Source organism: Nelumbo lutea, chromosome 3 (assembly GCF_056320005.1).
Source record: "Nelumbo lutea isolate HS-2025 chromosome 3, American lotus-T2T, whole genome shotgun sequence".
NCBI lineage: Eukaryota > Viridiplantae > Streptophyta > Magnoliopsida > Proteales > Nelumbonaceae > Nelumbo > Nelumbo lutea.
Window position 1 is genome coordinate 112,390,582 of NC_142686.1, and position 71,102 is coordinate 112,461,683.

The window sequence follows — 71,102 nt, forward strand, 5'->3', positions numbered from 1 at the left end:
CTCGACAAGACTTTTGTGGTATTGAGAAAATAAAGCATGAAGCTGAACCCCACCAAGTGTGCCATTGGGGTCACCTTAGGAAAATTCTTGGGTTTTGTAGTCACCCAATGAGGAATAGAGGCCAATCCTGAGAAGATACATGCCATACTGGACATGGAGCCACCTCAGTTGATGAAAGAAACTCAGAGGCTCGTCAGTTGAATCATAACCCTTAGTCAATTCATGTCCAAGTTGATCGACCAATGCATACCCTCTTTCGAGCCATCAAGAAGTTGAAGGATTCCTAATGGACAAAAGAGTGCTAAAAAGCCTTCAAAGAGTTAAAAGTCCTACCTCGTGTCACCACCCTTGCTGACAAGGCCCCTCCTGAGATAGACTTTATTCGTGTACCTCTTGACTAGGGATGAGGTCGTCATCTCAATATTGATTTGAGAAGACAAGGGGGTTTAGAGTACAATATATTACATCAGCAAGGTGCTCCATGGGGTCGAGACTAGATATCCAGAAGTAGAAAAAATAGTCTTTGCACTAGTGATCTCGGAAATGAAGCTGAGGCCTTACTTTTAAGCCCACAATATCTCGTTGTAAACCGACCAACCACTCAAGTCGATGCTCTCTAAGCATGAGACCTCAAGTCGACTAACTAAAAGGGCTATCGAGATGTCAGAGTTTCACAAACACTACCAGCCGAGACCTGCTATAAAGGCGCAAGAATTCTTGGTCGCATGAACCTTCAACCACGATCACAACTAGGCCCCGAACCACGAGAAAGAACAATCACCAATATGGACTTTGTTCACAGATGGATCCTCTAATACAAAGGGAAGCAGAGTCAGCCTCATACTTCTCACCCCAGATAGCAGCGAGGTAGAGTATGCATTGCGGTTTGGTTTCTCCATTTCCAACAATGAAGCTGAGTACGAGACCTACTAGCCGACCTCCAGCTCGCAAAAGACCACAGAAGCAATTGCATCAACGTCTTCATCAGCTCACAATTGGTTGTGAACCAAGTGAATAGAGTATGAAGCCAGAGAGCCAAATATTGCCAGGTACTTGAACAAAGTTCAAGAGCTAACCAAGTAACCAGCCACTTTCAACACTTTGCCCTGCACCAGGTTCCATGGGCCGACGCCTTGTCAAAACTACCCAACAACTCAGGGTCGGCCCTCGACCACACTATGCACATCGAAAGATTGACACATCCTAGCCATGAAGAAAGGCAAGTGTGTCCCGTCCAAGTTGAGCTTTGATGGATAGATCCCATTCCCACCTCTTTCAACATGAGCATTTAATATTAGACAAGAATGAGGCAAAGAGAGTCTGTTAGTAGTCAACATGATACACCATACTTGAGGTGACTTGTACAAAAGATCCTTCACCCTGCCCTATCTCAATTGCCTCCCCCAAGACAAAGGCGAATATGTGCTTAGAGAAATCCATGAAGGCATCTACGACAATCATCTAGGGCAGATCCCTGGAATAAAAAGCACTTAGGCAATGATACTTTTCGCCGACTATCAAAAAGGACGTTGTTGAGTTGGTATAGAAGTGTAGCCAATGCCGAAGGCATCACAACACTCTCCATCGGCCTACAACGACCCTCAGCAGCTCGTGGCCCATTGCAAAGTGGGGTCTGGACCTCCTTGGACCTTTCCCTTGTCCACAAGAAACAAGATATTCCTTGTCGTGACAGTAGACTATGTCACTAAGTGGGTCGAAGTTGAGGCCTTGGCGACCATTACAACTAAAATGATCCAAAGCTTCTTCTAGAAGATTATTATCTGTTGATTTGGCATCCCATACATGCTTGTCACTAATAAGGACCGATAGTTCGATGGCATCAAGTGGTCGGCTACCATCAAACTATCGAGCTAACCAAAGTCACCAATAGGACAATCCTAGATGAACTAAAGGCAAGATTAGACATAGCCAAAGGGCTTTGGGCAGATGAACTGTACAATATCATCTAGGCATACGAAAGGACACATCAAACTGCCACAAGTGAAACCCCCTTCAACCTAACATATGGAACGGAAGTTGTCATCCCAGCAGAGATCGACATACCAACTGAGGCCTACTAGGAAGCCAAGAATAATGATGAGTTAAGGAACAACCTTGACCTACTAGGTGTCCAAGAACAAGCCCAAATATGGGTCACGACATACCAACAAAGAGTTATAAGATATTATAAGTCACGACTCAGAGAGCATCACTTCAAGGAATGCGGCATCATCCTTAGAAAAGTCATGGTCCCGAGCCCGGCGTTAGAAAGCTTAGCCCAAATTGGAAAGGGTCATATAGAATCAAAGAAGCAGTAAGACCTGACACCTTTCGACTAGAACACATGAGTGGAAGAATGGTGCCTCGCACTTAGAACTCTGAGAATCTCCGAATGTATTATCAACAGAGTTGTAAATACCTTAGTGAAAAATTCTGAATGAAAAGTTAAAAGTTCCTCTCACCTTGGATCTCTTTTTTTTGTGTGTAAACATTCCCATTCCCTCTAGCTTCTATCACCCCTGGACCATCCAACCGCAACATACAAACTTCCTTAAGGTTATGCGCTCGAACCAGACATTGGCCCAAAGCATATGACCTTCCTCAAGGTTATACGCTCAGACTATAAGTCATCCCCCAAAGGTATAAACACTTTGCGAGTCAAACGCCTAGCTGCCTTTTCACTTTCTGTGACCAAGTCATTGGAGACCCTTAGAAGAAGTGAGTCTTTAGAGGTTAACGAGCCAACTCCGGCAAATGACTTATTAAAAAACACGATGAATGACACCATAAGCAAGCAATACTTCTCCACTAAGGCAACCACTTGTGACCTCAACCACAAAGCCCATGTGTGATGACGCATTGAGCATAGTCAACCTTAACCACAATAGACTTCCTTCTTTTTCACTAAGGCAAAGAGTCCCAAGACTAAGGGCCCATTTGGCGTGTCTTTTTGGGAAGATCTTCTGGTAGCTCTGACATGCAAAAGACGCAATGAGCTTTTGCATGAAGATCTGAGTAGCCCAAAGCACGTTTCGTAGACATGCGTCTTTTCGCGTAAGATTGAAATGTGAAAGATGCAAGAAGCTTCATTTAAAGCTTCTTGAAATCAGCATGAAATGGGATTCTCACATCTTTTCAGTGCTCCAACTTTGGGTGGCTAGATCTTCTGTGAGACAAACGAGAATAGACTAAAAATCGGTCTTGCCGGTTTGTACACTATCGAAAGACCGTACAGAAAGATGTGCCAAATGGGCCCCAACTGAACGACAAATCACAGTGTCGGCATCGGCCTAAAGGACTCTATTACAGAATGCCCCTACAATAGATTTCCTTCTTTACAAAGATACCTCTGTGGGGGGAGGCATCGGCCCCTAGAACAAAGCAACAAGAAGAAAAGAAAAGAAGTAAAGAAGAACATCTAAGGTAAGAAACTCAAGTTATATTCACTCAAGTGTCTTTACAAAAAAAAAGGCTTCTTATGGGCGAGGCGCCAACCCCTTATAAAAAGAAAAAAAAATAAAAGAAGAAAAATAAAAATTTACAAATATCAAGGGCATGCAGGCTCAAAAAAAGAAAACAAGGAAAAAAATTTAGAAGCCCCTCTAGTCTGAGCGGTGGCCTAGGCAATGGCAATGGCAGTAGCATCGACGATAAGGTTGTCGTTCGTCCCCACTACTATCTGGCGAGCTTCAGCAACAAACAAATCCAATTGGCTAATGTCGAATATAGGAAGGTCCTTCATCACCTGGGCCTTGCAGTCCTCAAAACCCTCCAAGTAAGCCCGGAAGGCAAAGGATGTTAGCTCCGTCACATGTTCCTCTCAAGTCTTGTATTTTTCAACTACCTTCATGGCCAACTCCTCAAGATGCAGCTCCATTGAAGCCAAGGAGGACTTCAACTCCTTCATGATCTCTTTCTTGCTAGCTACTTAGGCCTCAACCTTACGATGTTATTGCTCGTCTCACACCTGGACCTCAGTCGCCTCCCGATCGGATTGCACCTCAACCGCTTGTTGCTTTAGACGCTTGATCTCCTCTTGCACCCACCAAAGTTGTTGAATCAACACCTTGACCTTATCATAAAGGCCAACCGAGCAAAAGAGATCATATGCACACCTCGACAACACGACATACTCGAAATAGTGTACACATTCCTCAGTGGCCTTGTCTAACAACGTGTCACGAACAAAATCCATCGAATATTGTGTCCAGGACTAGTAGTCCCTAGGGAGGAAATTGTTGACCACTAGCTATCGGTCGAGGCCTGTAATCGACAAGGAGTCCCCCTCTTAGACATTCAACATCAGCGGAAAGGTTCGATGAGCGGTGAGTGGCTCATTGTCCCACGGATGAGATGATTAGGGCTCTGCTTGGTGTGTCCGACCTGCAGTGAGGGTCTCGAGCCATTTCGGTAGGGCGCTTCTGCACTTGTCTTTCTACGAGTTGCCTCAGCTTTGACCCATTGTCTTGTAGCCCCCTCCTCTATCTGATGCTGAGGCATGGACCCAACAGGTTCCTTCCCAACGGATCTCTTAGACGCCACTGCCAACGGTTTTGCCTTCCTGTCGACCTCCATTTTGGTGAAAAAGAGAAGAAAACGAGTTAGAAGGACACCAACAAAACTCAAACAACTTCACAACTAGAAGACAATGGGAGCGTCTATACCGAGGGGGGAAAGACAAAGGCTGACCATCACCAAGGCCTTACCTTCCTTACCCAAGGGTCTGGCGTGAATCGTCCCAACCAATAGAAGCTAATCATCACGACCTCCTCATCATTACTACGTGGCTTAATCCTCTTAATCGACGTATCTGCTCTCCCCCAACCAGACCGAAAGGAATAGTCCTTGAGGCAACTATGAAGAAGAAATTCTTCTTCAAGTTGTGGACAGACAATAGGTTGTCCACCACCTTCCCTGTCGGCCTTGGAAGTAAAACAAGTCCTCTCCGTCAGGGTGCTTCCTCAATGCGAAAAAACACCAAAATATATTCAATGTCACAGTCACCTCTCGAAGATGGACCATCATCAATACGACCACAATCGTCCTAATAACATTGAGGGTGAGTTGGAAAAGGGTGAGGTTGTAATGGTTCAAGATTTGGGGATGAGGGTGTGCAAGGGAAACCACAGCCTAAAGTAAAGGTAATGCTTGTGGACGCACACCTCCCCTTCAGGACCAAGCCACGACCAATCACCCACCCATGGGACTCAAACCCTATAGTCCCCCGGAATGTGGTACCTCTCAACCAACGTAATAACTTGCACCTTGCCGAAAGTGTTTTCTAAGTCAGAGTGGGGGTAACACCCCAACATCAAACCACGACACTCAGCCTAAGCTCGCTCCTCGATCGTGGGCTCCTCAACCTCTTCCACATCCACCACATCAGGGCGCCCAAGAACATCCCCTGGGATGTCAACCCTCGGCCACGTATAACCAGTGCTCTCATCGACAATGCCCACACTCTATTGATTGTGCTTGGCCCCGTGAGATGTGATTCTCTCCCTAATCACTTGGGCGCTAGACATTGGAGAGTGTAAAGACTGATTTATGCCTTTTACATCTTCTTTCCTCAATGGAACAAATTATGCCGTCTGGAAATTCCATTTCCAGTTCTATATTGAGGGAAATGACCTACGGGGATTTGTGGATGGTTCCATAAAACAACCTAATGAATCTAATTCCAAGGGGCTAAAACAGTGGAAGAATATGAATTAGTTCACATAGATGAAACCATTTCTGTTTTCTGCATCAAAAATCTGAAAGAACACTTTGATAGGAGGATGATCATGAATTTTCTAACGCATCTGAGACATAAATATGAGATTGTAAGGTCCAACAATCTCAATAGAGGCACTCCTTCCATACTTGACACAATTTTGGGGGAGCTTCTCAGGGAACAATTAGACTCATTACTCAATCAACCTTGAGGTTGAAATCTAATTCTGGAACAGAGACAACCTTTTTGATAAACAAATCTTAACCCAAAAAGGACTTGTCCCGAGTATAGTGTTATGAGTACAAGGAATATGGACATGTTTTCTCACACTATTGGAAGAATCAATTCCGTACCTATGGCAAGCAACATGGGCGTATTATTCCTGAGTGTCCTTACCTGGTCAACAAAGGGGAATTGTTCATGTTCTAAGAAGAGTCAACATAAGGCTTTCCAGACAACAATTGAAGGTGCAAATACAGGGAGTACGGCTCCATCAGGAATGGATAAAAATTCTGGAGCTCTTACAAAAGAAAGGATGTGGCATCTAGTAACCTCAGCTATTTCCTCAGCATTTTCAACCATCAATCTTTCTAATGAATCATCCTATTATTGTTCCTCTCCTAGTCACTTACGGATCATTTAATTCAGGGCCTCTAACCATGTGACAGGGGCACAAACTGGTCAATCCATTAAACCCAAACCTTTGAATAAATATATTATTACTACTAATGGAGAGAAATTTGATATTGTTAGATGCAATGATTTATCTTTGACTACATCGATCAATTCTTGCTATCATCTATCTAAAACTTTCTATATTCCTAAACTTACAACAAATTTAATTCCAGTCGATCAGTTAGTTGAGGATGGTAACATTGTTTCCTTTTTCCATGATGGTTGTTTGATATAGGACCAACGCATTGGGATAGTGAAAGGGAACAACCGTGGACTGGGTCGACTATTTGCCTTGGAATTTGAAAAGACACAGGGGCCTTCCTCTACATCTTGTTTACTTACAACTACCCCTAGTACTGAAGTTATTTGTCGAAATATTGTATAGCACTTGTGGCATAGGCGACTTAGTCACCCCTATGCAAATAAACTTGAGTCTTTGTTTTGTAATGGATTTTTGTCTTCTAAAGCTACTTGTTTTAATAATGTTGATAAGGCTTGCATTTCTTGTTTCTTGAGTAAGAGCCTTGTTTTACCTTTTCCTTCAGTTGTTAAACATGCTTTTGTTCCTTTTAAACTAGTACATAGTGATGTTTGGTTATCTCTATTTATTTCCAGGTTGGGATATTAATATTTTGTAACATTCATTGATGATTGTACTCGCTTTACCTGGATATATTTTTTGATGAACAAATCTAAAGTTTTTTCTACCTTTAGATCTTTCTTAGTAAAGATCAAAAACCAATTTGATGCAAACATTGGGGGTCCTCCATTCAGACTCAAGGGTGAATACCTTGATGGAGACTAAAATTTTTTTAAGAGACAATGGAATTCAATCTCAAAGATCTTGTCTTGGCACTCCACAACAAATGGAGTGTCAGAGTGCAAGAACAAACATATCTTGAGCATAATTCGAACCCTTCTTCATGATTTTCATACCCCTACTTCCATTTTTGGGTGGAGGCAACCAACATTGTTGTGTACCTTATTAACATTCTTCCTTCATTTGTCTTGCATAATAACTTTCATTTTCAAAGCTTGTTTCACCATTCACTTGATTTTACTGCTCTTCGTGTCTTTGGTTATGTGTGTTTTGTTCACCTTCTACCACATGAACACACAAAGCTTACTCCAAAATCAGTAATTTTTTGTTTTGTAGGGTATAGCCGTGATCATAAGGGCTTCCTTTGGTATGATCCTAAGTCTTGTGGAGTTTGTGTATCCTGCAATGTCATTTTTCTTGAGAAAATTTCCTTTTTTGCTCACATTATTAAGTTGCCTAATATTTCAATTTCGAAGTTGTATTCTTTTGACTCTGGAAGTTCTTCTAATTCACCTACTATTCCATAATTACTCAATGCCTATTTCAGGAAGAGGCTAGCTGCTCCGGCTCCTATCGCTCTGCCCCCTTCATCACCAAAAGCTTATCCATCATCTCTAGCCACGAGTTCTCCTTCTTCTATCGATCCTGTAAGTACACCTACACCTATCCACGATCCTCAACCATCCTATAATCCCCCTTGATGCCGTTCATCTCAAGTTTCTTGCCCTCCTGACCACTATAGTTTTCCTTCAAACCATAGTTCATTCTCTGTTGTTTTGTTTGTCACAGATATTCCCACATCATATAGGAAGGCTATGACTGTCCCGCATTGGAAAGAAGTCATGGATATTGAGCTTCAAGCTCTTATTGATAATGATAGTTGGGACATGGTTCATTCCCCCTCCAAATGCCCCTCTAATTGGAATCAAGTGGGTATATTTAGTGAAACTTAATTTTGATGGGAGCCTAGATTGATACAAGGCATGTTTGGTGGCACAATGGTATAAGCAGGAGTATGGGATAAATTATAATGAGACATTTGCCCATGTAGCTAAGATGATAATTATTCATTTATTGAAGGCTATATCTATAATTAAACACTGGGAGATTCATCAGATGGATGTCAAGAGTGATTTCTTATACATTGACCTCAAGGATACTATTTATATGTAGCCTCCACTGGGATACTATGGTAGTTCTCCCCCGGTGTGTCGACTTAAAAAGTCCTTGTATGATCTTAAACAAGCCCCCGGGGCTTGGTTTGAGAAGTTTCATTCAGTGATCACATATGCAAGATTCACCTAGAGCTCTTCAGATTATTCATTGTTCATATCGAGACGTCCCCAAAGAATTACATTATTACTTCTATATGTGAATGACAATCTTATTACCAGTGATGACAGTCAAGGTATTTCCTCTCTAAAACAACTTCTCAGCTAGTCTTTCAAGATGAAGGACCTTGATCATCTCACTTATTTTACTTATTCTTCTTGTGGGTATTTTGTTAATCAACCTGTAGGTAGGGTAAGGCTTAGTTGGGGGATGGTCTTTTTGAAAGATAGAGAAAGACTAGGAAATGAGGGGAGATTCGTTCTTGGGCTAGGGTGCTCGAATGTTGAGTGTCGAATGAGTTTCAATACGAGGAGGATCTCTATTTATGGGGAGATCATAAGATCCTAAATGGTAGGAGATAAGGATACCTGTCTCCTGTTAAGAAAGAGGATATTGTGTTTGTTGTCAATCATTAAGTGCACCATTGGCGTTTCACCACGTGTCTCATGGAGATCTACCTGAGGATCAGCTTTCCCTTCACTCAAGAGCCCTCACTACTCACGTGTGCTACCACCTCTTGCGTGCTTTACTTAACCGACATGGCGCTAGGGACATCACCGCTTGGTGGGCGATGTCATGTTAGCCCTACGTGGCACTCCATCACATCCTTTAAGGGGTCATAGGCTTACCACAATTCTGGGCACGTACGGGCTTCGCCGTTGGCTCGGGCTGTGAGTGGGCTCGTCGCGGGCGTGCGATGAACATGGGTTTATCACGATTCTGCGATGCATGTTGTGGGTGCATCACAGGCCTATGGTGCATCGTGGGTTCACCGTAGCAGGAAAGTTGGTTGTAGGTTGTTCGTATGCAGCCACGTGGTATCGATTCAGTGTTTAATGTTCTCTAAGGGTCTGAGTGGACACTATATACCTACACAACCCAAATATGAGATGGACCCTATGAAACCTACAAACCTAGGTGATGGCAAATAGGTTAACCCAAACCTACACTGCAGTCATTCGTATTATCAGATACATTCGTGGAACACTTTCACATGGCATTTTCTTTCCTACATTTTCTTCGCATGGCTTATCTGCTTATGCAAATGCTGATTGGACCGGATGCCCAGAGACTAGACGCTCCACTACTGGTTGGTGTGTTTTTCTTGGTGAATCCCTCATATCGTGGAAGGGTAAAAGCAATCGATTGTTTCCAAGTCCTCTACTAAGGCTGAGTATAGGGATATGTCATCCATTTGCAGTGAGATTATATAGCTAAGAGCCCTCCTTGATGACCTCAACATCTCCTTGTCATCTCCAGTTCCTATTTATGCTGATAATGTGAGTGCTATCAAGATTTCATTCAACCTTGTCTTCCATGACGAACCAAACATATCTTTGCTGCACGTGTCTTCTACACTATAGTTTGCTAACTTATTCACGAAGGCCATGACTCGTGCTCGCCACTAGGTTTTAGTTGACAAACTAATGCTCGTACCTCAACATCAGTTTAAGGGGGTGTAGAGACTGATTTATGTCTCTTACATCTTTCCTTTTTTGGCTCTTGGGACCACTCTTTTATGTTGTAACTTATGTACCCTACTTCTTTGTTTTATTAAGAGAACACAATTGTCCTTTCCATAACCTTGTACTCTTTCATATATAATTTATTCGTGTGTGACTATGTAGAACACACCCTTTTATTTCCTAGTCCTTCTTCTTTGATTTGAACTGAGTTGACAGGAGCTCTCGGAGTACTGTCACTCCCATCACTGCTAGGAATACTATAGTCAAGAAGGTTATATTCCTCACAACCCAAATCCGAGGCCAACATGTTGAGGATAGGAATTCTTTACCTAAAGATGCTTGTTAAAGAAAGTTTAAGGGAATTGGTTGTTTATAGCCAAGGTGTCCTCAATAGTACCCAGGCAAAAGGCTTCGAGCAAATGGTGGGGAGTCACTCAACCAGCAACCTTATTTAAAGAAAAATGTACGTCTTAGATCCAATTGATCCAACGACTATGGACTTGCCAACCTGATAGAACAAACTGATAGGCTCCACATGGCACCAACCTCGAGAGATGAAATAACACCAATAGACAAGGACGATACACCCATTAACTCCAACTCAAGGATACACTAAACTAGACCCACCCCATACCGTCTTGTGCACGACCTCATTCAGTCAACCCCAACACCTGTTCTATGTACAGGCACAAGACACCCGTCCTACGTACGGACATGCGATGTCCGTCTTGCGTACAGACATATGACGAGAGACATCAACACCCACGTAAGGCACAAACAGCGGATGTGGACAGCATATGCCCACACGGGCCACGATCACAACCCCTCGGCCTGAGGTGGTCCTTTACTGATGCAAAGGGAGAACAAAGGAGCAATTGTTGTACAACCCCTGAGAAGAGCACTGTTGTCGAGGCCGATGCCTCCACACAAGTACACCATAATCTCTTCGGCTGAAGTTGAGGCCTCAACCAACTTGCCAAACAACATCAATTGCTACAGCCTCGAGAGTGGGGTGCAAATGATATAATGGTATTCAATCGACTCGTAGATCTTGGCACGTGGCGCCAATCGGACACTTCCCAGACATGGCATCGACCGGACATATCCTAACCACCCATCACCAACCACTACCAATCGTCACCACCTGTTCCTAACTACTCCTAATCTCAAGCAATTCCAACTATAAAAAGGGGCTCCCACATTGAGGTAAATATACATTGAAACTTATGTTGAGTTTGGAAGTAGTACAAATGCAAATATGTAGAGTGTAAAACGTTATATTTTGTATGTATTTACGTTGTATATATTTGTATTTGTATTCTTTCCAAACTGAGCCTTAAGCTTTAAATCTCCTCTCTTACTTGGTCCGACCCCACACAGCTCTAGGCTAACTTGACCATCGGAGTATCCGCCCATGAGATAACTCCCAAGGCCTCTAATATCTTCTTTTTCTCAACAAGTTGGACCCATCGGCCTAAAACACTGAAAATTATGTTATTGCCCTTGGCTCCATGTTTAGCAGCAAGAGGCACGGAATGGATGGACAAAGTTCTCCAAATGATGGATCTTTGTCCATATATGGGCCTACACCCGGTTAGTTGGGTCCAAATGCATCCTTTAATCCGCCCACACAATATAGGCCCAATTCCGGCTCCAAGATTAGGTTCACATTGCGTGTGGAAAGATGGTGATTGATGACAGAACAAAATTAGGAGATCGAGAGGAAGAAAGTTGAAAAGAAAAGAAGTGGGAAAAAGATTCACCACTTGTAGCAATCCCGTCCAGATTCACCTCATTTAGGGCTCGTGTCATCCGAATGCCATTCTTTAGCCCAGTCCCCTCAACCAAATACATTATGCATGATTTCAAAACATCTTTTCCTTCGTTTGGATGGAAAGAGTCTTCATGTGAATTTCCATTTGACCCTTCATGTGAATTTCCATTTGACCAATAGGCAAGAGCTTCGGTAAGGAAACGCGTTTGTTTAATTAACACCAGATAATGGGGCTAAGGAATAAGAATAGAGATTGACTCACAAACTCAGCCCCGAAGATTCTTGTTGTCTTCATCAAATGAGTTATGATCTTCGGGAATGGATAAGGATATTCTATATTGGGATAATGAAGTAGACTGTAGACTGAAACCTTTTTATTATATAAATATTTTTTTTCTAGCCCTATCTCAACTATTGTTGTCTTTGACAAAATAAAGATATTATAGTTACAGATACAGTGCTTCACGTCTCTCAGGCCCACCCAAAATATTTAGCATGAGGGAAAGCTACGATGCCAACGAAGGAGATGTTCTAATAGTCCAAATGACTAATAAGGCCCTCTCCCCCCATTCCGTGTGCAACTTGGAAGGCGTTGGTGAAACGTCAGTATGACAAAGCTAGTCAGATCAAATGCCTCCCAAATGAAAACGTTCCCACCTTTCTCTTGTTTTCATCCTTTATGGTTGACTCATTCCATTTGAATGATGTATTAATTGAATCTTATGGATAGATGCTTGATTTCTTTGACAGCCACTGGTCTTTATAACGTTGAATTGCACATTGATTTGTCTTTAAGGATCAGTTTGGAAGGAGTATGAAGGCAAATATGTATGGTGTAAATACATATAAAATGTAAGGTTTTGCATTCTACATATTTACATCTGTACTCTTTTCAAACTGAGCCTGCAGGGGTGATTATGGGTCGGGCCGGGCTGGGCTTTGTACTTATGATAAGGGCTATAGCTTAGGCCCAGGTCCTGCCTAGCCCGGGGTTTCAGGCCTGAAAAATAAGCCCTAGCCTAGGTTTATACGGGGTCGGGCTTGACTCTGGGCCAATGTCACTCATATATAAAACATTACATATCTGTAATTGTTTATATTAAATGACATAGCATGCATTATAAACTTATTTTATACATTATATGATATAAATAAATTATACATGACATGTTATAATATTTATATATAAAATATATAATATAATGTAAAATAGCATATATACATATATATACATTATACATAAAATGTGTAAGTTTAAATATATGCGGGTTGGGCCGGGCTTGAAGTATTAAGCCCAAGCCCGACCCTAAAATTTGTGGGTCTGATATGGGCTTGGGCCCGGGCCGTGTTGAAATGATCACCCCTACTATAATAGACCTAATGGATATAGAGGGGAAAACAAGCAAACCATGAAAATATATAAGAAACTAGATAAAAAAAGGCCATAAAATTTTGAGTCAAACTACTGTGCATTTTGAATATTTGCTATACTTAAAATTCAAATTTCAACCAATCATGGTCTTTTTGCTTTTCATTGGTTTATCTTACAAAAGGTGCACTTACCTGTAATACATATTATACATATAATATATTATTTGTTATATCATCATCATCTAAAGCTTGTCCCAACCATATGGGGTTTTGGCTACATGAATCCCATTTAACTGTTCTGTTCTGTTCAAGGTCATATCCACTCTCAAATTATAGGCACTTCAAGCATTTCTTATTAATTCCACTCAAGTCTTTTTTTGCCTGTCTCTAGCTCTTCTAGCACCTTCAACTTTTAACAAATCACTTTTCTTATAAGGTGTTTTGTAGATAGTGTGGCTCATGATCACCCCTACTCACAGAGTCACAAAGTACCAGTTATATTAGCACTTATACTAGGTACCAATACTCTATCCTAACCATTGTTTTAAAAGGCTTTAAGCTTTGAGGTGAGACACATACATTTTGACTCAATTGATATTAGGCTTAAGGCTTTGCATAAGGCATAAGCCTCAAGCCTCAAGACATGAAGCATAGATTGAGACATAAAAAGCTATAAGCCTCAAGTAGCGATGATTGTTTAAAGAATTAATGCTAAAAATATTTTTTATGCATTTTTATAGTTCAAACTATATGGAATAAGCACATCAATGATTATGGGTCAATTAAGAAGAGTAAAAATGAGAAACCAATAAAGCAAATCAAGTTCTATTAGTTTCTCTTAGGTTGTGTTTGGTTTGGAGGAAAAAGTAGGGAAACCTTTACAAATCTTGTATAGGTTTCCCTACCTTTTCCTTCAAACCAAACATAGCCTCAGTGTTTTAGGAGAGTTCAATGCAAAGGAGCCAATCAAATTCTTAGTTTATCTTGGATAAATTAGGTGAAATTTTTATCCTTACTATTCTAAATCTAACATGTTGAGTTTGTTATTTTCTCATTTATTTTTTTCTAATGGATTTTTTTCTTTTATTGATTTTTTTGCATAGATTAAATCAACTAAGGTGGCGTTTGATAAATTTGAAACCTGAAGTGTGAAAGTTAAAAAGATATTAAAAGTGTGTCATAAATATGAAAAGAGGCATAGATGATTTTCTGCCTTTTAGAGTCTCTAAATAGATAAGGTTGTTGGTGTTGGACCAAACCTTTACCATCTGAAATTCCCTGATTTTACTATTTTACCCCTAAAGCAAATTATTTGGTAACTTTGAGTTCAATTTGCACTATTTCATATAAAATAATTTATCAAATTCAAAATAATAATTAATAATAAATCATAAATAAAATATTTAATAACTAATAAAAATTATTAATTAATAATAAATAACATAAATAAAAATAATTAAAAACTAATAAAATATATTAAAATAAATAACACTTTTTAATAATTAACAATGTCAATCATTAATAATTAATAACTAATGACTAATAAATAATATTAAAATAAATAAAAATTAAAATAACTAATAAAAATTAATAATATTGTACTACTTTATTAATAATTAATAATTTAAACAAAAAATTTATTAATATACAATTAATATCTAATAAAAAATATTAAAATAATCAACAGTAATAAAATCAACATGTTTCTAAAGCTAAATCCTGCATCACCTAATTCATTTCATATCCATTCGATCTAACCTTTAACAAGACAAAATATATGTTAATATCCTCAATTTTTATTCAAAAAATAAATTGTTTTCTCTGTTTTTTTTTTTCCTTCATCCTACATGCTTGTACATCTTATACTCCATCTTTACCATGTTTTATTTGTTTTCCTACTTCTCTTCATGCTTTATTCCTTGTTAGGGATGTTTATCAACTAGTCCAAACCCAGATAACAAATGTTATATCAAACAACAGAGGGAAAAAAAAAAAAAAAAAGAGATAGATTACAAGCCCAAAGCCCTAGATAACAAATGCTATACGAAACATCAGAGGAAAAAAAGAGACATATTACAAGTCAAAACCCTAGATAACAATTGCTATATGAATCAATAGAGGGAAAAAGGAGACAGGTTTCAAGTCGAAAACCCTAATAGCAAATGCTATTTGAAACAACAAAGAAAAAAGAGACAAAGCCAAAATACTCACCGTAGCTACTGCTTCAACACTGGTTAGAGTTCACTAGTCAAAATGCTACTGAAACCACAACAAAAATGGAGGAAAAAAAAAGCAAATAAGTAAAAAATGTTGGAATGCTAAAATCCCTAGAAAAAAAATAACAAAAACGAGACCTGTTACCTGCGAGCAAAACTTCCTAGCGAAAAATCTCCTTTCTCAAACCAGAGGAGTCGAATGACCTGAACTTTTGGCTTATATGGAGGGCATTACGGATCATTTCAAATTTGTATGGGGGCTCTTTTGTCTTTCGCCCACATCTGGAATGTCTCTTAGCTTGTTAAGCACCTGGGGAGGCTCTTTTCTATTTAGATCTGAAATTGGGTTTCAGATCTGATAATCAGACCCAACCCAAATGTAGGTGGCATCTGAAAAGCAACATTTTCAGACTTCAAATGTTTGAAAAGTGTTCTGAAATGCCACCTAAGTTATCTCCTTTCTTCTAAACTATAGGATGACCATAAATCTAATGTCAATTATATGGATGATTCTTCTTATGTTTCCTTTCCTCTAAATTATTTATTTAATGCTTAAACATTGGAGCTTATTGCTTATAAACTTCTATTTTATGGATATTTGTATCTTCTATTGTTCTAATATAGTATATTATATGTTAGTTTTACCAATTCATAAGGTTTAATTAATTTTTTCAGCTTCGAGGCTAATGACGTGCAATGCCTTGAGGGTTACACCTCACCTTTTGGTCCATTATACCTTAACTATGCCTTTAGCCTTTTAAAACCTTGATCATAATCCAATTTATTAACGAAGTTGTTGATCTTTTGGGTGTTTTGCAAATTTGTTTAGGATTATATATAAATGAAGATTTATGTGTTGGATTAGGAATTGTGGGTAGATCTCCCTGAAGTTTTGAAGGTTTGATTTAGCTCTACCGCTCCAAATGGAGAAGATCATGGTGGAAGAAACTGTTGAAGTTTTGAAGGTTTGATTTAGCTCTACCGCTCCAAATGGAGAAGATCATGGTGGAAGAAACTGTTGATGGTAGTTAAAAAATGTTGTCGCTAGTATAATTAGCAGGCTGGATTTTGAGAATCCAAACCTTCCCCGACCCTACCCTCCCACATTCAAGGGTAGGGGTGGGTAGGGTTTAGAACCCATGTCTAATTTCATATTATTTCTTATTATATATAAGCGATAAATAAATAAAAAAATACAAACAATAAAATTGTCAATTATTTGATCAGAACATGTAAAAAACACAGAAACTACCAATTATCCTTCACGTACAATTCAATATATTATTAAGTTCAACACCTAATACATAAAATTTATATGCTTTCCAACAATATGCAGGTTGGGGAGGGTTGGATTTAGCCTAATACCATACCTTATATGCACCTATACGGGTTATAGAATCCCAAAACCTATCTCCACCCCAAAACCCATCCCTCAAGTAAAATACTATGCCCCATTGGGATGGGTAGGAGCAGGTACCCACTGAATAGGATAGAAATTACCATCCCTATAAACATAAAACAGTTTTTTTTTATTTTTGGTAAAGAAAGGCAGATTCATTCAAACTAAAACTATCCAATAACCGTTCAGGTCATCCTTTGGATGGTCCTAGGATATTATGCTTTCTAAGTATTTGAGATGAAGACACCCCTGGTTTGGTTAAATAAGGAAATTGATAATAGAGCTGATTCAGTTGCATGGCATGCACTAAAGTTTGTAAAATGTTTCACAATTTAATTAGGCACAACAATTTTGGTCTGGGGACAAGGAGATGTTATACTTAAGTGCAATAGATGGGAAAGCCATGGCATCCATGTGCAAGCGAATCTTAAAGTACTACCTTCACAGGATAACATTAACATGGATAGTGGCCCCGTTTTTCATCAGCTGATGCTCCTACGCTCCTTCAAGGAAGGAACCAAGGTGAACTCAAGGACAATACAATTTAAATGAGAGAGAGAGATGAATGTGTTGAGAAGAATCAATTGCAATTAACAATGAGCAATATTTCATCTTGTAGTACCACAGAAAGTTTGATAGCATATATCTTGAAATTAAACCATTAAGTTTTTGACTTCTTGTCTACTTTTCATACTCTTAACTTGATCTTCTCACATGCCACTAAATCAAGAGTAGGAGTACTGATTCATTTGGCGTATTGATCTCTATGGTTTCAAGACAGCAAAATCCATCTAAATTTAAAAGTATGAATCCGACTTAACTTTGATTGGAATAGGGGCTATTCTTGGCCAACTGACTAATTAACTTCATATTTGTATATATAAATACTATATACATTTAATGAATATTTATTTATATATTTTTTATGTATGTGATACATAGGGGTGGCCACGAGCTGAGCTCTTCACAAGTTATTCGAGCCGAGCTCGAATAATTATATATACAATTATAGAAAATAATATATATAATAAAAATATTATATTTCTTAATTTTTTAAGTATCAAATAAAAAATTATATATAATTTTTTATTTTTATAAAACTTTTTTTTTTTCAAATCAAATTCAAGCTTATTAGTTTTTGACTCGAGCCGAGCTCAAGCTCAATATTCTAGCTCAAACTAAGCTCGAGCCTTGTATAACCTTTGTGAGCCAAACTCGAGCCTCGTACTATTCAGCTCACCTTGGCTCAAATCCACCCCTAGTGATACGTTTCTGACTTTCTGTATACATGTGTAACAACCATTTTAAGTTTAAAACAAAAAGAAAAAAAATAGTTATGCCTTTTGTACATAAAATATATAATAATGCTAAAAAAAAGGAATTCACATCAACTATTTACTTAGCAAATAAAAACATTTGACAAAAGAAAGTAGAGAAATTGGGGTAAAACTAGGGTTGGGGGTTTCATAGCTTGGGTTGGGTTAGGGTTGGCCTCAACCAAACTTAAACTAGCTTGACTTGCACCCCTAAATCCAACATTTAAAGTTGAAACCCTTTACACCTCTGCCTAGTGCCCACTTAGCTACTTTGCTCAAAATGTGTATAGAGAGAGAGAAGAGTCCAGCTTTGATCAGGGCAAAATTCGTTCCAACATCTTTTATAATCTTACATTGGGAATATCTCCATACTTATATGATTTATTTCATAGAAGATATTCCCAATACAAGGTTGAAAGGGGTTGCTCGAACACCCCTGACAGAAGTCAAACTTGAGAGAGAATGTGTTGAGACCAATAACCTATCCTAACTCAATTGTTGAAAGTTTGTCTTAGTAGGTACCAAAAACCTGAGTCTGGATAACCTGACATGATCTTACACCGTACATCTCATACATGGCAGGTCCTACTTTTATGGTGGGTCCGAGTCTCATGATAAGATGTGCAATGTTAGATAAAGTTGGTAGAGGGTTAAAACATGTCTTGTAGGCAGAAGATCTCAATTCCCCAAAACCTATACTGTTTCCCTAACCCAATCCATCAAAGAAGTTCAGACCTTTTGGGCGTTTTCGATAAGCCCGTTGTAAATTTGTTTGGCTTCGTAGCTGAAGATTAACTATGTGTTATGTTAGAGAGTGTGGGTATCCCTCCCTGAAGATGGAGAAAGTTATAATGGAAGAAGCTTCTGGTGATGGCTTAAAAGAGAAGGAGGAAAAAAAATGCTGCCACTAGAATAAATAAGTTCCATATTCAAATTTCAGACGTAAACAGGGAGCTACAGAAGAGAAGACCTTTGCTTCTATTTGGAAATATTATCTATCATGGTTTGGAAAGAATGTAGTTACTAGTTACCCATGTATTTGGGCAGACCACAGATGTCATAGGTGTCAATGCTTCTATGAGCTGAAAAGTTTTCAAGGGCTTAGACTCTCTTTTGAACCTGCTGTTGAGTTTAGAGTGGAATTTTTCTAAATTGTTTCTGCTTCTGGTTAGTGGTTAACGAAAATCTGTTTAACCATCAAAAGGAAAAAAAAAGGAAAAGGAATAAAGATGGCAAATAATGGTTATAGGCAAGAAAGATTTAATTACCTCTATTAGTCATGAGACTGCTCTTCTACTTGGTTTGGTTCAATAAGGAAATTGATACCTCATTCAGTTGCATGGCCTTCCATAAGCTAATGTACCCCAAATGGCTCACAATTTAAGGCACAACAGTTTTGATGCGGAGACAAGGAAATGTGTTATACTTCAGGTCATTGATAATAAAGCCATGCCCCATGGCGTCCATGTGCAAGCGAATCTTAGGCAGTGTTTGGTTTGAAAGAAAAGAAGGGAAGGGGAAAATTTTCCATTCCTCTTTCCTTCCCTTCTTTTCTTTCAATCCTCTTCCTTTCCCTTTCCTTTTTTTTTTTCTTTCCAACCAAACACAGCCTTTAAACTTTACATGATAGCATGGATAGTGGTTGTGATTTTCATGGGTTAACGATCTGATGCCACTTCATGGGGCTGTGGGCTGTTCTTATTGGAAGTGTAAAACCTGATGCAGAATACCAAGTCCAAGAGATCCGGACTCCAAAATTGACTTCTCCTTCCACGGGATCTTAAAAATAAAATAAAAATATCAAATCATCTTCATCTCTAGGTGAGCTGCGATTATTGTACATGTGTGACAATTCAATTATGGTGAAGAAATTAAGAATGACAGATTTTTCCATTCCCGGCTGCGTACCCGGCCTCCCCAGCCCAATCGGATCGGGGAAGGAAAACCCGTCTCCGTCGGAAATCTGGAATGAAGGTTAAATTCTTTCTCTTCCCGTCGGAGGTCAAGGTCCTGGACGGCCAGAGGGAAATTAACTTAAAACATAAATGTTGGAGAGTATCAAGTATGGTCCCCCACCCCGTTGCCATTCCTTTATTTAGGGCGCTACACCTTCCAACCAGGTAACCACCGTCACTCAGTACACAGTTACAATAATTTTTATTTTTAAATTCAGATAAATCACCTTGCGTAGCGTAACCCCCAAGTCTCTCTCGCTGTTCGCTCGAATTAGCTCGTGGCCGTTAATCTGTTCGTTGGATTGCTCTAACAACCACTCTTGTGTTAATTATTATTATTATTATTATTATTTCACCAAAAAAAAGTATTAATTATTATTATTTAAACCTTAAGGATGAAGAGTCGACTAGAACTGGATGCTACAAAAACACTGAATGACTGAATTATATATTTAGAGCGGAAAAGTGGGCCACCATCGAAACCCATGGCGGTTCGATGGACGGCTGAGATCGACCTGACACTAACACCCCCCTTATCTCCAGTGCACAAAGCATAAGGCGCAAGTTAACGCGATCCACTCGGGCCCTCATGTCTGCTACTTGCTGGCGCTTGCTTTCTCAATCAATTCAATAATCGTGTGTGTGTGTTATTCGAAACGATAAGATTAAGAGTTTGAGAGAGGATAAGCACAAATTGTCAGCATTGAAAAGCTGAAGATGAATTATAAAGAGTGGAAATACCCGATCACACATCATCGTGTTCCTCCGGTGCGCATCTTTTTATCCTTCGCACCCCTCTCCCAAAGAGGCCCGGTCCTCCAATTCAAATTTTAAAGTTTAAACAGAAAACCTCTGGTAATCCGTTATTCACCAACCAAACAAACACCCCATTCAAACGTAGATTAGAAAGAAAATAATAATATAATCATCATCTGGAATCTCGATCCATCCCTTCTTCAAAATTAACACGGAGGCACGTTGAAAGGGGAAGGATGAATTGACGAGAATGCCCTCCCACGGTCTAGAACGTCTTTGAGGGGGGGCTGCAGCTGGGATGATCAAAACCGCGTAGGTTGGTTCCGACTTTTGTTGTGCCATTAACTATTTATTTTGACTAAATAACAAGTGGGTGCATGCTTCGTAGCCATAATTGTGTCTCCAGACTCCAGTCTTCTTTTTCCTTCTCTTTCGCCAGTAGTCAAGGTCTTTTCGGCTCTTTCAGAGTCCCCTCCATGAGCCAGGGCTTTCGTTGCCTAGGTCTAAGAGGACGTATTTGTCATTTTAGATAATTAAAAGGATAGCTTTGGAACGTTTCTTTTTGTTGTTTATTTAAAGTCCTGGAGGAGAGAGAGAGAGAGAGAGAACGGCTGAGACCACTTGAAAATGGAGAATGAAGAAGTTGTACTGTTTGCGGAGGAAAGCATCTCCTCCTCCCCTTCTGCAATTTTACAGTGTAGAATCTGCCATGAAGAAGAACTTGATAGCTCCAAGAACTTGGAAGCTCCCTGTGCTTGTTCCGGATCGGTTAAGGTGATGAACAAAACTCAGAACATTCACGAATTGATGTTCTTCGAAGCTCCTGTTTTGGAATTTAAGCTCATAACCTGGTTACACGTTTTTGTTCTTTCAGTTCGCTCACAGAGAGTGCATACAGAGGTGGTGCAACGAGAAGGGTAACACCACTTGTGAAATATGCCTACAGGTTCGAATTTAGAAGCTCATATCTGGGTTCCCCTGCATTTTGAGTTTCTTTTCCAATGTTTTTTCATTCGAGACTTGGGTTTGTGGACTTGAGGGTGGGTTTATGTGTTTTCTGGTAAAGTTTAGAAGTTCGATTTTTTTTTCTATTTGACTTTTTCAATATTCGAATGGTATTCCTTGTGCTTCTCCTTTTGAAGCTGCGTTTATATCCGTTTCTATGGGATTTGGGCTATTTGGTGATGGCTTCTTTTCCAGAATTTTTTTATTTGTATTCTATTATCTTATTTTCTTGATTAGCAACCGTTTTCTAGGTGTGATTATTGCTTTTCCAGTTAAAGATTGTAACTTTCCCTGTTTTTTCCATATTTCTCTCAACGGAAAGTGGTATTTTAAATAGGGTCCTGTCATCTGTAAATGATTTTTTTTATATGTTACTTGGGTTTTTGGTTTATTCTGTTTTCCCTGGAGCTTCATACCCTTTCTGATTTGAAATTGAGCCTACCAATTTTGAGACGACAAATAGTTTGTACCACGAAAAGGGTGGGATCATGGCGTCTATTTCTATGGTTTTCCTGTAAGAAAACGAGTTCACTTATCCTTATGTTGACGTATATGGCTCAGAAATTTGAATTTTTTGCGGTCTCTCTTCGTTCTGTTATATAGAAATTTCGACTTTAAATGAAGTTCTTATCTGTGTTTTTTTTTCTCTCGATCTCCTTTGGAAATAGTAGAAATTTTGATCAACGGGCTAGGCTATGATGCAGTTGAAGTTATGAGAAGTGATTATTTATGGGAATTTTTTTTTTTCATGTTGCAGAAATTTGAACCTGGGTACACAGCACCACCAAAAAAGCCCCAACAAGAAGAAGTAACTGTTACAATCAGGTAATTTCTTTTTCTTTCTATTTCTGTAAATAACGGATTTCTGTAAACAGAACCATTATACTAAAATGCGCCTCTTCAACTCTGAAATTCGAAACAGGGGAAGCTTGGAGGTTCCGAGGCAAGAGCAAGAGCAGATGCAGCATCTTAGCCGCAACCCAAGATTAATGGCAATCGTCGTAGCCGAAGGCAGAATGGCCGATACCGACTACTCTGAGTGTTCAGCTGCCGCCGAGAGAAGCGCCTCTTGCTGTAGATCAGTGGCTCTCACCGTAAGTATTACAAAATGTTCTTCATTTTAATCTTCTCTTCTCGACCCCCCCCCCCCTTTTTTTGGCCTTTTTGTGGATTAAAAAACATTTTTATTCAATGAAAAAAAAAATCGTGGAGGCATATGAAAAGCTTTAAATTTTGGCCACGTGGCAAACATGCAACTCTCTGTACGAGTTTAAACCTACCAATACAATCTGTGGGCCCTAGCTATTTCTTGCATGCTTGCCACCTGGAAAGCTGAGAACAGTAAATGAATATGTTCATTTTTGGGAAAATCCGAAATTGAATTTTCTTTGGTTCTGATTGCATTTGGCAGTTTACGATGCTTCTGCTGGTGAGACACCTCCTATCAGTGCTTATGGGTGGAACGGACCAATATGTATTCACAATTCTTACAGTAAGTGAGAGTGTTTCTCTGGCGCACTACATTCATTCCATCACCACTCAGCACTTGATAGGGATCAAGATGGTGAATTGGTGATCGAGCTAATTGATTAATTTCGGTCAAAATTGTGTGCAGGTATGTATTCTAAGGGCCGGTGGAGTGATTCTCCCGCTTTATATCTTGATACGAATTGCTGCAGCGATTCAAAACAACCTGCAGCATCATCATGTGAGTCCCATAAACTCTTCTCCTGGACAATTTCAAGTCTCAGAATACTTTCAATTTTCCCCCTTTTCTTGTGAGTTATAATGCAATGCACCATTTTCATACACGAGAGTGAGAATTTGGTGCAAGGAATTCTTCAAGTGAGGTCAGATTTTGAATTTGCCAGGTGGCAAGAGCCCTCCAGTGGAGACTCCAAAGGAAAGTAAAAAAAAAATGTAGAGAGTTTATGGCAAGTCAAAACTTTAAAATGTGGATACAAGTTTGCATCACCAATTAGTTTACTATCTGTTGGTAAAAAATTTTGGTAAATTAATCCTTACTAAGACCCATTTTCAGGAGTCTGAGAATGATGCCTCACCCCTTCAAGAAAGCGATGACGATGACTATAATGACAACGATGAAGAAGAGGAACTGGAAGTAGACTTAGAAGCGCAGTTACCCAATACGGTCCAGATACACTCCTAATGATTTTGATTTATTTTAAATTTTTTGTTCGTCTTAAAGTCAGAGAGGAGCATTATTTTGATGCCCCTTTTTCTTCCACTCATACGAAAAGAAATATAAAATCAGGTTGATTCCATGTGTTGTTTTGGTTTCTTTCTTTTCCCAACCCTGGAAATCTGGAACTCTCGGAAGGTTACACGCCGTGCATGCTGAAGCTACAATGGTCATTTTTTTTTATCCCAGCAATTACATCAATCAATTAGGATTGGCCAAATAGAGACAAATTTAAGTGGTGTTTTACACGGTCTTTTGGGCTTTGGTAAATTCTCTTTTTTTCTTTGGTAGTATTGTGATACACGATTAGGATCCTCTCATGGAGTCTCCCCCAAGCATCAACAAAACATAAGTCTAATTCCTTGTCTTGATTTTCCCTGATATGGCATTGAGACTGTGATCCCTCTTAGCCAGATAGTCTGCCGCATAGTTGCCTTCTTTGAGGCTTTGGTAAATTAGTAAATTCTTTGTTTGGTAACCAAAAACCGGAAAAACAGGACGTGTATGAAACGATATGAAAAGACCAAAAATGCCAAATTTCAAGTAGATTCAAATGAAGCTTTCTAATCTTTCATAATAACCACTAAACATATTTTTAAAAAACCCAATAAACCAAGCTGTTCATCAAACGGTCTTTGTTTTAAAGGCTACCCCAAAAACACAATAGTCTTTTAATCATCTGGGATGTTAGAAAACTTTTTTCTAAAAAAGACTTGTCAAATGGTAACTTAGACGAGGTCCCCAGGTCGTTTAAAAAGACTTACCTCGGTAGATATAGTCTAAAAACAAGATTCATTTGATTGATAAGTCATACGCAAAATAAAAGACGGAGCTATCACATCTTTATGCTTTCAAGTTTCAACTATTTCTAACAGAACGTATTCACACCATGGCCATGAAACAATAAATGCGAAATTAATAGAGCATAGCAGATTCCGTATCCCGAATTTCATTGGATCATGTAAATTCAGGCACAGGTGGGCTCTCTAAGGGCCAAGAAATCAGTGACTGTATAGTCTATACATGTACATTTTTCTGTAACCAAAGCTCTAGTTGCATATATAGCTAATTACAACTAACACCTTTGCTTTACAAAAACATACAAGACAGCAATCGGTCTTGCCCAGCATGTTTTGAACCATGAAACCCGAGCTCCACGATTGAAAAAAAAAAAGAATTTTCCTATCACTTTTAACAGCCTAGGCTGTAGGGAAGAGCCTTTACTTGCGCAAAATTAGGCTCTCAAAAACAAACCAAAGCAAATCAGCATTGCAGTTTACCCATCAACCTCCCTCCACAATTGACCTTGCTTTCTGCTGAAGTTCAACTAACGACCTAACACTCTTGTCCTCACAAGACTCCTGGCAACTTGAATTCGCTAAAACATTAAATAAATCTTGGAAAAAAACCGCAAACTCATTATTCCAACTTTCAGTGAACACTTGAACCTCAGATCCCTGCCTGTTCTTGCCATATATGGCTTCAAATTCTCTTGATTTCGCAGCAGCCTTATGAAGGACAGTGTCAGGAAGCCCTGAAATGCTAGCCATGATTAGAACAGGAAGAGATAATCATATACCTAGCAAATAGAAAAAGAGAGTTATGGATATCGCACTTCATTTACGGAAGTTTTTCTTCCCAAAAAAAAAAAAGAAATCCACCGAGTTTTGACCCATCTATGAATCATTTAGAATGGGCCATATCCCAAGTAATAAGACCAACTGGGAAAATATTACACCCATCGAAATTACAGTCGGTCTTTGCAAGATATAGTTTTAGTTCAGACCATAATGGAGGGAAAAACCAAAGTTCCATCGGATATGACCACATTCTTTTTCTACAAATCACCAGAGACCAACCAAATCTCCGATCATAGGCAGATATTTTCTCATGATACAAATTTATTTAGTAAGCCAAGTATCAAATACTACTTCTGGATTTTGCCAAAAATATATACATGCTTCCTAAGCCAAGAACAACTCAAATCGCACTAGTCTTGCAGTTTCAGCAGCCAAGTTAACCATGCCTTGTCCATTATAAATAGAATGTTTTACTAATCCAAAAGGTATATTACTTCCCTCCATGTCTTACCAAAAAAAATAAACGTAAAGGTAATACATTACCTGCCAGCCTTGCAACATTAACACCATAACTCTTGGGACATGCACCAGGTGTCAATCTGTAAAGAAATGTAACTTCTTCCACATCTCCAGTTCTCTTCCCAACTTGGCATGCCATATGGCACAGTGACACCTGTAGTTAACATTGCAAGATTTGAGGGGTAGGTCAAACAAAATTTTCATACAGCTGTCAAACCAGAAAGCAGCCAACATCGGGTCTTAACTGTTATAGCGAACATAAATAAAATACCAATTCACACATGAAAAAAGATACTTGCAGGTCAAATTCAATATGATCAGAGAATGGCATGCATTAGATCGAGTTTTCTAGATCACTGACATAATTTTCAAAGGACTACTAAATCAGTAAGATCTGCATATCTGGGTTCATAATTACAGAGTTCCCCTAGAATGTGTGCCAGTAGAAGCAGTCGCACTCAATGCAGACCCATCAGAGGAAATAAATTTTACATTTGGATCCATGATCTTTGGATTCTCTTAGCAATGCCCACCAGCAATTTGCAAGTATGGCAAGTTGGCAACTACCATCTACATTCAGAACGTGGATTGATCAATCGGAACCAAAACTATACCTTGGGGTCTTTTTGGTAGTTCACAGATAGCCGGTGATAGTGAGTAGAAAACATTCCTCGGCATTGTATCTTCTGGACAAAATGCTCCAGAACTGACTCTCTGAAAGTATAGTGAACAAAAAAATGACAAGTTGAGCTTAGCTGGACAGTTTATGATGTGTATTTTATTCAGCTATATTCGAAGTTAAAGTGAATCCACTTATAGAGACTCGTGTTATACTTGAAAACTGGAGTAACTTGAGCACTTGGCACAACTGATTTTTGTAAACCCAGTCACATCCCTAATGAAAAGATAAACATGCCCCTATTTAAAATAATAAAAATCAATATATAGGGGTGCCCTGTCCTTTAAAACTTGTGTATCTTGATTAATGATTAGAAGTTATCCCCTTTCTACCAAAAATAGGATGTGCCCCAAATCACCACCTTTAAAAATAAAAATACGTGAACTCATCTTCTGGTACTTACGCAATGGCTTGCCCGTCTGAAGTTGATGTCCCACGTCCAAGTTCATCCAATGACACTAGTGAATTACGAGTTGCTGAAGACTGCATTGATCAACAAGAATAGGATCATTACTTGGCACTAGGAGTGATCATTTCTAGCCCAGACTACCTATGTGTGCATTGACGGCCCATGATCACTACTACATAGCACAGAAAATGCAAATAAAATAGAAGGAATGTAAAACCCAGGGATCTTTTTTTCTATTCAAAGTTTCAACCAAGAAGCCATCTTCTGATATTCCCCACCTCCCATTTAATAACAACAACATAGATTGGTCTCTAAAGACCGCATGGATTGATTCACCTACTCATCATAATTCAAGTTTTCTGCTACCATTTTTGTGTAGGAATGGGCTTGTCACAGGGAACTACCATATCTTGGATAAAGCAAAAATGGTATGTTGTAGGCAATTACATCTCAGAGGGAAAATTACCAGCATAGATGCAGTCTCTGAAAGTTCTGTCATGAATGTACTCTGGCCTGACATAATGTGGTCTTTTGCACCCATTCGAACAAAAATTCTATCAACAGGTGATAACTCAAAGCTTTCTGCTGGGACATCTGCTCCAAGCTGGGAAGGAAAAAACAAACGTGAAAAGAGTTTCATAGGACCAGGGTAACCCGATAACTCACAAGAGAGAACCTTACTTGTGCCAAAATTACAGCCAGGCAGACTTGGCGAATAAGAGTTGATTTACCACCCATGTTGGGGCCTGTGAGAAGGATAAAGCTGGGGCTTCCAGAACCACCAATACATACATCATTAGGGACAAATGTACCTTTGCCTAGAGCATCACTTCTGAGAACAGGATGTCCTAATCCTTTTGCAGACAAGCATGGCATTTCAGTTGAACATGATAGGCCTGAGATGATTGGTTGACATGTGGCTCCTTCATAATAGTCACTTGCAATTGCTAAACTGATCAAAACATCCAGTTCTGCAGCACATATCGGTTGATATTCAGCCATGTAAGATCAAAAGTCTAATTATGTGGAGTATCGGCTTTTTTACCTTTATGCATAACTTCAAATGCCATACTACAGTTCTATTTTTCTAGACATGCACTCAAGATAAATTTCACTTCTCAGATTTAAGAAAGAAAGAAAAGCAAGATGGCACTGTGATAAAACAAGGACCAAAATATATAAATTGCCAATGAGTCAGAAAAGTGGGGCCTGCCTTGAAAATGGGTCCAGGTTTTGAATGACTTTCCAAAATTATTTACTATGAAAAGAAAACCACAAGATGACAATATGAACAGGATACTTCCGTAAACAGCTTATAAAATTGTTGAATATATCTCAATTTCGCAGTCAAACCAGCAAGAGGATAGACTATAGCATAGGTCAGGGGAAATCCAATTACAGAAAGCAAGTTCCTCTCTTGGATAAAAAAGGTTGTGATTCAATACTCAATGCACCACATAGTTCCAGTGCCTTCCATGAGGGGCAAAATATTTCCTTGAAAGGATCAAAGGACGAGCACTACTCATCCACAAGAGAAGTTCCATTATCAAACGCTGGGTTGTTGACATAAATGCCAAAGACTCAATATGTGAAAGTGGAAGGTAAACCAGAAGCATAAAACAAGACACTGGAAAAGGTACTATACATTGCAACAGATGTGATATAACATATAATACATACATCGAGTGCATATGCATCTTAGACAAGTAATGATACTGGATGTGTGCATGCATTAAGATAAGGTTGCTACTGCATATGCATAAGGAGCATAACCTGCAGTAGTAGAAACCAACTGCCTCCACTTAATATGATGCTCACAGAAATGCCCAATCAACTTCTGAAGAATGCTTTTCAATTTAGATTCCTTTTCAGCTTCAGCTTGAGAAAGTTCTCCCAATAACTTCTTAACTGTTGGAGTCCAATACCTGAAGAATCCCTGTACATGCCAGAAAAGAACAGTGAAGATTCCAGATAAACTGGTGGGAAGTGAATACAAATGGAATACCAGAATATCTGGTTCTCACATTAAATTAATATACAAAGTCTTCAATCACCTTCATTCTGGTAGCAATAGAGAGTTGATCAATGAACTAACAAGCCCCCCAAAACACACACACACAGAACTGCAACTCAGGCATTATTTTATGAGGGTAATGACCAAAATGGAGCTGAGATAGCAAAGAGGGTGGAAAAACTTCAAAAGGATTTTCTTTGGGAAGGAGTGGGAGGAGGGGGTGCCAATAAATTTCACTTGGTTAAATGGGATAAAGTATGTAGACCAAAAGAGGGAGGGGTTTGGGGATTAGAAGAGAGATTTTTTAATAAAGCTCTTCCTAGGAAATGGCTGTGGAGGTTTGGGTTGGAGAGGGAGAGTCGATCATTTAAGGAGAGTGGTGGTGGGGAAATATGGGGTGGTTAGGTTTGGTTGGGGATCAAGGGAGATTAGGGCTTCTTATGGGATTTGTGTGTGGAAAGGTATTATGAAATTCAACCAGGAGATGGGGAGAGGATAAGGTTTTGGGAAGATGATTGGAGTGGGGTGGGTAAGCCAATGGAGGAGTGTTCAAGGCTGTATAGACTCTCTGAGCATGAGGTCACCATCAGCCAATGTTTTGAGTGACATGGGGATCAGAGGGTTTGGTGTCAGGTTCAGGAGACCATTGCTCGAAGGAGAGGTGGAGGAATGTATTTACAAGGCACTTACAGACCATTCGAGAGACGAGCTGTGGTGGAATGAGTGTTCTAATGGCAAATATACAGTCAAATCTTGCTGCTCAGCACTGTGCAAGAATTATCTGGATCTTGATCAGAGGGTGGGCATTTGGGGCAACCCAGTGCCCCCGAGGATGGAAGCTTTAGCATGGCTTATTTCTATGGATAGTGTACTCACTGCAGATCACCTTAAGAGTAGAGGTTTCTGTCTTGCTAGCATGTGCAGAGAGCAAGAGGAATCTGTGTTTCACCTGTTCATACGGTGCAGGTGACTGTTTTCATCTGGAAGCTATTTTCTGCATTGTTTGGGGTGAGATATCTCCAACCTGATTCCCCTGGTGAAGGCTCGGAGGTTGTAAGAAGGCCAAGCTTCTATGGTTCTGCATTCCTTGCAGTTCACAAAAAGGAGACGTTTTGAAGACAAATGCTGGAGTTTGAAGAAATTAGTGACAGCTACTGGCAAAGTTTCTTCTGATAACTTTTTTCCTTTTACTTGTCAAAAAAGACCAAAATACAAACACGATGTAGATCCATGATGAGAATGCCTGTCTTAATAAAGACTTTTTTAGGTTCTAAATTTGTTTAAGTTACTTGAATTCTATAAGTAGTTCTTTTAAGTATACTAAGGTCTATTTTGTGGCAACATAGAAACTTGGACTAAAATTCAGTTTATAGATTTTTATTGGAAACAACAGAATTTCATTTATTTATTTATTTATTGATAGGTAATAACAACAGAATCTTATTGCTTGTAAATACAATTACAAATTTAAGCGTCTAGCCTCAGCTAACCCCATCACGAACAACTTATGTTGCATTGGTATTGTGCTACAATACATATGATTCCCATACACTCCAGATTTTGCCAAACCGTCAGCTAGATGGTTAGCTGACCTTGAAGTCCAACTGAATTAAGCTCCATATTCTAAAGATAGTGATAGGAATCGATCAGCACCCTTGAAGACTTATTCTAGAAAGAAGAAGGCCTTACAACAGGTCCCAATATAGCATAGTAATGGTACTTGGGATTTGGACTGAATTGAAATATCAAGGGTATTTTTTGTCATTTTATGTGGGTCCAATGATAGGGTTTAAATTGTTCAGTTATAGTTTGTTTATGTTTAAAATTTCAGAGTCATTGCATAAGTAGGATTGGAGTTATTGAGTCTTCTTTGAATTGAAATAGGATATGACAGCTTAGGTTGAATCCTACTAGGATTATTGACTCTAATGGTTTTACCCTAAGACTATTATGAATCTAACTTGACTCCTAGGATTATTATGAGTTTAGAGTCTAAATATGTAGGGACGTTTTACACAGGCAATGAAATATATTGAGTTTTCTTCAGCTTATGCTAGCTATGGTGAGTGATTCCCATACCCTAGAGTGATTCTAGGCACCCTGTGAGTGATTCCAGGTATTTTCTCTCCTTTTTCTCCCTATTTTCTCTTTTATTCCTTCATGAAGCCATTACAGCCATCAACAGCCATAAAACTTTGACCAAGAAGACCATTCAACATTCTCTAAGGACTAGAACTGAGCTGGTCCTACATCAGATTGGTATCAGAGCCAAGGTTATAAGCCGTTATCATCATGGCTACACGTAGTGGCAAGCAGTATAGGGTTCAGCTAACTGATACACAAAGAGATTCATTGATTTCTACCCTTTGCAAGAGAGTTGAAACCCTTGAAGCACAAGTAAAAGAACTTCAAGAAGAAAAAGAAGAAGAAATACAGCAATAAGCACCTCTAATCAATGAAAGGGATGGAGGACGAAACAACAGAGCTGTCCATGAAGATGATAATGGTGAAGATGAAGGATCTGTTAATCTTAGAGGATGACAAAGAGCTGCAAACAGCACAAGGGTACCACCTGCACAAGTTAATCGAACCCGAAATAAGGGATTGATCAAGAAGCATCGCTCAGAAATCTATTTGATGAGATGACGGAACAAGCTAAACATGATGGTTATGCAGATGATATAACTAAGAAGGTAAAGGTGGATGTTTCTGATTTCAATGGAGATCTAGACCCTCAATCTTTTCAGATTGGCTGGCTACACTGGAGGAATATTTTGACTGGTATGACATGACTGATGATCGGAGGATCAGATTTGCACGCATAAAGCTTGGCGGTCATGCTAAAGTATGGTGGAGAAGCATGGAGCGACAATTGGAGAATAGTGGTGATGGTCCTATTTCTACATGGTCGGAAATGAAGAAACATTTGAGAGACAAATACCTCCAAATGGACTTCCAAGATGAGTTATGTGAGGAATTGACTAACCTCAGACAAGGTACGCTATCTGTAGTTGAATACATGCATAAATTTGATGAATTATCTATTAGATGTGATACTACTGAAAGTGAGACAAAAGTTGGCTCGATTCAAGAATGGACTATGGACTGAAATCAAGAAAGAGATGGTAACTGCTCAAGTCTTTGACTTAGAGGATGCCTATCAAGTTGCTGTCAAAAATGAGAAGATTGTAAAGCAAACAAATACAAGACAATTTGTATCACAAGCTGGGAGTATGCAGCTCATAAGCAAGCTGATGGGGGAAAGACTTCTAGGCCAGCATATTCTAATGCCATCTCTAATAAGCATAGTGGGTCAAGACCTTATCAAGGGGATGACTATAAGAATAAATCAGTTGCTAGTGGTGTTACTGAAAAAAACAAGCCTGATACTAGTTGTTTTATACGTGGAGGAAAGGGCCATATGGCTTACCAATGTCCTACCAAAAGCCTTAATATCATTTATGAAGAAGGCATTAAAACAGTAGGTGATCCAGGTGATGACTTAGCTGAAGAAGAGGATTATTTCTTCACTATGGATGATGCTTTAGATGAAGACAGCAACTATGTTGGTGTAGTTCGGCGTATTCTTACATCCCCAAAGGAAGAAATCAAGGAAGATTGGCTTCGTACAGCAATATTTCAAACTATAGTACAAAGTTGAGACAAGTATTGTAAGCTTATCATAGATGGTGGCAGTAGTATGAATGTGATTTCTGAAGTCACTGTGGATCGGCTAAAGTTGACACAGATTGCTTGGGTTGATAAGAGAACAATTCCGGTAACTAAACGAGCCCTTGCTATTATTTCTTACGGTAGTTATTCTGATTCTATTTGGTGTGACATTGTTCCCATGAATGCTACACACATTTTGCTTGCAAGGCCTTGGTTGTATGATAGGGATTAAGGTTTTTAAAACCAACCCAGACAACGAACCGGGCAGAGGTCCGGTTCCCAGGTTGAACGGTCCGACCATTCGAACTGAACAGATAGCCCATTTCAACAAAAATATTATAAAAAAAATTAAAAATTAAAAACTGGCTAAACCGTTGAATGGTTCGAACACCCGGGTCAGCGGTTTGCTGACCAAATCAACGGTTTTGGTGAAAATAATGGTTCTAGGGTAAAACAGAACTGGTCACCTGACCGGTTCCAAGTTTTTCCAGTCTGACTGTCCAGTCCGGTCCGATTTTGAAAACCATGATAGGGATATCAACCATTGTGGAAGGGACAACACCTATCACTTCCTATTTAAGGGAAGTGAGTTATCATGAAGCCAATGTCATCGAAAGTTATTAAAAGGCATGCCAGACCACCTCAAAAGGAGATTACAGCCCAAGGGCCCATTGCTGAATCTGTAGAGAAACTGATGTGGGCCCCACAGCTGTGGGACCACTCTGTCCATAGGGTAGAATATACCTAGTCTATATGTTATGTTATTCTGTTATTCTAGTTTTGTTATTTACTTTTCAGTTTTTATATTGTTAAGTGTTATGATGTAAACACCAAGGGCAGATATGTCCTTTCATGTAACTAGCATAACATATAAATATTAAATTGAAGTGGCGGCGGCACCCAAACCTGTGTTCTACTGCTCTCTCACTACTCTTTCTCCTCTTTCTTCTTCACTTTCTCTTCTGCTCGAACCTAAATTTTCTTAGTGCCCAAGACTGATAGCAGTCTTGAACATCTTCATGGTATCAGAGCCAAGCTAGGGTTTCTCATGTGAGTCTAATACCAACCGACCACATACGAATCTCCTAGGACTGGAAGCTGAAAGGGTGGAGTTCGCAGACTGATTCTTGGAGATCGCCAGAAGTGCTAACAACTGTTGGAAGCTTGTTATGGTCGCAGAGTGTTGGTGGTCAGGAAGGATCAGAGAAGACTAGGGTTCGGGTGACCTTGGAAGGCAGCGAACAACATCCTATTGTAAGTTTTTTTTTTTATTTTCTGAGAGAAGTACTCTCAGAGAAGATAGGTTGGACCTATCTAGCAAGGGCGGCCGAACCACTCTAGGGTTTTATCTTTCTATTCTCTAGGATTTTGTCTCTGCGGCAAACCCTAGTACAGGACTGAACCGTGTGATCTAATACTACGGCAAACCCTAATAGTTCTCTCCTCAACATTGATCAGTTTTAGGGTTTCATATTACCCCTAATACAAGCCTTATCCGTACGGTGCTATCTGGAGTGTACGACTGAGAATTCGCTTTAAGGACTGATTAAAACCCTAATTTTGCCAAGCATATCAGACCTACTTCTAAGCTGTTTTTCAGAGTTTTTTGGGGTTTTTGAACTCTCTTAAGGGGTTAGAGCTCTACGAACAGCTACTATTGTGGTTGCTAGTTGATTTCAGATCAGAGTTATCTCAGTTTTGTGCACATACACTTTGAATACAGATCAGGCCTATACTGTTTTTTTATTGTGATTGGTAGTTCAACTGTTGTTTTAAGACTTGACCGTGATGGAGTTTAAAAATCAGGCAGAAGGCAGCTTTGGGAACATCAGTTATGGTAGTGTTTTTGAGATGGGTGGTCAGATTACAACCGTAAATTCAGGTACTCTATCTTCAGCCTACCATGCCTCAACTCCAGGTACTACTGAACCTTGTTGGGTAATAGATTCAGGTGCATCCGACCACATGACTAGCTTGCCTTCATTGTTTACCACTTACCATTTGTTATCTGGTAGGGATAAAGTATCTATTGCTGATGGCTCCCTGGTTCCTATTTCTGGGAAGGGGGGCATTAAGTTATCAAATACGATCTCCTTGTCTTCTGTCTTACATGTTCCTAAGCTTGATACTAACCTCCTTTCAGTTAGTAGTATTACCAAACACATGAACTACTCAGTAACTTTCTTCCATGACCGGTGTGTTTTTCAGGACCTGAAGACGAAGGAGGTGATTGGGACTGGCCATGAGACGAATGGGATCTATCTGCTCGGGGAGAGTTCTCATCAGGAAGAGTCAATGGGTAAGAGGTCACTTCTTTCCCAGAGTGTGAGCTCGGTTATGCTTTGGCATAACCGATTGGGCCATTTGTCTTTTCAGTCCTTAAAGAGTCTGTTTCCTAATTTGTTTGAGTCTGTTGAGTTGTACCAGTTGCAATGAGAAAGTTGTGAGTTTGCTAAACATTGTAGAAACTCTTATTCATTTAGTAATAAAAGGAGTAATTGTCCTTTTGATCTTGTGCATACGGATGTTTGGGGGCCATATCACATTCCTTCTATGGGTGGGTACAGATATTTTTTGTTATTTGTTGATGACCATACCCGATTTTCTTGGGTTTATCTTATGCGTTCACGAGATGAGGTTCCTACCCTAACCCAAAACTTTCATCAAATGATCCTAACCCAGTTTGATGCCAAGATCAAAGTTCTTAGATCTGATAATGCAAAGGAATACTTTGCTAAGCCATTGGCATCTTACCTTCTTAATCATGGGGTTATCCATCAGAGCTCTTGCCCTCATACACCTTAGCACAATGGGGTTGCCGAAAGGAAGAATAGGCACATCTTGGAGGTGGCTAGAAGTCTTATGTTTACCTCCAATGTCCCTATTCGCTTCTAGGGTGATGCTATCCTCACGGCGTTATATCTTATTAATCAGATTTCGTCCCGGGTTCTTGATTTGAGATCTCATTTTTCCCTTCTATACCCACATGAGTTGTTTTCTATTCCCCTTAAAGCATTCAGTTGTACCTGCTTTGTTCAGCTTCTCGGACCCCACCACTCCAAGTTTGAACCCAAGGCCTCCAAATGCATTTTCCTTGGTTGTGCACAAACTCAAAAGGGGTATTGCTGCTATGATCCTGTCTCAGGGAGGAAGTTCGTCTCCATGGATGTCACTTTCTTTGAGGAAACACCCTATTATCCTCGGGTTTCTCCTCAGGGGGAGAGCAGTGAGAGTAGGGGTTTAAGTCCTTGTCTTCAAGGGGAGAGCAGTGAGAGTGGGGTAGTTCCTTTACCTACTCCATTGGGTGATGGGAGCTGCAATGGTGAGGGCGGCCAGAGGGATCAAGAGTTGAGGGGAAGCTGCAATGGTGAGGGTGGTCAGAGGGATCAGGAGTTGAGGGTTTATCACAAGCAGTGCAGGCAGGTTGATCCCGATCATCAACAGTCCATGCCAACTCCAATCTCATCTGCGGCTCTAGGTCCAGGCATTACAGTCCCAGGACCCACAGAGACTTCCTCTATTGTTGCCATTTCACCTCCTACAAATGACCTTGATCTTCCGATTGCAGTCCGTAAAGGGAAACGACATTGTACCACATCTACAGCCCACTGTATTTCCCATTTTTTATACTATGATCGCCTATCTCCTACCTACAGGTCCTACCTTAGTTCCATTTCCAATGTCCCTATTCCAAGAACAGTGCAAGAGGCCCTATCCGTCCCGGAATGGAAAGATGCAATGTAGGTTGAGATGGATGCTCTGTTGAAAAATAATACCTGGGAGATAGTTGATCTGCCCAAAGGAAAGAAACCAGTTGGATGTAGATGGGTATTTACTGTGAAGCATAATGCAGATGGGTCCATTGAGAGGTATAAAGCTCGATTGGTTGCAAGAGGGTTTACACAGACTTATGGCATAGATTATTTGGAGACCTTTGCCCCGATAGCCAAGATGACCACCATTCGAGTCCTATTATCCCTTGCAGCAAGTCACACTTGGCCTTTATACCAAATGGATGTGAAAAATGCTTTTTTGAATGGAGATCTGCAAGAAGTAGTTTACATGCGTTTGCCTCCTAGATTCTATGATGCAGAAACAGGTAAGAAGGTTTGTCGACTCAACAAGGCTTTATATGGTTTGAAACAGTCACCTAGGGCTTGGTTCGATAGGTTCAAACTAGCCCTTGTGAAGTTTGATTATGTATAGACTCAGTCAGATCATACTCTATTCATCAAGAGGGTGGAGTCCTCCTTGACACTACTGGCAATATATGTTGATGATATTGTGGTTACAGGGAATGATAGCCATGAGATTGAGTCCCTTAAACAGCTCCTTCATCAAGAATTTGAGGTGAAAGACCTTGGTGTACTCCGGTATTTTTTGGGTATTGAGATTGCTAGATCCAAAAAGGGGATTTTTGTCTCTCAGAGGAAATATGTTCTAGATCTGTTGGCAGAAACTGGAAAGTTAGGTGTCAAGCCTGCAGATACACTAATTAAACAGAACCACAGGATTAGTGCAAAGAGTGGGGAGCTTCTTGAAGACAAGGTTATGTTCCAGCGATTGGTAGGAAAGCTCCTATATCTCTACCTAACTCGACAGGATATTACTTATATTGTTAGTGTTGTCAGCCAGTACATGCATTCTCCTACAACCACACATCTTGCGGCAGAAAGAATTTTAGCCTACTTGAAGAGATGCCCGAGTAGGGGTATACTGTTCAAGAACAATAACCACATGAAGGTGGAGGTCTATACAGATGCCGATTGGGCTGGGAGTGTTGATGACAGACGGTCTACCTCAGGATATTGTGCCCTTGTGGGAGGAAGCATTATCTCCTGGAGAAGTAAGAAACAAAGCGTTGTCTCCCGGTCTAGTGCTGAAGCAGAATACAGGTCCATGGCCAACGGAGTGGCTGAAATCCTATGGCTAAGATCTCTACTTGAGGAGTTGGGTATTGAGTATGAGAAGCCTCTGATGTTGTATTGTGATAATCAAGCAGCCATTAATATAGCACATAATCCAGTGCAGCATGACAGAACCAAACACATTGAAGTTGACCGACATTTTGTACGAGAGAGGGTCTCATCTCAAGAAATATGCCTCCCTTACATCACATCCAGTATGCAACTAGCAGATATCCTCACTAAAGCTATATCAAGAAAGAAGCTAGAAGCAGATCTATCCAAGTTGGGAATGATAAGCATTTACTCCCAACTTGAGGAGTGTAGAGAAACTGATGTGGGCCCCACACTCTATCCGTAGGGTAAAATGTACCTAGCCAATCTGTTATGTTATTCTGTTATTTACTTTTCAGTTTTTATATTATTAAGTGTTATGATGTAAACACCAAGGGCAGATATGTCCTTTCATGTAACTAGCATAACATATAAATATTTAATTGAAGTGGCGGCGGCAGATTATTGAGAATCTGTCCTTCCTTCCAAACCTGTGTTCTACTGCTCTCTCACTACTCTTCCTCCTCTTTCTTCTTCACTTTCTCTTCTGTTCGAACCTAAATTTTCTTAGTGCCCAAGACTGATAGCAGTCTTGAACATATTCAGAATCTAAGAAAAAACCATTGCATTTGCTCTCCAAAAAGAGTTTGAAGTAGAAAGCAAGGAGATAGGAGTTGTATATGTTGTAATACCCAAGGAGGTAAAGCAACCAGATGTTGTTCCACCTACTGAAATGCCCAAAGAAGTGGTCTGAGTGTTGGATGAGTTTTCAGATTTGGCACCAGATGAGCTAAATAATGAGTTACCGCCCATGAGAGACAATCAGCATGCTATTGACTTGCAGTCAGGGTCACAATTGCCCAACTTACACAAAGGCAATGAAATATATTGAGTTTTCTTCAGCTTATGCTAGCTATGTGAGTGATTCCCATGCCCTAAAGTGATTCTAGGCACCATGTGAGTGATTCTAGGTATTTTTCTCTCTTCTTTCTCTCCCCATTTTATCTTTTATTCCTTCAAGAAGCCATTACAGCCATCAACAGCCCTAAAACTTCGATCAAGAAGACCACTCAACATTCTCTAAGGACTAGAACTGAGCTGGTCCTACATCAGATATGTTTGATATTTCCCTTAGCACATATTTGTACTTCCATGATCCCACTCAACGCTCTTCACCAAGCCACTATAACCGTTGAGTCACCTTTAACCTGTATTTTTTTGTAGACAAGTGACACAGATAGCCTAAGACCATGCAGCAATGCCCACAATTCTGCCCTAATTCAGTCCAACTGAATTGAACTCTAGTTTTTTAAGATAGATTTGATATTTCCCTTAGTACATGTCTGTACTTCCATGATTCCACTCAATGTTTTTTGCCAAGCTATTATAACCATTGAGCAACCACCAACCTGTATTTTGTAGAAAAGTGAACAGCCAGTCTTAGACCATGCAGCACTGCCCATAATTCTGCTTTAATTGAATCACCAGTCTCTATCTATTCCAAATGGCATTGGATTTCCTAAACTGCATCCATCAAAATTCATCTCTATCCTATCAACATTAGGTGATTGCCAATTTTACTGATTGTTTTTAACTACTGTCTTTGAAGAAGCTATTGCCAATCAGTTCCTGAAAATGTCATCTACAAAAAGTGTTGAAAGAAGTTTTTAGCCAATGAATGATATTCACCAATATGTTATCCACTAGTGCACCTTAATTTTCCAACTTATCTTTGAAAATTCACGAGTTTCTTTCTTCCCATATGCACTGTTTTCTTGGTTCTGAGATGATATGATTCCAGAACAGAGAGAAGAGAAGAAGGAAAAGGAAGAAGAGAGAATTGAGAGAGACAAAAAGTCAACTGGCAGTGCCAGTTTATTTGGTATTTATACTAGGGCGACCATACAGAAAAAAGAAGAAAAAATTACAAAGGTGCCCTTGCGGCACTAAACTTAAAATAAACTAAGTTATTTCAACATGCACCAAAGAATGACTGCTCTAACACACCTCCACATCATTTTGCCTCTTTGTTTGGGATGGGATTAAAAAAGAATGGCAGGAGATTAGTGTAGTAGATGAAGGTGTTCTCACTAGTTCCTTCTAAAAGAGACAAGAATGAGAAAGATAAGAGGCAACAAGGTTTCCTACATGCAGATTCTCAAAGGTATTGGTCTTATCATGGAATACTTCCCAATGAAACAACTCGTGTTTTTGGAGGGGTGGGACCTTTCCAAATGGAGTTGACCAGACAATTCAATTGGGGAGAGGAGCTCTCGGTTAGGACTTCAAAAAAAAGATGTACAAGAAAATATCCCTTTCTGGTTAAGAATCCAAATCCTTTCATCACTATGGGAATGGTAAAGAAAGACATCCTCCAAACATTCTAATAATGTAACTGCTATAGTAGCTTCATGGTCTATCAAACAATTCAGTTTATGGTTACTTGATCTTGCTTCAAAAGCTAAAAAGCTGCATGGTCTCTCAAATAAATGAATCTCAGTCCATCATAAGTACAGGTATGATCCTGCTTGTACAAGTATGAAGATAAATATTTATGATGTCTACTGTCTTCACAAAGTCGAGATCATACTTGACAAGCTTCATGGTCTTCTCAAATAATTGAGATAATAAATTGAAGATAAATATGGTGTGAAAAGACAGTAGAGAAGTGAAAGGAGGCAAGAAGCACCACATTCAAGCTTGTCAAGTCTCCTCAGTCCTCACAGTAAGCTACCTGCTTCTGCTTGCAACCTAACTCATTCCTCTGCATTTGTTTGTATTTATGTAAAATTAAAAAAAAAATGTCCAACTTGTCATGGCATGCTCATTGATTCACCAACTCACCATACCGAGTGTTGGCTGAGTTAGACTGAAGTCCCAGGTTTTTCAACCATGGTATAAACATCAAATAACTATTTCAGAGAGTAAAGTACAGCAACAGCATGGAATTCAGACATTAATCCATTTTCATTACATACCTTTCTGGATGATCGTAATTCATAATCCCGAGGAACAGTTATTTGCATGCTCTCAGGCACTTCTAGAAGATATGACTCTTTTCCAACTGTAACATATTTGATCTACAATAAGCACAAGAGGAAAGAAGTTGGTCATCAGAAAAATAGGGCATTAAGATAAGGAAGATAATACAGTTCGGCACGCATCTTACTGAAACATCTCCAAGTACTTTTCGTTGTTTCTTGAGGTGCTTTGCAAAGCTAGATTCAATTTCCTCAACTTTTTTACAGGCAGAGTCATATTCCACATCAACTCCTTCATGGGGTATAATACGTCCTGTCTTATCAGCTTCTATCCAATCAAAAGCATCCTTAAAATGCTTTAGAATGGAATGGACATCAGGTAGACCTTTTCCTGCCATTTATTTACAGATGAGATGAAAAATAGGACTTGTATCACAATGCCAACGATAGAAAATCAACTATACCAGGTGTCAATAAATGTTGGAGTAGATGAGATTTAACAGAATCCAGTATAGCACTGAGAGAAGTGCATGCTTGGACCATCAATTCACAACCACGTAATGCAGTAGTAAATTCTTGAAGTTGTTTCTTTGCTGCATCCTCATAAAGGACTACTTTATTGGCATTCCTTCCATTAGCTTCACTGCATTCCATGCAAATCAGATGCTAAGCGATTCCACAAACAAAATCATCAAAACTTATCATCAATGTATATTTTGTAGTGAAAACTTGGGGGAATGTTAGAACCCAATATATATATATCTGTGTGTGTGTGTGTAATGTCATAGAATTTGCAAAGCAATTTGGATGCCATGCTTTAGAACCATAAACCAATCCCTAAAACAGTAGCATGCAAAGAACACCCTAAAAACATTGAGGTTTGTATTATAAAGGCTCATTTTCTTTTGATTTTTTTCCTCCAATCAAAAAAAAGTACATATTTTTTCTTTTACCAAGACCCAGAGAAAAAAATAGTATATGTATAAGGCAATTGATCCAACAAAAGATCCTTTATAGTGGACCAATTACTACACCTAAAATGGAGGATCGGTTGTATCCAAAACACCACAGGCTGACTCCAACAAACTCTTTCAGAATTAAAACCTAATCTATAATGAAGCTGTTAGCATCCACAAAAAGATGTATAAAAGGTCGTTCACCTTTGGACACCTTTAATTCTTCTATTCCCTTTCTTCCAAATACTCCAGAAAATTTCAGAAGGAACAAAAAGAACAGCCTCTACCATCCAAAGATGCTACTCAGATCTCTAGTCAAAGCCCTATAACAAATGTGGTCAAGATTCTTTCCCTTGACTGTATCTCCTAAAACCAGTATGGAAGCAAGGAAAGAATTAATGGAGAATAAATCAGTTTTCTCCTGATTTCTACACCAATTTCAGAATTCTTGGATAATTGAGATATTAGTATTTTTTGAGTTTTTTAATTTCTATTTATTGGTGTCTTAGAAATACTTCTGTCCAAGACTTATAGAAATCCTATTGTAGCAAAAAAAATCAAATTACTAATCTTAGCAACTTTCAGACTTAATATTTACAGAAATTCCCATAATAATTATTTATAGTAAAATTGCCCAGTTTCAATGATGCCACAAGGGTATGATACTGGAAGAACTTTGACTAATCAGAATCCCCCTCTGTGAATTTTGATGAATACCAGTTGACTGGTTACCACTTCCATGATACCAGTTTATTTGTTGTGCTTAATACACATTTTCAGTATTATAGTGGGCCTCAGTAAAACCATGATGTACTAAAATTAAGTTATGAAATCTAGACATGAGAGACATTTATATTTTTGTGTGAGGACAATTCCATCATTTTACCTTCTATTATATTTCTTTTATCATCATTTTACCTTCTATTATAGATATTACTAAGAAGGCCTAGCAATTCATGTTTTTGCTCTCTTAAACTTTCTCTTCCCTTGTCTCTCTATTTTTCCTCTTTTTTCTTCTTTTCTTCTCTAATCAAGTTTTTTAATTGCCACAGGTTGTAACCAGAGCATAGATCCAAGGCTTTGCAGTTGATTGCACACTTTCCCATATGCTGATATCATCATTACCATCAGATTATGTCAGCAAACCTTATGGCAGTTGACAAAGCCAATAAAAAACAGAACTCTAGGTTTTGATCAAGAGTAATTCTAGAAGAATTTAATGTAGATGTAATGCTTTTTTAAGTTTTTTTGGAAAGAACAAGAAAATTACATATATAACTCAAGGTGATGCAGCAACTCATGGAGCAAAATCTAAATCACCCAACTTTTTAGAGGAGTTTGAAACTGTTCATGTGTGATTTGGATGGGTATTGAAGATGCTATAAAGATTTTTTCACCAACATATTTAGCATTTGATATGATTCATTTCATTCAGTTTTGGGTATCCATTTAGAAATAAATGGATTCAAAATATGATCCATTTATTAATCAGATTGAATCTGGATGTTGGTTGATTCAATCCAATATTAAACTTATTTTCTTTTTTTGGTAAGAAAAAAAATACTAACTTATTTTTCCCTTTATGATATATACCATTTGTTCTATATTTAAGATTAGACATTTATGCTAATCTTATGCAAATTTACTAATATTTTAATTGAATCAGATTCAAATAGGATATCTAGATATACAAATGAATTGAATTTGAATCCATCTTTTATAGATCCACCAGATACCAGATAAATTCAGATCTCTTGGATTGTTATTGGATCGGATCGAGATATAACCATACCCAGATTTGATCCAATCCATTTGCAGCCTTAGTTTTGACTTTTTTGAGCTGCCAAAGACTCATCTGCTGCTATGGTATGCAATGCAATGTATGGATGTTATGGTGATTGATTATCCCATGCTATAGAAACTAGGGCTGCAAACAGATCTGCTGCTCTTTTCCTTCTTTCTGATCTCTGGTTTTGTCCACCATTTCTAATCTCTTGCTCATTTCTTGGTGGGCAGCAAGCTCTCTGCACCATCCACTTATATTCTTCATCATTAATCACTGTCTACCTGTCCTACAACATCATCTACCTTATTGCTAGACCCATATCCTTTTTCTTTGGTTTTAGTCCAAGCATAGGCCAGCTGGTCAGCGGCTAATACACCTTTAACTGCAGCCCCTAAATTCCACAATAGTTCATACTAATGGAACCATGTACACCAATAGTATTAATCCACATCTCTCCTTGGTTAATCCCCCTCCCCCACTCCAGGAAAATAAAAGGCTCATGCATCTTAGAGAAACAATTAATCCACAATTTTCACTAAGCCTCTTCCATCTTTTTGATTTAACCTTCAACTTCTTATGTTGGACACACTAAACGTCTAACTGCATAGTTTAAGAATCCAGAAGTGCAAGTCACCTTAACTTGCCCTCCTACACAAACAGCACATTGAAACCTATGGTGCTCAAATACTGTTATGGGCCCGGGCGTAGGATCTCATCACGGGTCGGTCTACGGGGAGAACCTCTTGCTTCCCCTTGCGCCTTCCCATGCGAACAGACCCTATTGTGGAAAACCGAATGGGTGATTTGTCCAAGAGACCACCCGAACTCTCCTCACTCTTCTCTTGACTAGAAACTGAATACTTTATTCCCAAATCACAGCTCCTTAAATAGGAGATTACAAGAGGAGACTCCTTGCTCCATTCGACTAAGCTAGGACAATCCAACTTTAAATCAAACTCCTACTTCTAACAGACTTCTAACAGAACTCAGTTCTTATCTCTAATAGATAAGTAAGAACAGAACTCCTACTTCTAACAGACTTCTAACAGAACTCAGTTCCTATCTTTAATAGATAAGTAAGAACAGAACTGGAATAAGTAAACTATTGGCGAGCTGGCAAGAAGAGCTGACGTGGCAAGATAAGCTACTGTGTGGGCCCCCCTCTCTGCTGCTGCCGGCGGCAGTAATTCTTCCCATGAATGCATAACAGATACAGATTTGAACACAGGAAACAGAGATACAATTCTTCATTCCCAAAAGTTCTGGACACAGAAATGGGTATAGGTATCCCACATTATATGCTTATATCTTTTTTTTATCAATAACAATTTCATTAATTCACCAAAAAAGTTACATAAGGAAGACAAACACACTTATCTTCCAAAAACAGCAAAGGTTCTCAAGAAAAACAAAAGAATAGGAAGATACAATAAAGTTACAACTTAGCCCAAAACATTGAATCCCTTTCTGCCCCTTGTTTAGCTAAACCATCAGCTAAAGAATTGGCTGATCTTTTAACCCAGCACATCTTAACTTCCATCTCCTGCACCAACCACTTAAGTTTCCTCCTCGGATTGTTGTACTTCCATAGACAATTGCTGTCTACATTCAGCCACCCTATCACCACCTCCAAATCCCCTTCAATTAGGAGTTTTCTGATGTTCATCTCCTCAGCTTTCTGGACTCCTTCCATAACTGCAAAGATCTCAGCTCTAAGGGAGTCACCCACCCCAATTGGACCGAGAACATGGAAAAAATGACCCCATTCTCATCCCTAAAGACACCCCCAATCCCTGATTGTCCAAGGTTCCCCCTACTACTCCCATCAAAGTTTAATTTCATGAATCCAACAGGTGGAGGGGTCCAATACACACTCATTACTAACTTGGTCTGTGTGCATTCTGCTATTTCACCCCACTTCCTCAACATGTCATCCACCGTGTAATCTGTGAATAGTTCCAAAGATCTCAACCACTGAACTAAAGGGAAGAGAAATCCATCATATGGATAGCCGAACCCTGCAGGTAGGTTGGGCGAAATTTCAAAAATTTCTCTCCCGTATGGGAATCACCATCCCTGTTTTAGAAAACTGCATTTTCAATGATCAATCTTGAACCCTAAACCAGACTAGATCTGAAACCAAAAGGGTAAGAGAAGGATATACCTGATACAGAGTAGTAGTAACTCCCAATGAAGGTGTTCACGCCCAAGGAGATCACCGAAAATTGCTCCCACTGAAGATGACACAACGTAGGGTGGAGCAAAATCAACAGGGTGGTTCTTCAGCAAGAAACTGATTCTTCACCAAGAATCTGATGGAGGGCGAGTGAGCATGACTTCATATCAGTTTTTCTCCCAAAAACTTATATCAAGAACCTTTCTTGATCACTCCTACAGGTGGAGATCGAACTGGCAATGGCGGCAACAGCAGGAGAAGGCAAGAGCAGAAAATGGCATCAATCCAATTACAGTTGTCTTCTCTCTTGAATCAATAATCTTAAAGGATGAACTGGGGTTTGCCCTTCTCTATTTATAGCCTTAAAGAGAGGTTCTCCTAATCCAAATCTTGTATTTGGATCTGGACTCTCTTTAAGAGATAAGGATAATCCCTTATCTTATCTACAGATAAAGATCAGCCCTCCTAATCTGATTAGGAGTTTCCTTATCCAAATCTCTATTTGGATCTGGACTCTCTAAGTGGATAGGGACAATCACTTATCCTATCTGTTAATTTAAATCCTAGAACCGCCCCTTTTTAATTAATCATATTAAACCAGTTCAAATTGGGCTTTAGGCCCATTAAGTCCATGTGCTCACTTATCCTCCAAACTGCTTCCCAGTTGGATATCCTTGTATGGTGTGGGACTCGAACATTGATCTACACATCAACCACATGGGTTCAGCCCAAACTCTGTTACAAGGCCTGGCCGAATTCACTGTAGGAAAAAGTGAACCCCTGAGTCCATCACCATGGGCTCTTAATGGGCCCAACATTTACACTAAATGGTCCCTGGGTCAAGCCACCTTATAAAAACCCAAGGACTGTGGGCAAATGCAAGATTAGCCCATCAGGTATTACCCTCAATGGTCTTACACTTAACCTCTCAGCCCATAATGATCAAACACTGCCCGACAAAAAATGACCTCTCCCTCAGCTGCAAGGTATAATGTTGCACTCTCTACTCACATGGATCCAAGGAATTAAAACCTTTTGCAAACATTTTGAAACCATAATATATATATATATATATATATGTATATCTCTATATAAATATATTTTGCAAAACAAATTTCAACGGTTGAAATCAACTGCCGGCAGCTTTGGTTTCCATCAAAGATAGTGCACCCCCGATCATTCACTTTATTCGACAAAGGGGCTAATCCTGTCATTATGATCACCCACTCAGATGAATTCTCGGATTGTCCCAACATACCCAGGTTTTAACCCCCTCTAAGGATCTCACCGTTGGCATATCAAAGACAGCCCAATCCAACACCTAGTACAGTATCATAATCGAGTCTAGGGGTCAAGTGTAACATTCCAGTTTTGCCCATCTATCTCCAAGGTCCAGGCCAATACTGGAATTCTGGTCCGATTCAGGGTTTCAAGAAAACCCACACTGCATGTACCTCAAGTCTCACCCTGGCAACTGAGACAAGCCACCCCAACCAACTTGACGGCACATCAGTGTCAACCTTGGTAGGATAAATCTCCCCAGATCTATCCAACGACTGTAAAGATTCTAAATTAACACGAGTCTCATATGTGTCCAATTTAAGGGTATTACACAAAAACACACCATAATAACATGAATCAAATATGTATTTTATTCATTTACATTAAATGTCATAATGTACATCATTCTGATTGGAGCTAAGGGCATACACTGTCTAACATGAACAGCCCTAATATGAATGATAGCCTTTAGTTCTTCCACCCCTCTCTCAGCTTTTGAAAATATCCTAAAGTTTCTTTCTTCCCATAATGTCCAACATACTGCAACCCTCAGTCCTCTCCACATAGTCCTTCCCCTTTTCCCTACGCCACCTGAAGAAAGAAGGGGAAAAGAGGCCCTATAGATCTAAAGGAGGGTTACATCTACACCCAAAGAGGGAAATGGCCCATTCCCAAATTAACCTCGCAAAATGGCAAGACACCAGTAGATGAAAACCAATCTCCCCATCCGCTTTACATAGAACACACCAATGGGGTGACAAACAAGTATTGGGTCTCTTCGTTTGGAATAGATCACCAGTGTTGAATCTTTCCAGATAGACTTCCCAAGAAAAACTACCAACCCTAGGAGGGATTGCTCTACACCAAACCTCATCAACAGGGAAAGGAGGAGTTCTAGGACTGGTGGATTGGCTTAAGACTTTGAAAAATGAAGCACAGGACAAGAAGCCAATAGGGGTAGGGGTCCAAATTCTAGAGTCCGCCCTTGTGGGGTCTAAGACAACATTATCAAGGAGTCCAATAAGGCTTGAAATATTGTCGATGTTTGAATCCCTCAAAGCCCTTCTTAGACCCAAATTCCACCCAAGCCCAGAAGTGGAAGAGGACGGGGTGATGAAGGATGAAATTGGCTCATTTTTAAGATCAGATAAAGCATACAAGGAAGGAAACTGATCCTTTAGAGGGGCATTCCCCACCCAAGTTTGTTCCCAAAATTTGATGGAGTCACCGGAATTCAGATCATACCTGATATTAGGGGAGAAAACAGGAAGCAGATCGTGAATGGCTTTCCAAGGAAAAAATCTTCTGGTCCTAACTCTGATTCCAACATCCCAACCATTGTGCTCCAGCCCATGTATACTTTCCACCATTCTAGCCCATAGCTTCTCCTTCTCCAAGGGGAACCTCCACATCATACCTGATATTATGGGAGAAAACTGGAAGCAGATCGTGAATGGCTTTCCAAGGAAAAAATCTTCTGGTCCTAACTCTGATTCCAACATCCCAACCATTGTGCTCCAGCCCATGTATACTTTCCACTATTCTAGCCCATAGCTTCTCCTCCTCCAAGGGGAACCTCCACAACCACTTCCCTAGAAGAGACATATTCCTTCTTCTAATATTCTCAATCTCCAAACCACCACAAGTTTTACTCCTGCACACTACCTCCCAACTGACTCTACGATCCCTCTTCTCCTCTCCTGGCTCCCACAGGAAACCTCTCATCAACTTCTCCAATCTATTAAACACCTTCACTGGGATTTTAAACACAGACAGGAAATAGATGGGTAAATTAGCGAGTGTGGCCTTAATCAACGTAATTCTTCCACCAAGAGAGAGGTAATTCTTTTTCCAAGAGACCAATCTCTTTTCAAACCTTTCCACCACCGGGTTCCAAAAGCTCTCCCTCAAAGGGTTATCGCCTAATGGCAACCCTAAATAATTCAATGGCCACCCTGAAACTTCACACCCCGACACTTCTACACTCTCCCTGATCTCTCCCTCCTCCATATTCACCCCCACTACGCAACTTTTCCCAAAGTTCACCATCAAGTTTGACATTTGCTCAAACAATTGTATCACCAACTTCAAGTTCCCGATAGAGCTCACATTACCACCTTCACAAAACAGAATCGTGTCATCAGCAAACTGCAAATGAGTGAGGGGGTTTCCTCCCTCCCAACTCTCCACCCTCTAATGAGACCCCTCAAGTCTGCTTTGCGAATCAATTTCCCCAGAACCTCCGTAATTAGTATGAACAAGAAAGGAGAGATGGGGTCTCCTTGTCTTATACCCCTACTGGCTGGAAAGAAATCTATCAATATCCCATTCACTAACACTAAATAATGACAATTCCAGACACAACCCATGATCCAATTGCACCATCTAGCCCCAAACCCCAATTTCATCAAGACTTCCTTCGAAAATTCCCAGCCCACCAAGTAATAAGCCTTTTCCAAGTCAAACTTACAAACCACTCCCTTCTTTTTATCCTTCTTAAAGTTCTCCACACTCTCATTACCAATTAAGATTTGATTAGTGATTTGTCTTCCACTCACAAAAGCTCCCTGATTTTGTGCGATGATGTCTGGCAAAACCTCCTTCAGCCTCAAAGACAACACCTTAGCAATGATTTTATATAAGCTATTCACCAAGCTAATTGGCCTAAAATCCTTTGGTGGGAAGCATCTTTCACATTATATGCTTATATCATGTGTTTATATCTAGCTTTTGAAGCTAATTGTCTTTAAGACTTATGCCTTGTCGTATTTAATTAAATTTCTATCATGTTCATATATTTTTATAGAGGTATCCAGGTATCATACACATCAAGTTACTTCTTTCCATAACATATTAGAATCCCAATAAGAAATTTCTAAAATTAGTGGGAAAGTAAACAATGTTAACATTGTAAATCTTAAACGAATCAATATCAGCCTAATTAGACTCCACCTACATACTTCTTGTGTTTGTAAATGCAGACTTTTGGGCCAATCAACAAAACAGAGTTAAGCTACTATATTCATTTTGAAGTTTTTTCCCCAATGGCATTTCTTATTTTCCTTTCTACTATGATTTATCTATCCATCTATGTAGTCCAAATTAGCCATTTTAAGTGCTGACTACTCCATCTCACCTGCTGGCAAAGAGGCGTGCCAGCAACCGCTCCATATCCTGAAGTCTAGACATCTCTTTTCGAAATTCAACAGCAGCAGGTAGAACTCCCTAGCAAGGAAAACAAACCTCATTAGCAAAAAATAGTAAAAAGATATAACACCCAAGGACACAAGTACAATGCCAAAAAAAAGCAATCTGCACGTCACTTGCAACACAGGTTTCCTGTGTTGAAATGACACAAAATAGAAAAAATTACAGAATGCAATCAATTGTAATTTTTAATACAAAGGGAAAAAACAGTTTTTTTCTGCTTGATTAAGAGAGAAACTTCTAATCAGTGACAGTTCTTAGTGATGACAGGGACTAAAGGCATCTTTCTTAAATTTGTAAATGTGTTTAGTTTGCCTTCACTGAGGGAGGCTTTGTGCACAAATGTTTCTAAAGAATATGAAAACATTTCTCCAATTTCTCTCCATTAAGTACCTCTAGTGGTTTCATCTTATTTTTGAAAAAATAAATCCAAGTGATTGAGAACACTCCTTTTTTAGCATAGTTCTCCAAGATGGTAGTAATTATAAGCTAGCAGGTGTTGTACATGACTCTAAATTTGAATTCCCTACACCCTCGTGCCATTCAGGAAAGTTGCAACCAAGAGCCTCATCTTTTTAAACCACCTATTGGTACATAGTGATTGCGTGATGTTAAAATGCTGAAGAGAAGCTAAGGATATCTACCATTTTTTATCTTTAAAGTGAACAATACATATGAAGCTTAATCTTATGGTTATATGCCATCCATTAGAGAAATTGTGGACACATTCATGGTAAAAAGCAATTAAGGTCCCCTTCATTCGGAGCATCATGGAATTATCTGCCTTTGTGAATCAAACCGGTATCCATGCTAAAAAATGACTCCACCAAATGCGTGGTGTTGCAACCTGGAGGAATTAGCATGTTCGGATGGGACTATGGAGAAAGCCCAACTTGACCTCTTGGCTTTACTAATAAAGGCACACGACCAGCGTTTCACCATTTGCAGTGTGATGTAAGAATATAAACAAGAATTGGAACTGGGAGAAAAACAAATTAAAAGGGGGCTTATCCATCCAGAAGTGGGAGCTAGCTCTTCTTGTTCTCAAGTGGTGTGTGGTAAAGGGAACTCAGCATCATACCAAGATCTGCCTGCCTCTATCAGAACAATTATTCATAGAAAGGTGTAAAAGACTGTTACGAATTGATGGCCAATCGTAATCATGTGTTGTTGATTCCCATATTCCATCTAAATCCAAATAAATGGGAGGTACATAGCATTAAACCCCCCTTGTCTAGGCCTGAAATCATCATTCATAAGAAAGCACTATAATCAGCTCTGGGCGAGGGAGAAGCACTTTGTGGTTAAATAATTTTTCAGTTCTCAGGCTGAAAATGTGACAACTCATTCCCATAGAACTTCATAGGTTGTTTTCCCATTCCTACCATCCCGTGGAGTGCATCTTTCTACAAGGTATCAACCATTGACCACACTTTCAAGGGAAAAGGTGATGAACGGGATCTGTTTTACCATATTATGTATTGTATGGGAGCAGCAATGCCAGACCATTTCATCATCGATTATTCTTTTGCTCACATAGTGTTTGGAGCTGGTTCATCAATCCTTCAGAATTGTGTGTTTGTTACTTGTACAATGAAGGAGCTTACTTCTTTGTAGTCCCTATTGAACTTTGGACAGAAAACCAAGCTTTTATGGCAAATCCCCCCTCCTTTTGCAATGTTAGGGCACTTTGAAAGGAGAAGCCCAAATTTATGATTTTGACAAGTTTGATGAGATGTCAGGGGTCATGGTTATAGTGTCGTCCATCTATATTCAGTTTAAAAGGCCATTAACCAATGTTGGTCTCAGTTATCATCTATCCAAAAAAATGTTGGTCCCTGCAATCTGGGGTCTTGGGAGAGGTAGAGACCTAACCTTTGGCATTTTTGGCACAAAGTGACTGCTCGCAGACTCAAAGCCAAATTCTAATGCTTGTTAGCCCATGATTTTACTATCACACCAAGCAATGGCCCCTATCTATGATCAATTCAAAATTCCAAATTTGCAAATTTCATGTTGAAGTGGGATGCCTTGATTTCAAGATCCTTTCTGGGTGCATAATCATGTAGATATTCACAGCTCCTATAGACCCATTCTATTTTCATTAATCACTATAATCTTAATTTTACTGTCCAAAGAAAAGGAGCTTTACATATAATGGAAACCAACAATTTCCACAGGGGAAAAGATATCCCTCTTTATATAGTCATTTAGGATGCCTGAATGGAGGATAAGACTCACAAGCATCTTTGTAGTTTAGAAACATACATAAATCTAAGCACATCATAAAATTGAAAACAAGACGAATTAGAATTCGTAAGTTAACCGCCCAATAGTACCGATATTCTCAAAGAACCATTCAACCTAAAAGCTTAAGCTTTTAGGTAAGGTCCTTGAATAGGTTGATGTTCTCTAACACGCCCCCTCACACGAAAAGCCCATTTGGGCTTGAAGCATGAACAAGCACAGGCCCACCCATACCTTGTGCTGAAACTTAATTAATTATAATGGGGGCAACAAGGATCAAACACTAAACCACTTGGTCAAAATGACTTTGATACCATCTCAAAGAACCACTCAACCTAAAAGCTTAAGCTATTAGGTGAGGTCCTTGAATAGGTTGATATTCTCAAACAAAAAGAATCCAGATGTCTTGAATAGTTAAATCATGAGTTTTGGAAATCCCAAAGCATTAAAAAACAATTGAACCATAATGCAAGCCCTTCCACGATTAAAATTTTATGTGTTATCTATTTTTCATGGATTGCAAAGTTTAAGGGTGATTGCAAATCCCATTAGATGAACCTTTATAGATAACCCAAATAAGCCCTTTATAATATGCCGCTTACCTTCAAACATGCAACTGCATTCTGGCGTTCCCTAATCGACACCACATGGTACAGAGGCCTTGCAAGCCAGCTTTTAAGCAATCTTTTCCCAAATGCAGTAACACAGTGATTTAGTTGTGCATATAGTGTCCTACATAGGCAAGAAAAAACACATGAGAATATCAGCTCAGAACCCTAAAGGTGGAATACTAAATCAAAATATGCCAAAATTACCCTGAAGATCCTCCATTTTTGTTGTTCTCAAATATCTCTAGGTTCTCAAGGGCAGCTGCATCAAGTACCATATATGATTTTTGTGGGATATCAGGAAACCCTGAGCAGGGAAGCAACTCAAATTTAGCAAATCTAAGCAAAGTCTCATCCAGAAGAGCCTGCCTTAAATAGAAAAGACACCCTCCAAAAGCAGAAAGGGCACAGCTTCCATTGTCTCCCATACTCGCTAGCTCAGATAAAACATCTGGTAGGCACCCTGAACCATCACTCCCAACACTAAAAGCAGAATTACCCAAGCTAGCTTCATTCACGGATCCAGACACACTTTGATTCAGATGCTTGTAAATTCTCCTAACTTCACTAATGGTTTTCTCTGCATCCCAGAATTCCAAAACTGGAACCAAATCGTTGATCAAAGGACTTCTTGTATGTGTCAGTAATACTTTTTCAGTTTCAGGACTCAGCACATGAGCAGGTTTTATGATTTCTACAGGTCTTAACTCAGAGAGTAGGGAACATAAGGAATTGCGTTCCATATCATCTCCAAACTGGTAAGAAAAGGATAATCAACCAAATGCAAAGTCAGAAATGTGTATGTGCATATGACTCACTTTTGTTCTACCTTACAGCAAAGTTTGGCATTGTAATTAGGCACTGTTTTTAACTAAAGAAACTGCTTATTGTTCAACAAAATCTTAATCATGTGATAAGATCAGGTTGAGTATCAACAGTTTCCTAATCAACTAAGTGAGCACTAGACAGTTGTAGTCTCAAACAGTGCAGTATCGGATTAAACATTTGAGAAGTTTGAACGAATACGGAATTAGTACAGATCATAAACATCAAATCTTCTCACATGGTACACATGCAAGAACCTGGATACAAATCAACTAGTTCCAAATAACCAGAAAAGCCTGTTCTTGCAGTAACATCCTAGGAAGAAAGGCCCTTAAATCATGGTTTAGGATCATTCCATCAGTTATAAACATTTATTTGGGAACATTAAGGCAATGTTTGTTTTGAAGGAAAAAGTAGGGAAGAGTAGAGAATTCTATACAAGGTTTGTACAAGTCTCCTTACATTTTCCTTCAAATCAAACACAGCGTGACCTTTTTCTCTCTTTTTTTTTTTGAGTAATATATGTCGTTACATTTACTAAAGGGGGAAAAACAGTGAGAAGAAAAGGATCTGAATTTCTACCTGTCCAAGCATAAACCTACTTGTAGAAACATCAACCACACATACACCAATAACCACATCCTCTTTTTGTTTCCCTGAAATCTGACAGCCTTCACTCACTGCCATCAGGTAAGAAGCATCAGGATTGACTGACATCATTTCACCTTCAGTCAGTGTTCCTTTTGTGACCACAGCACATATTTCACGTTTCACAACCTTGGAAGATATGAGAGCACATCAGTCGCTGTTTCTTTGTTCTTGCATTCTATAGCATGAAATTATAGCCATCAAGTTAAGTGCCAAATTTTGCAAAAAGAATTTTAGATGCAATGAAGAGTAAGCACGACTTATGTGATATTTAACAACAAACTAAGGCACCAAATCATATATATTATGCTCATAAATTAACAAGAGATATGGCACTGAACAGAAAGGAATGGCAAAACAGGAGTCATATCTGATTCCACAAGGCATAGTTGAGTTGAGTTATTGATACAGAATCCAGACCAATCAATGGACACACATGCAAATCCCATGGACCAAAAATCAAGCCCTGATCATCTGATATAGTGAACTCTTTGGGATAGAAGATCTACTGTTTCCTATCAGTTGTGGCAGATGAGTATGGAGAAAGTAATATTTCAGCATTCCCTTGCCACAAATATAAGAAACCATTGTTACTAATTTTGGATCTCATAAATAATAAACTAACCTTATCTTTACAGCCTTTCTCTTTGCGACGAAGCTCAAGCTGCTCAGGTGTTTCTGTTTGTTCCACAACAAGAACTCGGTAACCCTGTTCTTCCAAAATAGTAAAAGTAAGGCCCCACCCTAAAAAATACAATGTACCCCATATGGGCTATTCACATAAACATAGACTTATCTCCAATAAACTTCAGTTATAATGTGTAAAGCACAAAAACAAACTTTAAAAAAGTATCATAAATGGAAATATCTATCATGGAAAATGCATCAATAGAGTGCTTGAGACTTGATTTCTTTGGGATCTTTGGCATTATGTGCATATTCATTATTTTACCACATTAATAAAATTCTCAGTCACCAATTAAATAATAATAATAATAACAACAACAACAACAATAATAATAATCAAAAGATCTATCATACACAACCTTTCTAGCCAATTTCTCTACATTGAGTGAGAAATTCTTTTCCGGGAATCCACAATGAGGTTGCTCTCCCTGCAAACATGTGCAGATCCTCAAAAAAGAGTTTATGACATATAATTAGAAAATTAAGATGAATGCATACACAACAGAAAATTAAGCATGTACAAAATGTTAATATAGCTGCATTTAAGTTTCAGAATATAAATCCCAAATGGTAGTTATTCTTTTTCTCAAGACCTTAAATATCTTGTAAAATTGTAGCAAAGATGTAAGAAGTCATAAACAATGGTGTAAAAAGCCCAATAATATGCAATGAATCAGGAAGGTAGTGACTAAAAAAAGTTGCTCAAGTCACGCATACCTTCATGTATTGCAAATCAAGTTCTTTTGCTCCTATATGTGCATCCATTTCAAACAGTTCATAAAACTTGCCCATCTGCCCCAAAATGGATAAATCATTTATCAATTGGTTCTTTGTATAGACATGGATAACTTGGATGAAAATGCCATATCTCAAATAATTCTTTACCAGTTACAGCTGTACCTTGAAAAATAGAACCTTGTCCATATGCTTTGATTTAAACTCCCACCATTGTCTCTACACATTGAACAAAATCAGCTAACAACAAAAGCACAGAGAAGAAACAACAAGACCATGAACTATTCTTTTAAGACAGATTACCTGGCCGCCTGATAAGCTCTTTAAAAAGTCACTAGGCAAATAAAGAGTTTTAGGATCATAATTTGCATCTCCAGGATGTCTCCTTTCAGCGTCTCTGCGTCCCCTGCAATTATTGACAAAAAATGAGCAAATAACATCAAAAATGAAATTAGGGTAAACATAAACAAACGAATCCTCTATACAGTCACTTAGGATGCCTGAATTGAACATAAGATGCCTCTTCAATATTAGAAGCACATGTAAAGCTAAGCACAACATAAATTGAAGACAAGAGGAAGTAGAATTGAGAGGTTAACCACCCAAAAGTAATGATATATGAAGCGAAGATTAAAGGAAATTAATCCTATAAATACTTACTCCCCAAGAAAGCGTAACTTTTCTGCATCACGCAAGGCAAATCGCTCTGCAGAATCACCTGTTAAGGTGTTGCCAGTAATATGAGATACATATCTCCCTGCAAAAATGGAAAAGATTCCACAGTAAACAGCCAACCATAATAACCAAAACATTCCCCAGATAGCTGGGACCAACAGTGGATAATGGCCTAATATTTTTTGCTGGTATTTTACGTGAACACATGTGAGATAGCCCATGTGCTACACTTTCACATTAATAAACAACAGAAATACTACTATGCATAGGGTAGATGGCCTAATCAATAAATAAACCAGATCTATGGGTGCCATCTAGATGAGTTTGTTGTACAAATAGCAGCCAGAACAAAAATCTGTAACCATCCAACGGTGCAGAGAGAAAGACCAACGCAGGGTAGATGATTTCATCCAATCAAATTTATTTGATTGGAGGGTTCCCTGGTTTTATGCTTAATGAAAATAGAATGAAGGCATTGGTCTAACAGATACCAGTTAATACTGCAATTATAGTAAAAGCTGGTCCATCTGAGCACTTATGTTTCTACACTCCCTGTCATCCCATTATATGCATTGACATAGCATTCATTTTAAATAAGGCAAGAAAACAAGATAAAAACTCATAAAAAATAAATAATTGGAAACAACCATTTCTGCTTAAACAACGTAATCTTAGAATATTCAACCAAAGAGATATTCAAAGCTCCAAAAGCATACAGATAAACCCTTCGGTGCTCCAATAAGCATAAGGAACTACCCTCTTTGATTTCATTCTCATATACGTCAATGCATTTCCCTAATCTGGATGTACAATGAAAAATCGTTTCACTTACTATTAGCATCACTTGCGGCCTCTACTAGCCTGCTTCCACTGTCCAACGTAACCTTCGTCACATTCAACACACCCTTCTCAACATTCCCAACACTCTTGATCTTCTTACCAGAGCCTACCTTATCCCATTCGAAATTTTTTCTCTTTCTGGAAGTCATATTTTTTCCACTAGATTTTTTAGTGTCTTTAACTTCCTCATTGACCCCCTCTTCCTCTAAATCCATCTCTTCTGAATCATCTTCAATAATCTCCTTGCCTAAATTTTGCCCCCAGTCTTCATCTGTGGAATTATCCCCATCACTTGCATCTTCTGCATTCTCCTCCTCGTCTGGAACTACATTCTCACAAGCGGAACTCAGACGCAGCCGACGAAAACTTCTGACCTCCTCCTTCGTCCACTCAACCTTCTCAACCCCGAGATCCAAAACTTCCTCCTCAGCATCATCATACTGTACCAAATGCTTACCAGTTTTTTTATTAAATGATTTGACACAACCTTCATACCAGCTTTTGTCCAACGGCCAATAAACCCTAAGTCTCTTCCCTACAACCTCTTCTCCATAGAGTTTCTTCCCCGAAACGGGCGTTGTTACAGCTTCAGAAAGAGGTGTTAGAGGAGAACGACAGGGAGATGGATAAACTACTAGAGGGGGCTTTCTTTGTTTCGTCTCCGAAGGAGACGGAGTTGGAGCAGGGCTAGGGCTGGTACTAGGGTTAGGTTTGGGGTTTTGTTTCGGAACAACCGGAGAAACAGAAGGGGAAGTTGAGGACTTGCCGGGGGAGAAGAAGGACGTGATTTGGCGTTGTTGGCTGACCAACGGAGAACGTCCATTGCTGAGGCGACGAGAAGGAGCCATTAGAAATCGCAGAGGAGAAGGAGAGGGAATTCGAAGGTCCGAGGTTGATATACCGAGTAAGGACTGAATGATGGCGGGAACTAACGAGGGAAAATCCCGGGAACTGTTTCGGTTGCAGCAGTTTGGCGGGAACCTGGGAGCGTATGCACAGTGCGCACCCCAACCTTTTTCTGACAGAAAATGCACTGAAGGCCGAAGCAACCAAAATATGGCGGCTGACGACATCACGACAATAGAGAACGAGTTCATTTTCAGCGATTTGATGAGTCGAAGCGGAATAAATACCGATCCGATTCAGTTTCTGACGAATACGGAATAGCCGAACTGCCTAGTGTGATAGTATAAGCAACCCGTGAGGCGTCCGAGACAAGGTAGGACAGGACAAGCCATGTGTGTGATGCAATATTAGGAATTGTTCGATGAGATGGACTCCACCAAGGTTAGTAGCATTGGATCATGACCTCAAGTCGTATGGGCGGAGTTCTCTGCTTGCTCTTGCTGGTTCATGGGAGGTGCCGCTTATGTGCTAAAGGGGGATGGCCATGATGAAAGGCGACTGGGCGCCAATGTGAAGGGTTTCCTGTATGCCAATGATGAAGGGCACCTGTGTGCTATGTTGATAGGCAACCGCTAGGCCAAAACACACCCGTGCTTTATGAGCAACAAGGTAGCTCGATCAGTTCAGACACGGGACTGGCGAGGTGTAGGGACATGCTTAGGCCAAACCTATGTGCAGAGCCTCCCCACCATAGTGGCAGCGCAGTATCAGTCCATGCACTGTCCCCATAGGCATGTATGCGCCCAAGAGGAACCCAGGTAGCGATGCTAGCCATTAACCAGGGCCGCCCTGCAAGGGAATTTGGTCTAAGAGTGCAAAGGTCAGGCACCCAATGAAGTCGACCACTCATCCTCAAAGAGTACGTCAAACTTTTAGAGTCTGCCTAAAGATGACATCAATTATCCCAAAAATCTTACAAACGAAAATGACGGTGATGTCCCTTAACGTAAGCTTGCTAAGCGTAGACAAGGCTAAGCCTGTGTCAGACCGTGACAGCTTGTCGCCCCACACAACATGTGACTTATGTCAAATCGCACACGGTGGGGCATACTCGCGTGTGGGGCTAATGCAACAGCTATTAATTCGTCCCATTAGCCCCAAAATGAGCCTAAACTTCCTTTCTCTCATACAACATTTTAAAAAAGACTGGAAACGAAACCGTTTTAGTCAGCGGTTTCCGGGTTGATGGTCCAACCGTCCGATTCAAACAAATGGTCTGCTCTGACAAATAAATTAATAAAATTTAAAAAATGATAAAAAAACATTGAACGGGTCGGCGGTTTGATCGCCCAAGACAACGGGTTGTTGACTTTTTCAATGGTTTTTTGCCAATTACTGGGTTTGGAGTAAAACGGAACCCATTGCCTGGATCATTCCCAGGGCGAATGGTCTGACCGTTCAGGTTAACGGCAGTTTGAAAACCTTGCTCCCATATTCCCACTCCCTCAACCTCAAATCATGTCTGACCTCGTTCTACTCTTCTCCGCTCGAGTTCAGATCCAACTCCATCTCTGGCACCGGTAATCACTATGGCCAGTTCACTGACACCAGGTATGCTCCAACCCTCATATTTTGTTATGATATTTGATTTTTTCACTTAAAATCATAGAAACCCTTGTTTGATATTTTGTTTTTCATTTCAAACTAGATAAACATTTTATCCTCTCTTTCTAACTCCCTCTCTAGTACCGGCAATCGCTTTGGCTAGTTCACCATCGGCAAGTATTCTCCAAACCAGAGAAACAAGGCACTCCCCTTATCTGAAATGAAGAAACCAAATATCAAAAACAAAATACAAGGGTTGGAGAGTACTTGGTGACGATGAACTAGCTGGAGTGATTACTAGTGTCGGAGAGGGGAAAAAAGTTTATATGGTTTGAAATGAAAAACAAAATATCAAAGGAGGGTTTCTCTAATTTGAAATGAAAAACCAAATATCAAAATAAAATACGAGGGTTTGAGCGTACCTAGTAATGGTGAACTGGCCAGAGCGATCACCATTGCCATAAATGGAGTTGGATTTGAGCTCAGGCGAAGGGGAGTAGAACGGGGGTCAGACATGATTTGAGTCAAGGTTTTCAAACTACCATTGACCCCACTCGGCCTGGAACCATTAAGGCAACTAGTTTCGTTGACCCAAGCAGCCGAACTGTTAACCCGTTCAATGATTTTGATCATTTCTTATTTATAATTATTTTATATTTTTTTAATTTATTACCAAATGACCCGTCCATTCGAACTGGACTATCGGACCATCAACCCAAAAATGGTGGTGAAAACGATTATGGTTGTGATCGTTTTTTTTTTTTAATGTTGATTTGAGGTTGAGAGGAGGAATATGAGAAAAAATAGGTTTAGGCTCATTTTGAAGTTAACGAGATGAGCAAACGGTTGCCCCACCGCGTGTGACTGAACATGTCGCAGTCGCACGTTGTGTGGGGCATTTGTGGGGCGGAGATGCGAATTCGATACATACTGAGGCTGGTGTAAGGAGAAGTCTATCAATATTACTGCGTATCCGAATTCATGTCACGGGGTAAGTTCTCAATGATTACTTGCCCAAGTCTAACTCTAACTCTTTCTTTGTCACCTCTTATATTGTGCAATCGTTCTCTTTTCTATCTTCACAAATAATCCAATAGGGATGATCATTGCTAGCCCAAGTCATGCCCGTTATCATAACTGCTAGGCCCGTCCTAGACCATGATCACCCATATAACCTCATTTTCATTTCATGATTCGATCAAGCGGCTCTCTTTCTCTAATAAAGTTTTTAAATAAACTTTTCTTGCAATTTTTTCCTGTTGTTATGAAACTCGAATATCTATCTATATATGGAGTTCACATCTATGCCCCATAACGTCTCCCAACATATTTTTGTCGTGTATTAGGAACATCTTTTAATGATGGTACCAAAATCGATTGTATTATTATTGGGAGATGTTTCTAATACATGGCAGGGATGTGCTATGGGGCGCCCCCTTATGAGGCGCATGACTCTTATATATCGTGGATTTATTCATTCACATTCCAACTTCCAAATAGATACAATACAAAAGGGAATGATGTTTTTTCATGAGAGGCAAATGCACCTTCTTAATAGATTTCAAAGAACTGGTAGTTCCATGTTGTTTTCTCATCGTGTCTATTATTGATGAAGGGTGATTTGGCCCGACCTAGTAATAGGGGGACACGTGGACACGACCTAACTAGTCAGATAACAGCTTAGCCCGATATGCCAAGTCCGCAACAGATCGAGCTCGGATAATCAAACCACTTCGAGACGAGGTCACCTCGGTGTAAGGTCACATTAGGACCACCTCGGTCCCAAGGTACTTCGACATTCACCGCAGATCGAATCTGAAGAGCACTAGCTCGGGTAATACTAACAGACCACTACACGGTAACCCCAAAAATCTCGCCATCAAATTCTGAGTCTCATAGGATCATGCCTCGTAATGGTAAGCCCTATCTCCTCCCCGCCCAGTTCGGGCGGAATTGATAAGCCCTACCAGTTATACCCCATTAACGCGGAAACGTATCTCATCGTGACGAGGATCTTGGAACCACTCCGCAAAACCCACGAAGACTCAACTATATAAAGGCTCCAACCCTGAGGGCACAAGGTACGCGTGATTTCTTTGCTCTCTAGCTCTCTACATTCTAAAGCTTTTCAGCTCGCAACCAAGTATATTGACTTAAGCATCGGAGTGACCTCGTCGGGCAAACAACCCCGGGTTCTTTAATCCTTCTTTATATGCCAAGTCCGCAACAGATCGAGCTCGGATAATCAAACCACTTCGAGACGAGGTCACCTCGGTGTAAGGTCACATTAGGACCACCTCGGTCCCAAGGTACTTCGACATTCACCGCAGATCGAATCTGAAGAGCACTAGCTCGGGTAATACTAACAGACCACTACACGGTAACCCCAAAAATCTCGCCATCAAATTCTGAGTCTCATAGGATCATGCCTCGTAATGGTAAGCCCTATCTCCTCCCCGCCCAGTTCGGGCGGAATTGATAAGCCCTACCAGTTATACCCCATTAACGCGGAAACGTATCTCATCGTGACGAGGATCTTGGAACCACTCCGCAAAACCCACGAAGACTCAACTATATAAAGGCTCCAACCCTGAGGGCACAAGGTACGCGTGATTTCTTTGCTCTCTAGCTCTCTACATTCTAAAGCTTTTCAGCTCGCAACCAAGTATATTGACTTAAGCATCGGAGTGACCTCGTCGGGCAAACAACCCCGGGTTCTTTAATCCTTCTTTTGTAGATTGACCTAGTTCGCCGTTCACTAAAAGCTAGATCACCTCTAGCAGGGAGTAGTTAGATCGTGCTTCATCATTTGGCATCATTTGTGGTAAGTCGCTACAAAAAGCCTCTTTCTAGCAACAATCACAAACTCAAATCCATGGCATCCTTCAACAACGCCGGACAAAACAACAAGATGAACGTCTCGGGGGGGGGGGGGGGGGGGGGGGCAGCCTCAGTTCCTTTCTGTCTGCATCGGCCAGTTCACCATCCCACTTATTGCGACTGGGGTTTCGACGATGACCGTGCCCCAAGCAACCATACCAGTGAACGCCCCCTCCCTCCTGTAGTGGGCGCGACATTTGCTGAACCATCTATGGTTCCCCCTAGAGTCAGACAATATCAGCTCAACGACCTAGTACACTGTGTGCGGACTATTAAAGCCCAAATGCAGCAGGTCCAACAGTTTCAACACTACCAGCAATGGGTCCTGCACCAGTTCTATCAGCAACAGTTCCCCCTGCTGTAGCAGAATCAGCAATCGGTTCCACCTCGGCACCTGGCAGTGCAACAGAATCAGCCTCGTCGTCAGAACACTCGCCCTCCTTGCTGGGGAGAGACTTCCCAAGTTCCACATCCTCTTGAGAGCCAGGTCTCGTCTTGCGGAAGGAGGGCACACAAGTCACTCCTCCCGCTTCGCAGAACGTGAACAGATCGGGAGACACTCAGCCTGCCAAAGCCATTTCACCCCAGCCCTCGCATCATGAAGGTTCGCTTGCAGGGAACCGGTTCGGGGTTCTGGTCGTAGACTCTAGGCAAGGCCCTTCCGTTTACGGCAGCCAACATCAGTAGTCTAAGTCGCTCCATGCCAGGGACGATCAAAAGCTAGGTGCAGTTCGTGCAGATGTTCACCTCGCACTTCATCACCAGCAAGAAGTGTCCGAAGTCTCAAGAAAGCCTCCTCAGCATAGTCCAAATAAAAAGGGAGTCGATTCAAAACTACATAAAACGCTTCAACAACACTTGTTTATAGATCCCCGACCTGGATTCCGCTGTAAGACTCACGGCAGCAAGGAGAGGAATTAATCACAGAGAATTCAAGTAGCACGTAGTGGCCAACAAGCCCAAGGACATCACTGAATTCCTCAAGCTTGCCAACCAGTTCATCGAGACAAAAGAGGAGATGAACCAGAAGAGCGAAAATCCAGTGGAGAAAAGAAAAAGAGAAGGTGGCAACTCAAATAACTGTGGCAGTAAACGAAGAAAAAGCATATCCCCGACCAGGGGAGAAAACAAGTCCAAGAGCTGATTTCCTTCACGATCTCATAAGTGAGGTCGGCGTTCCCAAACTCCGCTGGTCGAAGGACGAGCTACACGCACCTCGACGCGAAGCGATGAGAGATTCTTATGGCGATCAAAGACGTCTCTTATGTGAAGTGGCCACCTCGGTTGAGGGGAGATAACCCCATATATTTTACAGAAGATGATACGCGCGGGATTCAGTATCCCCATGACGATGCGCTGGTCATAAAATTGAGAATAAATGACTTTGAAATAAAGTACATCCTACTAGATTCGGTCAATTCAGCTGACATCTTGTTAAATGATGCCTTCGACAAGCTCCAACTCCAGGAAGGCGATCTCAAGCCCACCAATACTCCTCTGGTAGGATTCAATGGAGAAGAAGTAAGGCCTCTATGGCGAGTCACAGTACCTGTAGAGGTCGGCACGTGGCCTAACATTGCGAGGTCCGAACACACTTTCTCGGTGGTCGCGACTCCCTCCACGTACAATGCCATAGTAGGTCGACCCATTACCCACGCACTTCGTACAATAGTATCCACCTACTACTTGGCCATGAAGTTCCCTATAGACTACGGAGTAAGGGTATTGCGAGGGGACCTGCTCGAGTCTCACAAATGCTTTATCGCCGCCCTCAAGGGGAAAGCTAAGCTAGCGGCTAACATTGAACTCGAGCGACCTATTAAGTACGCCGAGGAGCGAGCCACGCTAACAGAAGAGACGATCCTCAGAAAATCCAGCTAGAACTCTCCAAATTGGCTCATCGATCGAAGAACCACTCCGTTCTTAGTTAGTAAGTTTTTTAATTAAAAATTTATATATATTTGCATGGTCCGTGGTAGAGATGCCCAACATAGATTCAAAAATTATAACTCACAAGTTAAACACTAATCCTTTAGTCAGGCCCGTTAGACATAAAAAATGCAACATCGCCCTAGAGCGCTGGAGGATAGTCGACGAGGAGGTCGGGAATCTCCTTGCAGCCGATTTCATCAGGGATGTTCGTTACCTGAGCTGGGTAACCAACCCAGTTTTGGTAAAAAAGACCAATGGTAAATGGTGCATGTGCATCGATTATACTGACCTGAATCGAGCTTGCCCGGATGACTATTTCCCATTGCCAAAAATCAACCGTCTAGCGGACGTGACCTCAGGGCATGAGTTGTTGAGCTTTCTGGACGCATACTCAGGATACAATCGGATTAAGATGGACCCTGCCGATGAAGAAAAAATGGCATTCATTACTGAGCTCGGCCTGTATTGTTATAAGGTCATGCCTTTCGGACTAAAAAATGCCGGGGTGACCTTTCAAAAACTTGTAAATAGGATCTTTGAGCCATTGATCGACAATAAGATTGATTGTTATGTAATTGATATGGTCGTTAAGACCCAACTTTCAAAATTTTTAATGAATGACTTGCAAAAAGTGTTTTCGAAGTCTTGCATAAATATAACATGAAACTAAATCCCAATAAATACGTATTCAATGTCACATCGGGTAAATTCATGAGCTACATAAATCAACCGACGTGGCATCAAAGCCAATTCCGAAAAAATAACGGTCATCTTAGACATGATACCACCTTGTAAGCTAAAAGAGGTTCAAAGACTAAACGGCAGGATAATTAGTCTCTCTGAGCCGTTTCATGTCCAAATGGCAGATCATTGTCTGCCTTTCAATAAAGAATAGCAAAGGTTTCGAATGGACTACAAAATGTCAGCTCGCCTTCGACGAGCTGGAAAAATACATAATTAGCATCCCGATTCTGACCCGACCCGAGGAGGGAGATGTTTTAAAGTTGTACCTCACCGTGAGCGATGAGGTAGTCAGCTCGGGTACTAATAAAAGACGTAGATCGGGTCCAACGACCCATTTACTATGTCAGCAAGGTTTTGCAGGATGCTGAAAGAAGGTACCCGGAGATCGAAAAACTGGCGTATGCGCTACTCATAGCAGCTCAAAAGCTTCGTCCCTAATTCCAAGCCCACACCGTTATCGTCCTCACCAACAAGCCTTTGAGGCAAATCCTACTCAAGCCCGAGGTATCTGGCAGGCTGACGAAAACTCAGCAAGTACGACATTCGATACAAACCTCGGACGACGATTAAGGCCCAAGCCTTAGCCGACTTCGTGGCATGATGCACGTTCAGCACAGCAACCCCCGAACTAGCCGAGCTCGGGCATGCGGTGGAAGTTTCAACTAGTGCGACACCAGTCCCGGTTAGAGCAAGGCCAACCTGAGATGAGGAGCCCTGGATCCTCCTCATCTATGGCTTGTCTATCCAACAAGGAAGCGGAGCGGGCATAATTCTATACGGACCAAGCGGGGTGAAACTGGAATACGCGCTTCGGTTCGGATTTGCAGCGTCTAACAACGAAGCAGAGTATGAGGCGTTGATAGCTGGGCTCACCTTAGCCAAAGAAATAAAAACCAAACACCTCATCATTTGTAGCGACTCCTAGCTCGTGGTCAACCAAATCAACAACGAGTATGAAGCCCGCAACCCCACCATGGTTGCCTACTTAGCCAAGGTTAGAGAAGTTCTACGTGGATTCTTATCCTACTTTATCAGGCAGATTCCAAGGTTCGAGATTGTTGAGGCCAATGCCTTGTCCCGTACAAGCAGAGCCGAGTTGGATTGGCCCACTCGCAAGCTATCTGCTTCACGGGACCCTCCATGTAGATCGTAATGAAGCCCGAAGGGTAGAGTGCTAGTTAGCGAAATAAGTCATCATAGACAGACAACTATACCGGGGATCTTTCACACTCCCCTACTTGCACTGCTTGTGACCCTTAGAGGCCGAACTCGTTCTCTGCGGCACTCACGAAGGCTTGTGTGGCGGTCACTTAGGGGGCAGAGCTTTTGCCCAGAAAGCGCTGCGACAAGGATATTATTGGCCTACAATGAAGGCAGACGCACTCGAACTAGTCAAAAAGTTTGACAAGTGTCAAAGGCATGCCAACATCCATCTCAACCTGCTGCCGACCTCAAATATATCACCAGCCCGTGGCCCTTCGCGTAGTGGGGGATCGATATTCTTGGCCTATTCCTGCCAGTGACAGGACAGAGGAGATTCCTGGTGGTAGCAATAGATTACTTCACGAAGTGGGTGGAGGCGGAACCCCTAACAATGATCATAGCCCGAAACATACAAATTTTCTTTTGGAGAATATAGTATGTCGCTTTGGGCTACCTCGGGTACTTATCTCCGACAACAGAAAGCAGTTCGAAGATATCAAGTTCTAGAATTGGTGCATCGAGATGGGGATACAGTAGAGTTTCACTTCGGTGGTACACCCTCAAGCAAACGGGCAAATAGAAGTCACGAACAGAACCTTACTTCGTGGAGTAAAGGCCCGCTTAGCCCGAGCTAAGTGACTAAGGGTAGACGAGTTGCCTAGTGTATTATGGGCCTACCAAATTACCGTTAAGACCACAATGGGTGAAACCCCCTTCAACCTCACCTTTGCCACGGAATCAGTGATCCCAACCGAGATCGAGGTGCCTACACTACGCCTGGAGGCATAGAATGAAGAAGCAAACGATGACGAGCTCCGTACCAACCTTGACCTTGTGGAAGAAGTACGGGATCAAGCATACATTCGGACTGCAGCCTACCACAGAGAGTGGCTCGGTACTATAATGCCTAGGTCAAGAAGCGACACTTCCGTGTCGGAGACCTGGTCCTTCAAAAAGTTATGGTGCTTGAGCCCGGTGTTCGTAAACTCATACCGAACTAGAAAGGCCCCTACCGAGTAAGACGGGTACTCGGGGAAGGTACGTATGAGCTCGAAACCCTAGAAGGAAAATAGGTACCTCAAGCGTGAAACATCAACAACTTAATGTGATACTACCTATGATTGTCGAACTAGAGAGCGGACTGCGAGTCACTCTTAGAAGTCCAAGGACTAAAGCGTCGAGCTGATAAAAGACCTCGGCACCACATAAGTCTCAATCACCTCTTCGACATTGGCGAACTAGTCCCAGCCGCCACCTCGGCATGGGCAAATAAGTCCTAGTCACCTCTTCGACATAGGCAAAATACCTCTAATGCCTAAGGCATGGACAACTCGGGTATAAGCCCTACGATGTCTAGCCCACTTCGGCATATAACAATAGGTTGGGCCTGTTAGGGACAACTGACATCTAAATGAGTAGCCCGTGCGCCGGACAGGTCGGGGTAGACATTTCGGGGTGACCCCCACTTAGAAAAAATTTATTTTTGGTTATCCTTACTTGTTGTCTAGCTTGGTAGCTTGACAATTCGGGGTAACCAATACACCTACTCCTACCTCTGTTTGGTTTAGTTCTCTAGATCGGGAATCATTTACACTTAGAATATTTTCACACAGGGATTAGTCAAGAAAAGTTTGTATTTCATTGATGAAAAGATTTTAAATACAAAGATCTCATCATAACCCGAGCTCAGTGGCCTCGAGGTGTACACCCAAATAGCAAAAAGAGGAAAAAGCAGGGATCATGCATGCGGACTACTTGGCAGGTCGGTCTCAATATGCTCCTCTGCGTCCTCTTGACCTGATGGGCCCACCTCTAGGATTTTGTCGTCACTTTCTTCTTCAGATGAGCCAGGCTCTTCGTTCGCCGCCTCTACCACCTCGGGAGTAAAGCCAGACATAGGGACGACAACGAGGTCAAGATTGGGGAACTTCTGCCGCATTAGGTACTTGCACAGCTTGAAGCCGGAACGGTAGGAGCTCGATCCATATTCAACCGAGAGATCATGGAACTCCGAGGATTCCTTGAAGCGGTCGATGGTGTGCCTTTTTTCTTCACCTCACTCCTCTTGGATGGCGGTCTTGAATATCTCAGTTCACTCTCGGATCTTTGCTTTGAGATTCTTGATCTCTCGTTGAAGCTTCGCCTTCTCCTCGGTCATTGTTGAGATCAGCTCCTTTTGCTTCGTCTTCTCCTCGGTCCTGGCCAAGATCAGCTTCTGTTGCTTCGTCTTCTCCTTGGTCATGGCCAAGATCAGCTCCTTTGGCTTCGAGCTCCCTCGCCCCGAGCTATGTTTAGCTTGCGGTCAAGGTTTTCTGCCTTCTCCTCAACTTCCGAAGATTTATTCAGACGAACCTCAGACTGGTAGACCAACGAATGAATGGCGGAGTTCACCTAGTAAAGAAAATAGAGGTAAGTACGCTTGAAAGGTTGACAAGGAATTAAAATGTAAAGTAAGATACTTACCACCATGCAGTAATTGGCAGCCCGGCCTCCGAGTTGGCTTGTAGGCATGTCAGCCCATTCTGCGACCTCGACAGAAAAAATGGCATCCTTGCTCTTGAGCAGTCCAAGCCAAGGGGTCATTATGCTTTCTTTGGGGGTCTCGGGTTTGGGTGCGGAAGTGCTATCCAGCTCATGAGGCTGAACACCTTCCTTCTTGGGTGCGGAAGTGATCTCCAGCTCATGAGGTTGAATGCTTTCCTCCTAGTCTTCGTCCAGGTCCACTATGAGGGGTTGAGGGCGGACTTCCTCCCCAAGGAGCTCGGCAGAGGTCAGCTCCTGAGCATGGACTTCAGATGGGGCAGGGGCAGAAGGATCGGCCTCTCGACGATAACTCTTCGAAGCCTTCCTCTTCTTCCTTCTCTGAAAGCTCTTGAGAAGGTTCTTAGCATCGACCTCTGACATGGTAACTGCAAGAGTAAGAGAAAAGGTTAGCCACAAACTAAAGAAAACCTTAAAGTAAAAACCGAGGTGGAGACCTACAAGGAGGGCTCAGTTAAGCTCGCACAAGCTTCTCCACGGCCAAGAAATCTTTCATCTCTAGGCCGAGGTTCTTCCAATAGTTGATAACTACTCTAGTCTCCGCATCTAAGCTCACCCTAGGATCCTTGACAGCCACCCTCCAGTGAGTTGGAAAAGACCATCTCTCAGGATTTCGGACAAGGAAAGTACCTCATCTTCCAGGCGGGAACCTTGTTCGGGCCACCGAATAGGATTTTAAACCCGGGCCAAGGAGAGATGTAGTAACTTTGTCTGACATCCCCGTGCAAACAAGTGGATTCTTTTTGATCGAACAGATCGAACTGAAGACATCTAGGGACAGAGGTCGGTTGTACTGATGGAACAGGGAGATGGTACCTACTATGTTCCGGATAGAATTCGGGTGTAGTTGGTCAATGGTGATGCTAAAAAACTTGACTATCTCTATAATGAAGGAGTGGAGCGAGAAGTGCAGCTCGGCAGCGAGCCGCTCCTCAAAAACCGCGAGCTCATAAGGATCGTGAGCCCAAGGATATTGACCTAGAGGAACACTAAAGACTAAGCTATCGGGAAGATGACAGCAAGCTAATAAATACATTAACCTATCCGATGTCAAATTAGAAGGACCGAAGTCATCTGGATCCCGACCCCGAAAAGAAGATGGGACTTCCGTTCTAGAGGTCGGTCCCTCCTCCCGATCCTCGAGCTCCCCAGGTCGAGATGGCCCAACTTCAGGAATATAAGTTTTTTCTGAAGACCAAAGAGGGGAGTTGCCCAGTGACGAGTTGACCTCTCTAGCAGGGGCCGCGGATTGCACATCGGCACCCTCGACCTCACAAGAGTCACCTAAGAACCTATCTATACTAGAGCTAGACATGCGAGCTGAAAGACCCCGACGCAACCTCAGGAGAGCTCAAATCACATAATTTTTGGCAAAGAATAGGGGTCCCTCAGCCCCCTATTTATAGTTCACCGCGAGGTGATCAATGACTGAGATCTGCTTGATCGAACGGTTCTCATGAAAACTGGTTGCACAACGCCCGAGGACGAAATCAGTTGAGCGCGTTTTTACTTCCACGGAGTCCATAAACAGCGTGACATCCACGCATACACCTGATGCGACCTGGGCTATTGCTAGTTGAACCGAAAGTTTGAACAAGTTTGACCAACTGATCCACTCAACAGACCACCTAGGCTTCGTGCCAAAGCCACCTGGACCCGTCGTGAACTCCTCGCATTGGGTCGGGACCCCCAGCTCAGGTAGTGGGGGGCAATTGATGAAGGGTGATTTGGCACGACTTAGTAATAGGGGGACACGTGGATAGGACCTAACTAGTTAGATGACAGCTCAACCCGACATGCCAAGTCCGCAACAAATCGAGCTCAGATGATCAAACCACCTCGGTGTAAGGTCACATCAGGACCA

General features: G+C 40.7%; 2 protein-coding genes across 4 annotated transcripts; one reads left to right on the forward strand and one right to left on the reverse strand.

Annotated features, from left to right (window-relative positions):
• The first annotated feature begins 21,173 nt into the window (after window positions 1-21,173).
• On the forward strand, window positions 21,174-43,199 carry LOC148867696 (uncharacterized). 2 transcript variants are annotated; one of them, XM_088975562.1, is made up of 7 exons: window positions 21,174-21,570; window positions 21,671-21,742; window positions 22,559-22,626; window positions 22,724-22,895; window positions 23,213-23,293; window positions 23,417-23,509; window positions 42,825-43,199. In XM_088975562.1, the coding sequence occupies exons 1-7, from the start codon at window positions 21,424-21,426 to the stop codon at window positions 42,840-42,842; spliced, it is 651 nt and encodes a 216-aa protein (XP_088831688.1). In that variant the 5' UTR covers window positions 21,174-21,423; the 3' UTR covers window positions 42,843-43,199. The 2 variants fall into 2 exon arrangements, with proteins under 2 accessions (XP_088831688.1, XP_088831687.1); XM_088975561.1 differs by lacking the exon at window positions 42,825-43,199 and adding an exon at window positions 23,843-24,084.
• MSH6 (MUTS homolog 6) lies at window positions 24,924-58,517 on the reverse strand. Of its 2 annotated transcripts, XM_088975560.1 has the most exons (21): window positions 57,480-58,517; window positions 56,633-56,729; window positions 56,276-56,378; window positions 56,138-56,191; window positions 55,955-56,029; window positions 55,597-55,665; window positions 55,176-55,259; window positions 54,485-54,679; window positions 53,285-53,832; window positions 53,072-53,201; window positions 50,152-50,240; window positions 41,281-41,459; window positions 41,005-41,207; window positions 40,814-40,915; window positions 28,965-29,127; window positions 27,873-28,162; window positions 27,658-27,795; window positions 27,186-27,265; window positions 26,718-26,817; window positions 26,128-26,257; window positions 24,924-25,538 (listed from the first exon to the last, which is right to left on the reverse strand). In XM_088975560.1, the coding sequence occupies exons 1-21, from the start codon at window positions 58,333-58,335 to the stop codon at window positions 25,288-25,290; spliced, it is 3,936 nt and encodes a 1,311-aa protein (XP_088831686.1). In that variant the 5' UTR covers window positions 58,336-58,517; the 3' UTR covers window positions 24,924-25,287. The 2 variants fall into 2 exon arrangements, 1 of the variants encoding a protein (XP_088831686.1); XR_016109359.1 differs by lacking the exon at window positions 26,718-26,817 and having other exon boundaries at window positions 57,480-58,504.
• Window positions 58,518-71,102: the final 12,585 nt, after the last annotated feature.

Excerpts from the sequence above, each read along its gene's own strand:
- LOC148867696 (XM_088975561.1), top strand. The coding sequence starts at position 21,424 with ATGGAGAATGAAGAAGTTGTACTGTTTGCGGAGGAAAGCATCTCCTCC. Across the intron at positions 21,743-22,558 it reads CTTGTGAAATATGCCTACAG|AAATTTGAACCTGGGTACAC; the intron begins GTTCGAATTTAG and ends TTCATGTTGCAG. Across the intron at positions 22,627-22,723 it reads GAAGTAACTGTTACAATCAG|GGGAAGCTTGGAGGTTCCGA; the intron begins GTAATTTCTTTT and ends AATTCGAAACAG.
- MSH6 (XM_088975560.1), bottom strand. The coding sequence starts at position 58,335 with ATGGCTCCTTCTCGTCGCCTCAGCAATGGACGTTCTCCGTTGGTCAGC. Across the intron at positions 53,202-53,284 it reads AAAAATGGAGGATCTTCAGG|GACACTATATGCACAACTAA; the intron begins GTAATTTTGGCA and ends TTGCCTATGTAG. Across the intron at positions 27,266-27,657 it reads CAGAGACTGCATCTATGCTG|TCTTCAGCAACTCGTAATTC; the intron begins GTAATTTTCCCT and ends TGATCAATGCAG.